This window comes from Venturia canescens, chromosome 3 (assembly GCF_019457755.1).
Source record: "Venturia canescens isolate UGA chromosome 3, ASM1945775v1, whole genome shotgun sequence".
NCBI lineage: Eukaryota > Metazoa > Arthropoda > Insecta > Hymenoptera > Ichneumonidae > Venturia > Venturia canescens.
The window spans coordinates 25,589,967-25,662,055 of NC_057423.1; the positions used below are offsets into that span (position 1 = coordinate 25,589,967).

At 34.8% G+C, this 72,089-nt stretch overlaps 4 protein-coding genes and 1 long non-coding RNA gene across 6 annotated transcripts; 2 read left to right on the forward strand and 3 right to left on the reverse strand.

Annotated features, from left to right (window-relative positions):
- Nucleotides 1-4,990: 4,990 nt before the first annotated feature.
- On the reverse strand, nt 4,991-10,962 carry LOC122407880 (uncharacterized). The gene is made up of 2 exons (XM_043414350.1): nt 10,713-10,962; nt 4,991-7,045 (listed from the first exon to the last, which is right to left on the reverse strand). The coding sequence occupies exon 2, from the start codon at nt 7,043-7,045 to the stop codon at nt 5,111-5,113; it is 1,935 nt and encodes a 644-aa protein (XP_043270285.1). The 5' UTR covers nt 10,713-10,962; the 3' UTR covers nt 4,991-5,110.
- Nucleotides 10,963-11,662: 700 nt separating this feature from the next.
- LOC122408510 (homeobox protein 6-like) lies at nt 11,663-12,070 on the forward strand. The gene has a single exon (XM_043415305.1). It carries the CDS (start codon nt 11,663-11,665, stop codon nt 12,068-12,070), a length of 408 nt encoding a protein of 135 aa, XP_043271240.1.
- A 25,716-nt stretch (nt 12,071-37,786) lies between these two features.
- LOC122407568 (uncharacterized) lies at nt 37,787-42,075 on the reverse strand. The gene is made up of 6 exons (XM_043413877.1): nt 41,893-42,075; nt 41,714-41,782; nt 40,932-41,295; nt 40,740-40,848; nt 40,325-40,547; nt 37,787-40,227 (listed from the first exon to the last, which is right to left on the reverse strand). Exons 2-6 carry the CDS (start codon nt 41,715-41,717, stop codon nt 37,967-37,969), a joined length of 2,961 nt encoding a protein of 986 aa, XP_043269812.1. The 5' UTR covers nt 41,718-41,782; nt 41,893-42,075; the 3' UTR covers nt 37,787-37,966.
- A 299-nt stretch (nt 42,076-42,374) lies between these two features.
- Nucleotides 42,375-44,991, forward strand: LOC122407899 (uncharacterized). The gene is made up of 3 exons (XR_006260307.1): nt 42,375-42,424; nt 43,584-43,683; nt 44,857-44,991. It is a non-coding gene; the product is annotated as an uncharacterized lncRNA (long non-coding RNA).
- A 5,181-nt stretch (nt 44,992-50,172) lies between these two features.
- On the reverse strand, nt 50,173-54,916 carry LOC122407898 (uncharacterized). 2 transcript variants are annotated; one of them, XM_043414374.1, is made up of 4 exons: nt 54,781-54,916; nt 54,591-54,699; nt 53,045-53,266; nt 50,173-52,941 (listed from the first exon to the last, which is right to left on the reverse strand). In XM_043414374.1, exon 4 carries the CDS (start codon nt 51,253-51,255, stop codon nt 50,194-50,196), a length of 1,062 nt encoding a protein of 353 aa, XP_043270309.1. In that variant the 5' UTR covers nt 51,256-52,941; nt 53,045-53,266; nt 54,591-54,699; nt 54,781-54,916; the 3' UTR covers nt 50,173-50,193. The 2 variants fall into 2 exon arrangements, with proteins under 2 accessions (XP_043270309.1, XP_043270308.1); XM_043414373.1 differs by having other exon boundaries at nt 51,328-52,941.
- Nucleotides 54,917-72,089: the final 17,173 nt, after the last annotated feature.

Consider the following 72,089-nt stretch of genomic DNA (forward strand, 5'->3'; position numbering starts at 1 on the left):
TAATAAATATTAGTATTTTGAATAAAAATTTTTTCATGGAAATTTATTTATTTTCCAATAACCTCGTGTGGTACCTTCATAATACTTTCCACAGTATTTCCAAGAAAATGAAGATTTTTTGAATATTTCATAAATGCGCATAAAATAATAGAAATAGTCGGCCCACCATATATGATACTAGGTCTAAAAATTCTCGAAATAAATCGAGTTTTCGGAGTAAAAAAAAATTTTGAAGTACCCGCAGGTGCTTAAGAACGGGGTTTCAACCCAAAATTGGATAAAAAACGAAGATGATTCCAGAAAATACTTGTTTCAATTTTTTTTTTGAAAACTACATCTTATAACGAAGAATTAAAACATTAAAACAGCCAAATCAATCAATTTTTCATAATGTTAAGGACAATTAAATAAAAAATAAAACTTGAAAAAATCGATAACTCAGAAAATACCGACCAAAAAATTGCAAAAAAAACATGAGTGTTTTGTAATGGGTACTACAACATGTGCTCATTGCAACGAAGTCACAAATGCAAATATATTGCACAGGGAAATCTTATAATAAGGAGTGCCTCATATCATTGTACACATCAGCAAAGTGTACACCTTATTGTAACAGAGAGTACAATACCCTACATAACGAGATTAATTTTCAGAAATCTCCCTACTCCTAATCGCGTTGGTTGGCATTACTTTTGCGATATGAGCAAGCGGGCTCGCGAAAATTCCGAACCGCAAATAGTGACACTTCAAGTCTCTCTGTCGTGCCATCTTACGCTAATCCACAATTAGTCCCTGTCTCTTTCTGTGTGTGTGTTTGTGTGTGTTACAAGTACCGGACAGTGTGAATTCTTGGACATACATTGAATTTTTCATTCATCAAAAATGAGGTAAGTACAACGTTCTTCTCACGTAATAGAAAACGACAGGCATAGCTGTCAATGTACGTGTTCAAAGACTCTATCGATTCTCTTGATCGCAAGAGTTTCACACTGTTATTTACACTCGAAATCAATTCGTTGGAAATATCTCGAATTTTATATACCACTACACTGAGAAAAAAAAGTAATTGATCCAAAAAAATATAGCATACAATTCAATAAAATCAGTAATTCAATAGCGCCACCAAAATGTAAGATCGTTACAATCATAATGAATATAAAGCCAAATGTAGTTCATTAATTTTCATATTTTTTTCATTAAATAGCAGATGTTCTTGTCCGAGTACTTGATATTATTAATCGAACAAAATAATTGCTCATAAGGACAGAATCTGTATTCGGTACGATAACGCTGAGCACTGAAACAAACGTATATTAGATTGAATCAAATAAATATCTATTTCAAATGAATAAATATGAAGTTCACACTATATTTGTATATACTTCGATCAATTATCAAATCGCATAAATAGAATAAGTGAGATAATTTAAAAAAAAAATTGATTGTATAACAATCAAAATGTGATTGGATTGAAAAATATGATGTAATTCATTGATATATCTATGTGGTTACATCAACCAAACGGGCTTTATTATATCAACTATTACGTGTTCAAGTTTAACTATAAATTTGATCAATTTCAACACGCATTTTCATTTATGGCATTCGGTGAGTTTGAATTACTAATTTTTTTTTTCAGTGTATAAGTTCTAAAAAAAAAAATTGATTGTAACAATCGATTTGTGATTGGGTTGAAAATATATTAAGTAATCTATATAAATCGAATTATGTAGTTACATTAACCAAATCGGTTTCATTAGATCAACTATTGCGTGTTCAAAGTGCACGACAAAATTATCCATTTTCGTGGTTTAATGATATTAATGTTTATCTAGAGACGCGGCAGCGTCTTTATGTAGTATAACAGTAACAACTATACAATTTAACATTTTCAATTGATAACACATTCAATTTTTGTGATAAATAATGCTATCAAAAAATTGATGACTTTGTTTATCAAATGAATTAATTCAATGAAAACATTTATTAGATCCGAAAAACAATATATTTCAAGCCCGATTAGAGGTATTTACTTGGCTGAATCATGCATGTGTTGTTATTCCAACAACATATTTTTTTATCACGTGTTCGAATTTAAAATCACATACTTTTTGAAACAACTCAATATTTTATTAATTCATCTACATATGTTATTCAATAGACAAAATGTCTGGTTGAATCAATGAAAATTTTTAATATCATCGTGCTATCGACAGTAATTACATTTGCTTTGAAGCAATATTTAATTCATTTCGATCGAAAAACCTTTGTTTGAATGAATCAATTTTTTTTTTTCAATAACATCAATGTTATTGAATCAACATTATTTTTTTCTCAGTGTATAAGCCGTTAAATCTCAATTGTGACACATCTCAGCTCCAAAATATCTCTCTCCCCCCATTTCCATACTCTGACACATTTCTATTCGTACGGAAACAATTGAAAAGCAAAGAGCTCGATACTATGATAAACTGTCCACGGTCGATAAAATGAAATATCTATAAATTTTGATGATCGGAACGGGGAAAATTGACGTGTAAGTATATCGTAGTGATACATTTGTGTAGTAGACATTTGTGTATAATTTTGCAAGGATCATCCGTGCTAATCTCACTTGCAACAATATTTTTCCTGTTTTTTTGAGATTTAATGCAAACGAGTGAGATTATTAGACGACGGATCTGGTTCCCATGCATCGAAATACGTGAATTACATGCATACTTGTCCCACATCTAAAAAAGTTTTCTCATATTTCTAACTGCGATTTTTTTGCTCATTTTTCCCATTCCTAACCCTTTTTTTCAAGTTCGATAAAATTTTAAGAAATACGGGCCCAAGACACTAGTTCACATTCACCACCCAAAATACCCAAGGAACATACTTCACGTGGATGAGTATAACTTTTTTCATACTCAAAATAGCGATTTTTCGGAATTCCCGACCATTGGCTTTATTCTGTAGAGTCTGTAGATTCGCCAAATTTTAAGTAAATGGCGAGAAACCGCTAAGAATCGTTGAAAATAACGGGAAATGCTATTTTAAATACGGAAATAGTTATATTGACCTAGGTCAAATACGTTTTTCGTGTATTTCGATGTACTGGATCTGAATCTGGAGTGTCATCAGCTTGTAGATTCTTGAATTTTATCAAATTGGAAATAACGAGTAAAATTTGCAAAAAATCACTTTTATTGGTATGAGGAAACTTTTTTAGAATTTGGTCGATTATGCATGTAATTCACATTATTCGATGTACAGGATCCAGATCCGTTGTCTAATAATCTCATTCGTGCATACATTTGTATTCAACCTCAAAAAAACAGGAAAAATGTTCTTGTAAGTAAGATTAGCACGCATGAGCCTTACAAAATTATATACAAATGCCTACAATAAATTCTACATGCAATGAATTGGCAAATGGAAAAAAATGGCACGAAAAACTGCATAGTGAATCTATCATAGACATGATTTCGCTCAATTTAGATTCAGGGCATTAAAATACGCGATATCCATAGAGATAGATGGACCGGTTCAAGAACAAATCACTTTTTTTTGCACGGGTGTGTTTGTCAAATCTTATAAATTCTTATTTTACAAAAATAATTACAAGAAATCCTTGGCAAGTTTATTTCTATTATGTTTTATGTAAATTTTAACATAATTATGCATGAAAAGAAGACTGTACGAGCTTTGAAATTACTGGAAAGCCGAGTAAAATTTTTTTTAAATATTTCTTAATATTTTCCAAAATTTAGAAGGAAAATACATATTGCAAATTGACGGTAGTGCACTCAACTTATGAAGCGATTAGAAATATTCGAACTATTCGAATAATATGATTCAAGTTGTCTGGAAGAATTTGTAAACTCGAACTATCGCACACCCTTACTGATTTTCATAACGATTCCTTTAAAGAGAACAGCCTTTTTTCAACCTTTTCAGTGACGTAATTTGAATTAAGAAATATCGTTAACATATGTGGGTGCTTTCTTCACATCTATTTTTGTTTTGTCGTTCCCCAAGCAAAATTTTGTTGAAAATGTTGAAAAAAATTCCCTTGAAATTTTAGTCGTTTATATTGACTTCAAATACTTTCCCAGCGCATGGAAATATTTTATATTGAAAACAAACGTTAACTTTGATTTCTTTTTCAAAAGTCTATATCTCAGCAACATTTTATGACATCATATTGCACCAAGACGTCATTTGCTCATGATTAAATTCACTACAAAAGTTTCCATCGTCACGCAGCTGTAATCTGTACCTGTAAGATTGTACGGGTCGCTAAATCTGATTTTTGCTGAAAATTTTCATTTTTCGACGTTATTTCACTAGTGAATGAATTTTTGCAAAAACAGTAAATGGCAAACTTGTGAAAAACTAATTTCCTGCAAAAAAAGTCCTACCAAACCGAATCGCCCAGTATGATATTTGTTGAAATATAAAACGTTGACTCTTTCGTTGTGTGAAATATTTGAAAATTGTCGAATCGAAATTTTTCATGAATACTGGTTTTTTCGATTTTTTATTACTACAGTTTCATGTAATTACCTTTTTGCCGTAGCCGAGTGAGTAGAAAAATGAACCAAAAAAATTGCCAAAGAAGAAAAATTGGATACAAGAAATTAAAACCACAAAAAATACAAAGCCAAAACATGACAAAAACGAATTACGACCGAAAAAATTGAAGACACAAAAATTGAAAAAAAAAAAAAAAACGACAAAAAAAAATATAAACGTAAAAATTGAGACAAAAAAAATTCAGCCGTTGTACGTGACTTTTCACTTGACTTTCGAATACATGAGTATAAGATACAGGTAAATTACATGATATTAGGGTTATTAGGGAAAACTATAGGAGTAAGGATAAAGGGTTTGAAAGGAAAAATATCTTTTCGCTTTCAAGTTCATTACCGATGAGAATATTTTGCGAGTTTACAGATAAAATCGTTTTTACGGTAGAATTTGAAAAAAAAATAAATACAATCAATTTGAAAGATCGGTTGATAATGTATCGTATTGAATCACAATTCCACCTCTACATAGCTCCAAATCATTTTTTTACCATTCCTCATCGCTTATGTTTAAACAGAAAATGAGATTCGAATCGCTACTTATGAGTAGAATTGTTCGATTGATGTAGTGGGCACTTGTTTATTCTCGGTGTTGGAGAACTTTGGTATTTCTCCAGGTCCATTCCACGTTCGACGTCATCTGATACGTCTTCCTTGGGTTGCCGACCGAGATGAATTAACAAATTCGTTATCGAACTCCATACAGCTCCGAGCAGATAAATTGACCACCCGTATACTGTATGCAAAGCGTATCCATGTACGATGGTATCCACGATAAGCTTAATCGCTCGAAAAATGAGTAGAATTCCAATGAATCCGGCACTAGCGGTGCCGAATTGGATAAACCGCCCCCACGTGTGCTTCCATGCTGATTCCGCAATATGTTTTATCGAATTTTCGTCCAAAAGATTGACAAACCGTTCGCCTTGGTTTACGGTTGATTCGCCGTTGATACCTCGGACAATGTTATCGATCACTACCGGTTTCTCGAGGGGAAACATTATGCGTTGGCGTAAATTATCGGTATCCTCTTTCGTGTATATTCCACTGGCCGCGAGTGATGCCGGATTTGTATATTTCCATGTTTGTTTCGTGGTTGGCCTCATAATTTCAGGTGGCAAAGCTGCTTCCGGAATCGGTGTAAATTTATACCATGCATCTCCGAAAAGATAATAGGGTGGCAGTAATCGGTTGCACGTTGTCTGAGTTCCTTTATGCGACAAGATATGTGTACGTGGGGTAAGAAAAAAAGTTTCGTTTCCACGTGCAACTGGTAATTGATTATAGCATTCTTCAAGGCGCAATAAAGTTACTTCTACGGGAATGCACTTAACAATATGCACAACTTCGCCAGCCACAAGCGCCATATAGCCTGGTCCTTTCATCAGTCTAAATGCAAACTCGTCTGGAGCTTGACTCGCGATAGCTAAACTATTTTGTAAAATCTGCCTTTCTCTGTCGCATTGTCGTTTCAAAACATCATGGTATAGTGACTTCATTTGTTGCCTGATATGTCTTTCTACGTATAAAAATTTCGAATTGACGTACGCAAATATGTCCAAGTTAGCTACCGAAACTTTTCCATGAACAGCAAACGAGGTTCCCGGTGTCGTTTCAAATATAAACAGCTTAGGATGTTCGGTACTAACAACTTCATAACCGCAGATGTTATGAGTTTCTCTACTCGTCAATGCAAAAGTTACATCCGTTGTAGTTACGGAGTAAAGACTACGCGATACGTCCGAATCAACATCTCTTATCTTTTTCGCAATGCCATCGAAGAGAATTCCATAGCGATCAAATTTACAATTGTCGAGCGGTCGCGAATCCCAAAAAGTGTTTCCACCGTCAGCATCCTGGCAATTTGTTTCGAGCAGCGCGCATACAGTTCCGGAGCGTAAATAGATTTGGTTCGATTCCAAACTAACTTGAGCCATATAGTTTCGCAAGGAGATTTTTACGGTACCCTGTACAACCACGTTATTCCAAGATCCATAAGGGTCAGCATACGATGCACCATAGCATGTCCCGTCGTTTTTCACGGAGCCAGCAAAAGTTATACTAGTCCTCGTTGTTCGATTGGGTTGTATTCCGGTTATAATCGTTTGCCCTATCATTGCTTTTCCGAATTTGTGCATGTCCTTGCATGCATCACGGCTTACCATTTCGATATATTCCAATTGCGCGTTATCCACGGTTGCAATATGAGAAGACATACCACAATAAAATATAACGCGAAAAATTTCGATTTTGCATTGCAACACTTCCGTTTCCGCGAATTCGTTGAGTTGCAATAATTCAATATATTGTTCATGGACTTCCACTTCTGGACTTGGTATGTTGCATTCTCCGACGGTCAACAACGATACAGTTGTAATATTCATTGCGCTCGATCCGCAATCGTATCCCACCATGGAAAAAACGGGATGGGCGAGAGCTGCGATCATCACCAGCGCGAGATAGGCCAACATCTATAAATGAAAAATAAACAATCAATGTAAAATAATCGTAGAAATCGGTATCGAGAACAAAAAAATATAGTTTTGCAAATGAAGTTGGTTGAAGGTTATCTTGCACCATTGAAAGTCTGAAAATAATGTTCAACTCCACAAATTATTACAAGGACCCGTTTGCAAGAAATACCTTTAAATTGTCAACAGTGAAAGTTAGGTTAAAAAATTTTGCAGTTTTTATGCAGAATTCAATAAAACCTTTTTCAATGTAGAGAATAAAGAATGTTGCAATCCATTGAAGTTAGAAAACCATGGTGCAAGGAAGGTACGAAAATATGTTCCGATAATATTTCAAAAATTGTTATATATGGGACATTCCATGCCAAGTCGGGCACTTTTCAAATTCCCATTTTTTATTTGATAGATTTTTTTTTCTCAAAAAGAACTCCGTCACAGGAACTCACCTGATTTATTTCAAATTTTTATCTGAACGTTTCTGTCAGCTACGAATTTTTAAAGAATATTGCAATTTTTTCATTTGACTATATAACTTTGTGAAAAATCAATTGAAACTAATGCATCAGGGGGTCAAAATCTTTGTTTTAGGATAACCTTTCATTTGATAATAGGTTAAAGATCATAAAGGAATCGATCCAAGAAAATTGATCTGTTTTGAGACACAATTTTCTTTTTTCACGGTGTTAGTCCCCCTCAATTTTCTTCGTAATTTTTTATAGAAAACGTTTATTTTTTTGATGAATTTTAAGCTTAGTTACATCGTGGGAAAATCCTTCGTTATATTTTTTTATAATTGTAACGATGGTTTCATTTCCAATTATATTGTAACGAGTGGAGATGAAGGAAGCAATGAAAAAAAGGAGGGTGCGAGGGGAGAAAGAAAAGAATGGGAGTGGAGAGACAACGAGGAAGGGAAGTAGACTTGTCTGCCAAAGTTACGAGTATATTTAATTATCGGAGTCCGGATTTCCACTTTTATTTGTAACAATATGCAAGGCGTTCATAAATTAATTGAAGCGAATGCATGAAAGACTTAAAACCTATGATTCAGAAAGTACTTTTACTCGAACATACGTGAGCAATTAAGTGCTCAAATTTTAACTGGTGTCTTTTTACACCAAAAAGAAACTTTTCATCCCATTGGCAATCAAAAACAAAAAAAATTTTTTGAATCACCCTAATATATATATTAGGGTGTGTCGTTTTAGGGCAATATTTTTTTTTTTCAATTGTCACATCAACAATTTTTAGTTCATGCTCAAAAACAAAGCCTCGCGCAAGGAGACTGTTGTTGAACAATATTTAGAGGTCCCTCATCGACCTTGAAGTTTTTCCATTTGATTAAAATTGAAAATTCGTTGATTTTCATTGTTTTAGATTCTTTCCAGCCTGGATCCATCCCACGACTTTTACCAAAACGAGTGATTTCTACATACTTATCGTTTTTCCTTCTTTATGCACCGATCTCTTTGACGATGTATGATTCAATTCAATTAATTTTCTGAACGTAGAGTAGACTATGAGATATATCATTAAATCTATATTACCCTGTATCATGAAATCTTGACATAATATTTTCGAAACGAACGAATTTTTCACAAAAAAGAATCGTCGTGAACAGAATTTCTTCCATAATTGTTATATGAAATTTTTTCATACAAAATTGAGTTTGATCATTAATTACTCGAAAATAGTTGTTTTTTCAGAGTTCGATCAAGAAACTTTTTTTTGTATAGAGAAATTTTGTATAGAGAAAGCCGTGGGATGGATCCAGGCTGAAAAGGATCTAAAACAATGAAAATTAACGAATTTTCAATGTTAATCAAATGGGAAAACTTCAAGGTCGATGAGGGACCTCTAAATATTTTTCAACAACAGTCTCCTTGCGCGAGGCTTTGTTTTTGAGCATAAACTAAAAATTTTTGATGTGACAATTGAAAAAAAAAATATTTCCCTAAAACGACACACCCTAATATTGTATATACGAAAGCTGAAAGAATCAGCTTCAAGAAACTATGCGTAAATCTCAAAAATATTGAGCCGCTTACAAGTATTTTCATATTTGCCGAAAACTAAAATTTCCCCATGTCAATTAAACAGAAAATTCGAGTGAGATTAGCGACCTCTAACAAATGGATTAGAGGGCTCATTTTTGACAGGATTTTTTTTTCATCGAATACTACAATGTGAAAGGGTAAGAGCGAGAAAAGAAAAAATCAGATTTCTTTTTTGAAGCACCCTAATATATATATATTTGTTTTTATTGACTTTCACTGGTCTCACACTTTATGAATTTTTAAAAAATTTGAGATTAACAAATAAATTTTAGATGTGGTCGTTCAAATAACTTATTTTTTTTTTAGGCCATATCATCTTATAGGTTTTTAGTATATATAGGTGTATAAAATTCTCCAGCGAAGGGAGAATTTTCTAACTTTTACAAGTCAATAACTTGTAAAACATAGAAAATACAATCTGCCCACTATGGATGATGGCGAAGTTTCCATCGGTGGAAAATGACGAAATCGAAAATTTATCAGAATTGTCACGCTATCTTTTTTATTTCATAGATCAGTTCGAATGGTCATAGAAATGAGATGGACAAAGTTTGGCAGACTTTGAACTTCCGGAAAAAATTATTTAAGGGGGTTGAATGATTGAGTAATTTTTATCACTCGCCCTATGGTTTACGCTATTTTTTTTTATTTCACACAAGGTTAGAACACCTCAAGCTGCAGTTACTATGAAATAAAAAAGATAGCGTGACAATTTTGAAAAATTTTCGATTTCGTTGTTTTCCAACGATGGAAGCTTCACCATCATCACTATGGGTGATGGCTCGAAAATTTTAAAATCTCAAAATTTTCCCTAGGGGAAAAACAGTTGGGACAAATACATACATTGTCGATCCCTTGTCACCTGATCATATCACGATAAATGTAAAACAAAAATTCATAAAAAAAAATTATTTAACCAACTTTAAGTAATTTCAAGACAACCACTCGAAAAAAATTTCACAAATCATGAAAAAATATTATATTTAAAAAATTTCAAATGCTAAAATGACCCGATGGATAAATAATTAGCGGAGAAAATAGGAAAAAGAACCTAAAAAAATGCTGGTTTAAACATTGATCTCAAGCGAAATTGAAGAAAAGATAAAAATTAAATTCTCATTTTTTTTATTATATCTATCGCTTGTCGAAAAAAGATATGCCGAATTTTGTCAAAAAAAAATCATTCCCAACACCCCGTTGATGAAGGTTGAATTTTCGATACAGCCGTCTCAAAAACTCGTAATATAAAACGCATGAACATCACGGCAATTGAGAAAAAAATCGATATTCTTGCTTGCTCCATTTTTTTCTACAATTTTTTTCGAATTCTCGTTAGTATCTGCATATAGAAAAAAGATTCGCGTTGTGTTGCGGGTTGATATGTTAGATTTTCGTGGGAAAATTATTTCGCCAAAATTGGATTCGTAAAAAAGTTTTGAGAGCCTCCAATAACGTTCAAATGTTTCTTTATTTATTTTTTTTAAGAATTTTGGGTAAAAATTGAGATATTAAAAAGTGAGTTACGGCTCATGGAAAGTTGAAAATTAAGACGATCAAACAGTAGGAATTTAGTAAATAACATTGATTATTGGGTTTTTTTTTGCTCTTACCTTTGAACGGAAATTCAAATCGATAACTTCACTGATGGCGATGAATGTTGGTGGCGATAGCTGGTGTCTCGTAGCTGTTGACCCAAAGTTTCCAATCACAATCACTATATCAAAACTTGAAATGAAGATTATAAAATGAAGGCCGGGAATGCAATCAACTTTTCGCTCGGACGACACCTTGAAGAATAGCGCTCTCGATATTTTTGAAGTGACCCGTATAGAGTAATTTTTAACCGATCAGGGTGGGAGTGAAAGTAGGAACCTCTTGGATTACTTGGCAAAATGGTGAGGGCCTACTCCGGTCCTCATTGGTTCAGAAAACAGTAGAAGGGTGTGTGTAGTCAAATTGTATTTTCCCGAAATGGGATTGGTTCTTAAAAATTGGTGCTCCGTAGCATTTTCGTAAAGTTTGGCAGATAAAATGCTGATGAACTCTTGAAAGATTCGAAAATTTGAACATAATCGTATGAATAACCGTATGAATAAACAATGAAAAATAGTACTTTTTTGGGAGCGTTTTATAAAGTTTCAAATGAATTATTCTTGAAAGTACGAGGGACCTTTTAATATTTTTTTTATAAAATTTTGATTCACAAATAGTTCTTCGAAACAAAACAACATATTTTTCCCGGAGCAAATTAAAATTTTTGTAAAAAATTTTTAAATGCATTCATTTAAAACCTGATGAAGCTCGTATAATTTTATGAAAAACAAACACACATGATTAAATCAATCAGGATCGGCCATTTAGGAGTAAAAAATAAGTTAATTAGCAAACAATCCAGATAGTAGATGACAAGATCATAATTGCCGAATTAAGCAAAAAAACAACCATTCTTAAGTGTTCTTTTTCATTGATCGATGATATTACTTATTTATTCTCTTTTAGCACGAATCCCTCCTCCTCTCGCCCATCGCGGACCACCCAACCCCCTGGGTGGTTCTCGCAAATGGTGGTGCAGGCCTCAACATCTTCCGATGAAATCGAGGAGAGAAGGAGGCCATCGCAGCTCAGTCTTCAGACTCAGCTGGAAAACTTAAAAAAAATAATGGAAGAACACACAGACGATTTGGGAGAGACACAAACGGGACAAAATAACAATGGGACAGAAAATAACAACGGGACAGACGATACAAATAACAATAACGACGGGACAGAATACAATAATGACGGAACAGACGCTGACAATTTGGGCGGAACAGGACATGACAACAACGGGACAGAAGACCGAAATGACTCTGAAAACGAGACAGAACGAGACCGTGACGTTGACAATGAAAGGGGACACAGGCAACCAGCGGCGGAATCCGTCGACAAAAAAATAAAAAAGTTGTCGAAGGAAGTCAGGTATGATTAACTGTGGGGATATTACGATATCTGTGGCCCCAAGTTTTGGCCATGCAGTCTTTATATTTCACCGAAAAAATAAGACTTTTTTGTGGAGTAAAAAAGATCGAAATTCGGCTTTTAAGGATTTTGCACCCATTTCAAAAAATATATTACTTTTTTCGTGATCTCGCACTAAAAATTATCGTAATCTCCAGTTTTTCATTGAAAACGATAGAAATGTTCATGCGAGCCTTTATGTATTGTCGATTGGACATTTTCCGACGTATCATTAATTTAGACAAATAATCAGTGTTGGAACGTATCGAAAAATGTTGTAAAGTACACGAATAGCTGAAAAGTTTTCTCTGATTGCGTACTATTGGCGAGAAAATATTGGAGTAAAATCGATCATAGCCGGAGTAACAGTCATGGAATATTGTTAATTGATGTTATCCAGAAAATGTACTAATAAGTTTGATGGGTTTGTTTCTCTGTCTCATATGAATATAGTCAAGCAATCATAAGTAGATTGCTGGAAATTTGAAAAGTGCTTGAAGTAAAGTTTTATAATACAGAGCTTGAGCAGCACACGATCGCCCGGACGCCGGCTCGGCTAGACACTTATAAATACAAGGTGAGGCTATTATTTGCAAACGAGGTGTTTTCAAATTTAATTGTTTCATTAATCTTATGGAAAATCTATTACAAGAAACCAAAGATTGTCGGTCTTGCAACGTATTGGGTAATAAAATACATTTATTTTTCGGCCAATTCATGGAGACTGTTTTAATTTTCAAGCCTACCGACAGACAGTTTATTCAAAACAAAAATAAAGATTTCGTTATCCTCATTATTCGCCATGGAAAAAAAATTCCCCGAGACTAAGGGAAAATGTGTTCTGGAAATACTTCTCTTTCAAATTTTACCCCAATCGTATAATAAAAGCTTTTAACAAATAAGGTTTTTGAAAGGGCATTAGAACTGCTTATGGCGGTTTTCCCCGACGCGGTTCAAACTCAGTTAAATTTTTCTCATATAGTTTCGAGCTAGGATAGACCGGGTTTAAAATCAGATTAATGTTGGAGAAAACGGACATTAGACTTGCATATCAACTGGGATTAACCGTTGCAGGTCTACCGCTCGGCGACCTTATTGTACTGCTTAAACAGTATGAATGGCGTATAAAGCAATTTACCCCAAACCTTCTTTTTGTAACCATTTCCTCTTCTGAATTTTTTCGGGACATGTTGAATCAGACCATTACTTCGCCATGAATAAAATTGAAATCAACATTAAATGGAATATCTAACTATGTGGAGTTTAATTAATAGATTTTTTTCATAGTACCAATGTCAATAACGAGTAGAAGCAAAATTACGAAGAAAAAATCAATCTTTTGATTCATTTCTTGTACTTTTCAAATCTGCTCGCAGCACGATTAAGGAGCTACATATATCAGTGTAACCCATGAAAAATTTGGCGATTTTCAGGATTTTTTTTAAAAGAAAGTACTATATAGAATGTTTTGAAGTTTTTTGAACATAATAAGGTATATTTTCAGCTGTATTTTCAGATTTTTTTTTTTACAAAAATATTGAAAAATAACGGAGTTGTGCTGTCTTCGGAGGTGCCAAAAAAAAAGTTCCCCAACTAACTGACATGTTTCCAGCCGAATGAGTAGTTAAAACAAAAAAATTCAAAAAGATTATTAAAGTTGGGGTATTACGATTTTTTAAAAATATAAAAAATTAACAAAATGGCGTAGTTTTGAAAAAAAGTGTCGTTTTTTGGAGTAAAAAAATGGTCGTTTTTTTAATGCCAAATTGACAATTTTCAACCAATCAAAAAGATCGTAGGTCATTGTATAGTAAATATATTCAAGAATACTCAGTTTCAATTTGAAGTCGATTAGTCGATATCTCGTTGAGTTAACATGTCAGCAATTTTGAAAAATGTCGTTTCGAGAAAAACGCGTTTGAAGTTCCAGTTAGCGGCTAATACCTGCGAGCGGTCGCTCTTTAGAACGCTGCCATTCAAAAACTATTCAAGATGCGACTTTGCCGCTTTCACAGGATATTTTTGAAAGTAAAAACTATCGAATAATCCAAAAAAAACGATTTGAAAGTGTCACACTGGTATAGCTTCTTAATAATTTTCTTACGTTCTGGGCACAACAATCAAGTCATATCGAAAAACTACCGCAAGACGTTGATATCTACATTATTAATTGTGCCGACAACTTTGCAAGAACATTTCAGGAAATCCGTTTGAGAGCACCAATCTAATGTTGAAGAATTATAACCAGAGCGTTCCCACCATGAATTCCCGTTCAATTGGAAACAGCATATATATTCTTTTGTTTCCTGGCCAATACGAAAAGAAAATTTGACTCTTCACCCCTACCCTAGTCATTCAAAAATTACTCCAGGTAGATGAAATCCTGAGCAGCTTTCTTCGGTATTTTCATCGAGCAAACAGTTGGACGAAACACCTCTAAGCTTTGCGATCTTTGTGAAAAATATCAATTAAGAATTGTGATTATCATCATTCGATCGACCGCTACCACAATATTTCGCCACCAACATTGATCACCGAGTCAAATTGCAGTAAAAAGGTAAGAAACATGAATTCAGCATTATGTATGTGATCTACGATAAAAGTTCCGTTATTACTGAACGGACGATCGATACGGAGCATTCCGTGCCAACGCAAGTGACGGTGAAAATTCAATTTCTATTTTGGTTTACATTTTATTATCTAGAGTAGCGGCAGCGACTCTGAGACAAGTACATTTATGTTATGACAAGTCGCTGCCAAAGAGTCTTTACCAGAGCGATAGCGTTTCGAATTGTTTTCAAAAATTTTCAAATCTTTTCATACTCTGTGAGAAAGAGGCTTTTCAATTGTTTGTTTTTTAATTTTTTTGTCAAACCGTTCGCGAAATATGGATAATAAAAAATTGTAGTGTTTTTTTTTTCAATGCCCATAACTCGTTCGAAAATACATGAAATTTATTATTATTCCAAACTTGTGTGTTTTCTATACAAAACAATATCATCGAATTGTTTTACTCGATTTCCTTTATTTGCTTTTCCGAAATCTTTCTCTTGTCCGTTTGGATCGTTCGATTTTTTTTTTAATTGTCATAAACTTCACTTCTCATTAAACGGATTTTGAGCCCGTCGTAAGAAAATAATCCTTTCTGTCTATTCTGTAATTTCCAAGAATATAGAATGTCAATTTTTTCCCATTTGGAACTTTGAATATGACTTTCACATCTTGCAAAAAGAAAAATCAATAAAAAATTGTAAATCAAAGCAATAATCAATTTTAGAAAAAATGAACCTACAAGTGCTTCAAGCTCTCAATCGAATATTGATGAAAAAAATTTTTTTTTTCAATAACTGTTACTCCACGGTGTTTAAAAATCCCATAAAATAAAAAATACTAAGAATCAGTGTTTTGTATTCACAATTTGGGGAAATTTTAAAAAATAAAATAGCAAGTGTCTTTCTTTGAGAAAAAAAATATTTTTTCATATTTTGTCCTGAAACAGATGTTCCACTTAATGAATTCAGAATAAATTTTTTTCAAAAAGGTCATAAAGATACGCACATTTTCGTTTTCCATAAATGTAATTACGTCAAGATTTATCAAAAATACAGTCATTTGAATGAAAAAATGTTAAAAATGATGATCAACGAGAAAAACGGCGATTTTTTTCTTTGCCACTCGGTGAATGTTTTTCGATGAAGTGACTCGATTTTTTAAATATTTGTAGAATTTTTTTTTCCGTGGCTGAAGTGACATGGAATGCCCCATATATATGTTTACCCTGAGTTCAGTGCGGACATGAAAAAACAGTCGAGCGTCGAATAATTATGAATTGGTTTGGTAAATTGAAATCAGTCGACTCCCAGAGGATCCCGTCTCACTGAAAAATATGGCACTCAAAACTTCTAAGTGCAATTACTAAAATACCAATCATCTGGAAATGCCTGAATTTTGCACACCGAAGTATCTATCAATGTATACCATTGGGAACGAACACTTTAAAAATCGCAACGATACGAATGTTTAAAGAAGCGTTGTTTTTTAGATTTGCTCCCATTTTCTCTGCTAATTATTCATTAATCAGGTCGTTTCTGCATTCATTCTCTTGACATTTTCATTCTCAACATTTCGTATTATGATTTATTTTTCATAGCTTTGTGGGTTTTTTGTTTTACGAGCAAAAAACCGAAAAAAATGCATTTTTCATTAATTTGTTGATGAGAAAAAAAGAATTGCTAATTTTGCGTCTAATATTGATCATTTCATATACGGGGACCTTTCATTACTTATTACTTTCGTCAAAATCTGATGATCTTAGAACCCCGTTTGTTGGCCCGTTGTCCGCCTGTGCGAATTGCTCCGAACAGAAAATGCAAGGTTTTCATTTTTGTACGATCTTTTTTTTGCCATGCGTCCGTTTGGCTTGCCTCGAGGATCTCGAGACCGCTGCTATATAAAACCTACAAAAGCGTTTCGGAGTCCACTCTTGTACATGTATATATATTAGGGTGTGCGAAAAAAAACGATATTTTTTTTCCTTTGCATCCAGCCGAAAAAGGTAATTCAAGGTAAAAAAAAAAAGAAATTTGATATCGACAGCATTATGAAAATTTTTTTTCTAACGATCCAACTTCAAAGGGTGATAGCATCGGAATGGCTACTCCGAGCTGTACGTACATATGGACTTTTTTTGTAGGGGAATCGATTTTCTATAAAAATATATCATTGTCGTTACTGTGCGATTTTTTCTGAAAAGTTATGACACAATGATCATAGGTCTCAATCATTTCCTGGGTTATTCTTATGGAAAATCTTTAAACGCAAAGCACCATTCGAAAAATTTTTTGGTGAGCTCTCCTTCTGGGATTCTTTTTTTTCACCTTGAATTACCTTTTTCGGCTGGATGCAAAGGAAAAAAAATATCGTTTTTTTTCGCACACCCTAATATTATATACACATATTATATATAAATGTTTCAATTTAACTAACGGCGTTTTAAAGAAGAAAAAGTTACCTTTATATATATCCCTTTCCAAGTGTAATTAGGATTTTTTTATAGATGCGCATTTTCTGGAATGGTTGGAAATTTTTCTCGCTAAATTTCCTCTGATAACCTGATTCAAAGGAGCAACAACTTTAATTTCGTTAGTAAAGGCGTTTCATGTTATTTTTACCGCAGAGTTACCGTATTTTTGCCTGAAGAATATCATTTCTGGAAAATGTAGTAAAACTGGAAAATTTTAAAATATCAGTTAATTTTTCAAAGAGGAATTATCATAAGGATAAACTAGAAAACCATTGGGACCTCTGATCATCGTATCATAACTATCCAGGAAAAAAAAACGTGCAAAAATTCAATAATACGTTTTCATAGATAATCGATTTCTCTGCAATAAAGAATTATCTCGGAGAAAACGTTCTAATGCTATCACTGTTTGAAGTTGAATCGAAAATAATACACAAATACTTGGTGAAAGTACGAAAACATTCACATTTATCTTCCAGTAATTCGATTCACCCTGAGTTTCTGGTAATGTTAGTAAGAAAACACACGTTTTTTGAATCGACTAATTTTTTTTTATTCAACTTCAAGTGGTCGCTAATGGAAAACGGGTATATCTTGAAGATTGAACAAAAAGTATACGGAATTATCAAGAAAACCCTTATTCGATGACTTTGTTGATTTTTTCTCACGATGCAGAAAATGCTTCACGGCAAATTATCAGGAGTTTTTTTTTGTCAAATGAAAAATATGACTTCGACAGAGTTTGGGAAAAAAAAATTTTTCAACACAAGTCCTTGTTTTATAGGGAAATCAATTTTCTATAAAATCATATGATTGAATTTTTGGGTGATTTTTTCCTAAAGAACTGATTATCCTTTTTCCTGAATTTTTCCTAAAGATACAATGATCGGAAGTCACCATACTTTTCTGGATTATTTTTATGGAAAATCTTCAAATACGGTACCCCGTTCGAAATGATTTTATAGTGTGCTCTGTTACTGGAATTTCTTTTTTCACCTTTGTTCAACTTATTCTGTTATATCAAAAATTATTCTGCAAATAAAAAAAATACCATTTTTTTCCGCACTCCCTAATTGTGTGTGTGCGTGCGTGCGCGCGTGCGTGTGTGTGTATGTGTGTGTGTATTTGAGTACTCGAAAAAAAAAAAATTTCCTATCAGCTGAGTAGTTTCGAGAAGGTAAAAAAAAATCTCCCGCAAGGGTATCTCCATTATTTGATTGTACGAGACGCTCAACGAATTTTCGTTTTTTTCATTTAATTAACACTTCAAAATGGTTTTTCGTTTTCTTCGAATAAAATGATTCGTAAAGGTTTTCTTGCAATTCCGACGCACGTATCTAGTTGTATGCAGCTGTTGTTGTATGTCACTGAATCTTAGTGTAATTCAAATTTTATAAAATTTTTAAGAAAAATCTTAAAACTTGTTTATAAATCGAGAACTCGAATGAAAAAAGACTATCTTTTAATATACTTGAATTCAAACCTCATGGTTGTCGAGTTGCAGACTCCAATCTGTAGAGTTTCGACTAGAAATGACGTAGAAAAAAAATTCGAACAAAAATTGTAGTCGCCCAAAACATTCTTAAGTATATTTTTTCTATTTTAAAAATTTCACTTCAACTTTGAATTTTTCGAACTTAGCCGTATTTTCTCAACATGGTCTTTTTCATGCGAAAATAAGAAAATCCTGAGAGAAAAAATTGCACAAGACTTTTTCCAAAATGAAATTGAAGCTCTTGCTTTCTCTTGCAAAGTGGTGATGAAAAACAATTAGCGAGAAAAATTTCCAAAAACCATGCCTCCGATTATCTGGAAACCATATCTGGAAACCGACCGGAAAACGGCTATTTTCAAAAAAATGTGCCAAATAAAAAAAATCACAAAAAATGTTTGGAAAATGAGATCTGAAGGTATATTTGTCCTCTTCAAAACGCCGTTTACTAAATTGATATTTGTTGATTTATCAAAAAGCTATGAAACTTGATGCGGCTCGAATTTTTGTCTGGTGATTTCATACTTTTCATATTAGATTCCATTTCATACAGGTTCATTAAATGTCATCCTAATGATCCTGTACTTTCATCTAAATTTTTATTCCTAAACGGATGTTATTGTTTTTCTTTTTCTTCGTCCTTTCACGCAATGGATTTTTTGTGTGCCTGTGATAGTCTCCGTTGAAATGTTGACGATTTCATTGAAACAATTTCTAAATATGCCAGAAATATATATCTCTACTCTGATGAAGCCCCACAACAGTTCAAATCGTACCCAGACTTAATAAATCTTTATCATCACAAAAAAGTTTATACCGAATAGCTTTTCCTCGCGAGCCATCATGGTAAAAGATTTTGCAATGGGCTTCGTTGCCATTCAATCGACAAATTTTAACCCATTAAGAATCATAGGAATGAGCTAAAAAGTCGTGCAATTTACCAAACGTTTAAGTGAAATATTCATCAATTGAGAAAAGATGGATTTCTCATTACGGGACTGATTTTTAGTGCAAACGAGCCTCACTCATGTAAAAGAATTTTACTGTAAAGAAAATAAAAAGCAATATCCGTTAACGTTTAAAAATTATAATAAAAATATAGGTCTATTATTTTTTAAACTGTATGCAAATGCGCGGCTCTACTTTGATTCACAATAATTCACCGATATATTATTTTGTAGGATTTGAAAGTCATATTTTGCATGGAATTCTTGGAAAGTCTATTGAATAACACAATATGAAGAAAAAAAATCAATTTGATATATTTTCAAACGTTATAAACATTTGAAAAAAAACCACGCCAATTTTCAAAAAACCGTACTTTGTCAGCGACTTAATAAAACAAAAATCGAAACAATCGTAAGCCTCCTTTCCAGAATATTAGAGCCCAGCATAAACTTTTCAAAAGTGAAGGAAGAACACAAATGATTGAAAAGTCGCAACCTACTGTATAAAGTTGTTACTCGAAATTGTTGACATCACTTCGAAATAAAAACTGTTTCGTAACATCCATTGTTTTTTTGTTCGGAAAAGAAACCTCATATCTTGCTAATCAAGCCATGAACGTGTGATTGTATTATTCAACTTTTTTCTTGAAACATGCACAAAAAAATGTTTAATTATTGAAAAAAAAAATTGACGTTTATGATTTTTCAAACGTCATTTGCCTTATTTTGAAAAATCATGCACTCCAAATTTTTGGGCAATAATAATTTGAAACTTATATATTGAAACGTAATCGAGCTGACGTTTCGTGTTTAAATTATATAAAATTGAAGTTTTTCATATGGGTCCAAAAAACATTGATGGAGCAAAAACTTATTACTCGTTGTTTAAATATCACGAGACTGTTTTTCGTTAATTCGAAAAAATGGAACAAAGATTTACAGCTTATTCTCATGCCATTAGCAAGTTTTACTCAAATCATTTCCGATTCTCAGAGAAAAATAATGTTTCTCGAATTCAGTAGTTATGGAATGATGAAAAGTGCATGGTGTTATTTGGATCAACTAGCAATAGCTGTTAAAAAAAACCTATAACATAATTTTGTTGATCGTAACAATTTATAATAATTTTAGGTATTGATCATCAGTGATGGCAAACATGGAAGGAAAGCGGAAAAAATTATTCGGTTGGAGACCGCGGTTGTTTAAACAAGTGGTGACCACCGATCCGGAGATAAAACTGAAACATACGCGAATTCGGAAACCTATCCGTCAGCTGGGCAGAAGTCAATTAAACGTTCTGGCGAAAGAACGCAGGGACCATGTGAAAAAAATGCAAAAAATTGATGATAAAATGGAGAAATTGGTTTGCACTTGTGAGCACGAAAATTCTGAGGATGAAAATGAATATGATCTCGTCCAAAGATCTGAATTGTCTCGCGACGTTGATTTAGTTTCGGCGAATGAAGAACCCACCAACGATTCTTTTGAATCTGGATCACCCGAACGGAATAACTCGCAGCTGGATGAAGCAGCAACATCTCCGCTACGAGATCCGAGTGCATTATTGGGCTCAGAAGCTTCTCTGTGCCATCAAGCGAATAACGACTCCAGCAATTTGGAAGAAAATAGCGAGGACGAGTATGATAATTCATTCAGCGATTGCTCCAGCGTCGATGATGATGATGATGACGATCTTTCAGAAACTGCTGTGCCATTTCGTGACCTTCTTGCGTCTTGTTTTGTAGAAAATAACATCAGCAATAAGGCTATTGACAGCATACTCAAAGTCATGAGGAAGCACCGTTGCTTCGAGAACTTGCCCAAGTGCGCTAGAACGCTTTTGCAAACTCCTCGGCGACCTGTTCCAATGACACCTATAGAGCCTGGCTGGTATCTGCATTTCGGAGTTCACACAGCGATTGTATCAATTTTGAACGGCGTCGAAATGAATTCAATCCCCGAAAACCTCGAGATAGATTTTAGTACGGATGGTGTAAGTCCGGATAAGTCTGGCAATAATCAGATGTGGCCGATTCAGTGTCGGATCGCCAATCTATACCCTAGTAAAACAGAGGTAATAGGCGTTTATAGGGGAAACGGAAAACCGAAGAGTGTGAGCGAATTTTTTCGTCAATTTATCGACGAAACGTTGGAAATCATAGGAGACGGCGGTATCAGTTTCCATAACCATAAAATTCCTATAACTTTGAGATGTTTTATAGCCGACGCTCCAGCGCGAGCTTACGTATTAAATCATAAGGGCCACACTTCGTATCAACCCTGTTCGAAATGTAAAGTTTTGGGAGAGTATTTTGAGAATCGAATGGCTTACCAGAGCATTGAAAGTGAGAAGAGAAGAGACGAAGAGTATGTCAGAATGGTCGACGAAGATCACCAAAATGGAGAAAGTCCACTTTCCCGTTTGCCATTCGGACTCGTTACTCAAGTTCCTTTCGAATACATGCATCTTGTGTGTCTTGGATTGAAACGATTGCTCTCCGCTTGGACAAACGGGAAATTCTCGCATCAAAGTCAATTACCAGCTCGGTTAATTACTCTTGTATCAAACAGACTGAAGCTTTTGAGAGATTGGTATCCTCGAGAAATGGCGCGGTGGCCGATCACACTCGAAGACTTCCAACAGATGAAAGCTTCGCAGCTTCGTCAGATTTTATTTTACAACGGACCTGTTGTCTTGTATGGAATTTTATCAAAAGACCTTTATGATCACTTTCTGCTTCTTCACGCAGCTGTTCGTGCTGTCAGTATCCCCTCTGCGTCAAGAATACTATTGGAGTTTGCAAGACTTTCGTTAATCTTGTTCGTCCAACATTGTCCAAACCTTTACGGACTTCATTTCATGAGTTACAACATTCACGGATTGCTTCACATAGTAGAGGATGTCGAACGGTTTGGTCCGCCTGATAACTATTCGGCATTCCCATACGAAAACAACATGAAAATCTTCAAGCAGTATTGTAGGAAACCGCACCTGCCGTTACAGCAGATAGCAAACCGAAGAGCAGAACGGGCAAATGTGCAACTTGCTGTGCTGAAACGAAAGACAAGCGTTCGAGTAGAAACCCTACAATTACACTCGACTGGGCCTCTTCCAGCAAACGTCCGCGAACGAACGGACGTTTATCAATATCGCCGTTTGAAATGTCCAAATTTTACTTTGACCGCTCTTCAGCGGGATTGTTGCGTCATTTTGAAAAACAACGACGTTGGCCTCGTCCGTAATATTGTGGTTATTAGAGGTATCATTTACTTGGTACTGCAAAAGTTTTTAATCGTGCAGCCATTTTACAATGTCGGAGTGTCGTCAATAATGTTAGGTTTTTACGAATGTTCGGTTTTGCAGGATGAACTAATACTATCTAAGTTTGACGAAGTAAATTCTAAAGGCTATAGAATGCCGTACTGGGATCCACGTGGCATTGATATGCCCGATGAACAACCGTTGAGAGATCGATACATTGTCGGAAGTCTGTCAAACACCGTCTATTATTAAGGAATAATTGAAAAAACAGCGAATCTTTAAATAAATGTTTTGCTATGTATCATGAAAATTCTAACAGTTTGGTTATTCTTTGGACTCAGTATCAAACTTTCCTCTAGTATTTTTAATTTATTTGCGCACCTATATCGACAGCTGCGAGGGATCATTACACAAACATACAAAATATATAAAATAATTTTCTTCTGAATTATTTGAAATGATTTTTATGAGGTAACATTCAGTCGCAATGATATGTATCGGCCATTTCAGGCCTAATCGACCACTTTTGAACCCAAACCCTTTCGCGCGATTTGATAGATAGAACAAAAATTTCTCTAATATTCAAGAGCACAGAATATGTAAAATATTTAAGCGCCGAAGAAACGCAAAATAAATTTTTTTATAAAATTAGTCGTATAAAAAAACAATTGGTTAATCGTATCACCCATAAAATCCGTATCATATATATCACGAAATTAGATTATTAATTAGGTATGAAATATCTTTGAATCATATACCACGATTGATTTGATATGGAATAAAATTTTCAAATGTAAAGGAGTTGAAAAGTAACGACGAATGAAATTTTTTATTTCGATCAAATAAAACAAATAGAAAAACATTCGGCCGACTAAGCCAAAAGCGGGGTTATTTCTGAAGTAAATTGAATTTTTTTGCGAAGATAAAAAAAAATTCAAAGTGGTGGACTCCAAAAAATTGTTGGCTTTTTTTTTGAGAAACAGAAATTTTTCATAGAATTTGACTACCGAAATTATTTTTGTTTTTTTTTTCTGAAAAGTTCATTTAAGAAAAGAAGTGTGTCATTTTTATCAAAAAAACTTGTGGCTATTAAAAAAAAACAATTTTTTTGAAAAATTCATAACGGTTTTGGATTGTATAAAAAAAATATTGTAATATCCTATTTCGTTGAACGTCAATAATAATAACGAATAAAAGAATAAAACGAGATTTAATTGATATATGTATACGATATCAGTGAAGACGTCTGAAAAAAAATGCTGCGTGATGTTTATAGCGAATTGGTAGTATTCGTTATCAGTCAGATGAGACATTGCAATTTGTTTTCTATAATATATATGAATTACTGCCGTACAACATTTTCGTGTGCAAAACAGCTTGAAATGTAGCATATTAACCGGATAACATGTTATTATTTCAATAAAATTGAAACAGTTTTCTTCGGTATAATGCGTTTGCAAAGAGCAATCCATAAAAGTGTTTTTTTTTCGCATAACAACCTGCACCACGGCAACTAAAACATGAAGTTGAAAAATTCTGTTACTGTGCTATTTATAAGATGATTCAAACAACAAAATATAAAATCACAGTATTTGAAAAGCAAAAGCAGTCGAACAATCAATTGGAGTAAATTTTAAGTGTTTAAATAGGTAATTGAAACTTTTTTCTATCTCGAAATTTTATAACAAAACTGATGGTTGTAAAGTTATGGCAATCAAATTTTAAGTTTTAACGAAGCAAAGTTGAAAAAAACGAAACTATTGTTTTTTCTTGATTGTGAAAATATGCTCGGGGTTGAAAAAATTATTCTCTTTAAATCTATTTTTCTAGCTCGGAATGATTTTTGATAAACTTCTATGGGGGACTGTTGTCTATGACTTCATCCGCAATCGGAACAAAAAAACATAATTGCCGATCCGGTCATTAGAAACTATAACTTATAGTCATCTATGATCTCCTACTATAATCGAGCTGAAAATTTTTTTTATGAATTTCCATAGAAAAAAAAAATTTATACCTCGCGTTATTATGGTAGTGCATAACCAAAAAAAAATGAAATCAACGAAAAACACCGGTTCTAATATTTTCAAAAATTTGTTTTACAGAATTTCACGAACGAACACACATACGCATTATGCAGAAGTGTGTGTAAAATAGCTCAAAAAATTTGTATGCATTCAGAACTATACTATGGCATGGGAATATGTATTTTATGGTGGCGGAAGGTGACTAAAATAATTTAAAATCCTATAATTTGCGAATTTATGGAATTATGAGAAATTCTGATAAATTCGTACTTGCAATCAGAACCCTAATTCAAATGAACGTCAAAATTCGCGTGACGATCACTCCAGTCTAAATTTATTCTATCAGAGAATGTTTGTGCATAATTTTTTGTAATAATAAGGCCAGCGAAACTGTTTGAGAAAATGTTTAATATCAATGAGCTTCAAAATCGTAGTACATTTCTTTTTTTCAACCTAACGGCAAAAAATTTCCTTCTAGTTATTTGAAATACTTACGTGAGGTATAATGTAGTAATAATTGAATTTGTTTAACAAAGAATTTATTTATTTTACTTATACTTACAAATTTTTTTGAATGAACTTATTCATAAAGTTACTTTAAATTATTAATATTGGAGATTTTCTTTCAAATAGTCTGGATAATGCAGCCGATGCTTTCGAATTATTTGTAACAAATTTTGCAGTTTCTCTTCATCTTTGGTGCGGTAATTGCTACAATCTTCAATTAACGCCACTCCTCTTCCGGCTACGTCATTTGTTACTTTTAATGTTTTAAAAAATACAGGATTTGTTTTAAATAAAAAATTTTCGAAATTTCTACTAATAAGTTTTTCTAAACTATTCCATTTTTTTTGTATTAATTGTAAAATGTGAAATTTTTTACCGTTAGATTGTAAAAAAAGAAATGAACTACGTTTTCGAAGCTCATTGATACTAATCATTTTCTCAAACAGTTTCGCTGGCCTTATTATTACAAAAAATTATGAACCAACATTTTCTGAGAGACTAAAGATGAACACAAATTTTTCCAATAAGACTATTAAATCCGCTATAATGTACTGAAAACGGTCGAATTTGCGATAAGATGAACTTTGACCTCTAATAACTTTTTAACTATTAGGTTTGATGAAAAATCATAAGAGACCTTTTTTGTAGAGCGTGCGATTTTATATGAGAATAAGTAAAGGCATTTTTTTATGACAGACGATGGGCTTGCAATAAGAAGTAGAATGTGCAAAAAAGAATTTTTCAACGTTATTCTTATGGAAATTAGAAAAGTGTTTGCAATCAGAAACAGAAAAAATTTTTTTTTGACGCATCTTAATAAATATATTGTAAAAACACTTAAAATGTATTTCTTTATTTCAATTGTGTACTACACTAATATAAAAAAAGTTATTCTCCATTTATGTTTGTTAAATACTGTATGTAGTTAAATAAAGGTGTATAATTTCTATATTTTTTTCGCCCGCCTTTGCAGCTGAATGTAAACAAAAAATAATTTTTCCTTTTCATTAGAATTATTTATCGAAATTTTGATGGGACCTTTACTTTTCAAATTCACGAACTGTGTGGTTTAATGTGGCCATAAAAACTACTGGCCGACCCCAAAATTATTTCGGGTCAATATACTGATGATTGGGTATATGAATTAAAAAAATTAATTGGTTTTTGGAGAGAATGATAAATAAAAAGGAGCGGTGGTTCATCTCCTGATGTAATGCTTGCAATAACAATGATACGGTGTTGTGAGAAAAAATGAATTTTGGGTATAATCGTTTAGAGGATGTATATAAAAAATCAACAATTCTATTTAAAATCGAAAAGTAGAAGAACCCTCAAAGAGTAATTATTAAAATTATTGGCATCGATATATAACGAAATATTTGAAATAATTTGAATAATAATTTTGTCAACTTCGAAAACGAAACAGATTCGTTGTTCTCGTTCTTACTGGTAAGATAATCACGAATAATGCAATTAAAATTAAAAGTCATATATTCGAAAGTGTTTGCACTCACCCAATTGCTCAGATAACGCAGGTCGTAGCGTGTGAGCTTCGTGACGTACGATGATCCATGTTCGATCCTTGGTGAGAAACGTGCATTTTTTTTTTTAATTCTCACGTGTCAGTTACGTTTGTTGACACAATTCTGCAAAGTATCATTGAGGGAGACATGCCGAAACGAATGAACCTTAACCATAAAAAATATTATTTTGAAAATATGTTATCGTTTTGGAAAAGATGATAATGAAAAAGATTGGAAAGGAAAGAAGAGCATTATAAACGAGCTCACGGGTTTCTGGATTTTTTAAATATAAAATCATCATTTAGCCTGGTTTGCACGTCACGGTGAAATCACGAAAAAGTCGATATGCTTCATCCATGACGGTCGAAAAAAATGAAATTGCGGCAAAATTGCACCAACGTGACGTTATAGGCGAACGCCACGTGAGTGCGCAAATCTAGCGCAATGATGCTTCACTTGCGATGGAGGCGGTGGAGCGAGCACGGACGTCGAGCTTCGTTTTTCGGCCGCAGCACCGCGCAGAGTAGAGGCGTTTCTCGTACGCGCATCGTACCCCTACAGGTTATATATTGTCGACGCTGATTCGCTTGAGTTGTCTGGCTTCTGGCCGACCACCACGTACCCTGTCAAAAATTCTTACGAGTTTTTGACGCACGAGAGAGTGCTGAACTTTGTTGCGAAATGTTCAAACACCTTTGTAACATTTTTCGGTTACTCTCGAAAGGCATTGCCGGTACTGTTTTTCAGTTCTTCGGATGCCTCGCATTTTTAGAATGAAGCAAAAATTCCCCACTCCTCAATTTTATGAATTTCAGCCGGCGTCGTTTTAAATAAACTACTAATGAATTTGCAAATAATGCATTTGCAAATTTTTTTATTAATACTTTGACACGCAGATTTCTATATCAATCTTTAACGCGTATTGGTATCTTCTTCTCACCTCACACTCTTGTAATTTATCACGTTTCAGTAGTTAAATTTTTATTAAAAACGAATCCGAGATCAATATTTAACGCTTATTGTTATCTTCTTTTCTCACCTCACACTCTCGTAATTTATCACATTTCAGTAGTTAAATTTTTGTTATAAACGAATCCAAGATCAATATTTAATGCGTATTGTTATCTCCCTCTCTCCTCACATTTCGTAATTTATCAGGTTTGAGTAGTTAAATTTTTGTTAAAAACGAATCCGAGATCAATATTTAACGCGTATTGTTATCTCCTTCTCACCTCACATTCTCGTAATTTATCAGGTTTAAGTAGTTAAATTTTTGTTAAAAATGAATCCGAGATATTTATGAAATCTCACGCTAGAATGTTGTTAAAATACAACGCCAGATTTGCGCCACGACCTGACGCTAGAATGCTGGTCAAAAGTAACGTCAGATTTACGCCACAAACTAATGCTAGAATGCTGGTCAAAACTAACGCCAGATTTGCGCCACAACCTAACGCTAGAATGCTGTTCGAACGACCGCTCTGAGTAACGCCATCTTTGTGCAATTAATGCGCCACGCGCTAACGCCACGTTGTAACGCAAAGAACGCAGACATATGGTCCGGCAACCATCGCGTTTCTAACGTTCAAAAATGAACGGCACGTGGCGCTGCGAACGCAAACTTTGTGCAATTCTAACGCAATTTGGTTATCGGGGTTGATGGTCCCTCGTTTGCTGATAATTCCACCCATAAAAAAAACTTTAAACAAGATTTTTTTTTAATTGTAAAAAAAATTATTTCATAAAAAAAAATACAGAACAATTCGAAAAAAATTTTACAAATCTTGAAAAAACGTTGTATTAAAAAAAAACTAATCTGCATCTATTTTTTAAAGTGTCAAAACAATCAAATAACAAGTAAAAAATAATAAACCGAAAAATCGCCCTTGAAATCATTTTGGAAACCGATGCCTCATTCTTCTTATTTGATTCGAACAGCTAAATCAATTGAAAAAAATTCCATCTAATTTACGTGCAACATTAAAATTTATTATATTTATTCGAGGCCAAGTATTTTCTAATGAATTGAAAAAAGTTACCATTTGAATTACGTGCAGCACTAAAATTTATGATATCAATCGGTGGACAAGTATTTTATTAGTAACTCCAAATTTTGACATTATTGAATTATTCTAAGAAGCTTTCAAATCCAAAAGAATCACATGCAAGCTAGTCATTTCTTACTCTATGGTGGCAGAGACTTATAAGAAAATCGATTCTTCTCAGACTTTCAGGATCCTCTGGTATTATTCACAAAATTCGACGTCGATTGGATCGATACAAATTATGTTTAAATATGTGTTAAAAGTACTTGTCCGGCCCATCACTATTCATTCAATAAAGAATCAATCATAAAAAAACGAAATGGCACGGCAGAATCTCGTTAAAAGTTTGTTGAAATGCGATTCATTATTAATTTAATGTTCTTAATAATAGTATAGGTTAGTTCTTATTCCGAATGGAACTCGTTCGCTGGAAGAATAAGTGGGAAGTAAAAATTACCGTCATCGAATGTAAACTGCAGAGTTATTTTGGAAGCTTGAACATATACATTATGTACAATTTTTTTCATTTATCGATGCACAATAATATCCCTTCTATATTGCGGAATAATTTGTTTCCGTTTATTATTAAATTAGTGCAATTAAGTAAAAATGACTTGAAGATTATTCTCTCAATTCCCTCTGCATGAATACTTGTGATCCATCAGTTCTAGACAAGCCCTGACTTTTATTTGGATAAACAATTTAAACGGAAAGTGATGGGCCGGACAAGTACTTTTAACACATATTTAAACATAATTTGTATCGATCCAATCGACGTCGAATTTTGTGAATAATACCAGAGGATCCTGAAAGTCTGAGAAGAATCGATTTTCTTATAAGTCTCTGCCACCATACAGTAAGAAATGACTAGCTTGCATGTGATTCTTTTGGATTTGAAAGCTTCTTAGAATAATTCCATAATGTCAAAATTTGGAGTTACTAATAAAATACTTGTCCACCGATTGATATCATAAATTTTAGTGCTGCACGTAATTCAAATGGAAACTTTTTTCAATTCATTAGAAAATACTTGGCCTCGAATAAATATAATAAATTTTAATGTTGCACATAAATTAGATGGAATTTTTTTCAATTGATTTAGCTGTTCGAATCAAATAAGAAGAATGAGGCATCGGTTTCCAAAATGATTTCAAGGGCGATTTTTCGGTTTATTATTTTTTACTTGTTATTTGATTCTTTTGACACTTTAAAAAATAGATGCAGATTAGTTTTTTTTTTAATACAACGTTTTTTCAAGATTTGTAAAATTTTTTTCGAATTGTTCTGTATTTTTTTTTATGAAATAATTTTTTTTACAATTAAAAAAAAATCTTGATTAAAGTTTTTTTTATGGGTTGAATTATCAGCAAACGAGGGACCATCAATGTACTTGTCCCAACCTTTTTTTTCCCTAGGGGAAGTTTATGGTTTATTCTTTTTCACACACACATCACAGACTACATTTACGCGGCCGCTTTGATACCGGTTTAATATATCACAAATTTTAACAAAATAAATAGTAATATGCACTTCTTTAGATGACGAAAATTATTTTTTTATTTATCCCCAACGCACTTCGTAATGTCGAAACTCTGTTCATGCGATCAAAAACTGACACATGGTTTGTACATATATATATGTATATCGATCGAATTTATGACTGCTGTTACCAGCTGTGCTGCGCCGTGTGCTACGTTATGAAGGTGACGTCAGATTTCCAATCATCAACAACTAATTTCAACAACCAATCACAACGTCTAAAAATGGATGTCGTCAGATCCAACCAATCAGAAACTTGATAGCATCAAAGTGCCTTTGATGGTGTTATAATATAATATACAGACACATCCATTTTTGAATGTGTTGGTAACTTTTGCATAATCTTGAGCCCGTGCAAAGTTTTTTCTCAGCAATTACGTCACCAATAATGCTGATTTTGGGCTCATTCGATAGAGAATTTCTCAATTAGCTGAAAGTTCAATTTTCAAAGTCGTACATAACTCATAGGCTTTGCAATTAAAGAAAATCACATGCCAATTTTACCCCCACCACCGCGAATCGTTTTATTCAGAGAAAGTATAGTCTCGGCGAGAGCCTCGGGCCAGCAGACGACAGGGCTGTCAATGTACTTGTCCCGAGACTCCACCGAGTCTCTTGATAAAGTGATTGCGATCGTAGCCCCGTGGATCAACGGTGCAAAATTTGTAAATTTCGTTTAAATAAATAAAATATTATTGGAAATAGCAGTGGATATAATCGATTTTATTTTTTTCATAAAAGAAGTTTCAATAAGTTTCGAGCCCAATTCACGACAATAATATCTATAATAAATAAAACCTCAAAAGTGGATTAATTGATCTCATACAGTGTACGGAGAGTGAGTAAAATGTTGAGAAGTGAAAACGTGAATAATGTGTCGTGAAACTTAAGAATTATCTGTTCTACTTCGATATCGTAATATATACATAGATAGCAAATTTGCGAGATTTCGCGTCATGTTGAAGTTTGAGGTTATGACCGTCGGAGTGCTGTTGCGTGCAGAGTGTAGAAAAATAAAAGTGGTTATTGAAAAGTGGAAGGAATCGATATTATTAATGACGTGACTAATTACTGTTGAATAATAATAATAATAACAATGAGAAAAAAAACGTTCGTTCATTATAACCTCTAAAACGTTCTTTCCAAACAGAAATTCTATGTTGTGTTATTACATTATAGAAAAAATATGCGTGGTCAGAAATTTCAATGAAACGTTCTGAGCCCGATGAGGATTCTCAACACTTATTTGTTGCTGGAGATTATATTTCGAATTACTGATAAATACTTGGCCTCGAATGGATATAATCAATTTTAGTACTTTTTTTTAACTTTCTTTATAACTTTTGCTTCATGAGCTTGTTTTTCCTCGAATATAATTATTATGAATGATTAGTGACTCCTATGCATAAAACGTCATTTTTTCAATCAAAGTTTCCGATTTGTTGGGTAAATATTCCAAATGCTCAATAAAAACTTGGCCTTCAATTGATATGATACATTTTTATTCCACGAAAAAAGACCTAAATTTCGTCAAAATTGTACTGGAAATATTTCGATAGAGGTTTGTTCTTGGACTGTGGTGATTATTCTCCTTGTCTTCTAATATGTTTTGTCCATTGGAAACTCAAGAGCATGTAGCAATGCGTGTTGCGGGCTGAGATATGATTTCCGGCTTATAACGTTGGTGAAAAGAAAGGAAAAGAGAAAAGATAGATCAAATTCAAGACTCAACGAATACAACAGAATTGGCCATTTTTAAATGTCGTTTTTGCATTCTGAATCTAGACATTTTCGTATCATCCAAAACATGCCCCCGATGAAATATATTTCCAAAGTTCGCAAGTGGCCGCGGAGATCCAATTATCTACAGTTTGATAGTTGCAGAAAAAAGGCACCCGGAAACATTTATTATGTCAGAATTCAAAGAAGTAAAAAAAACTGAGCGTACTTGATTCAACAGAGCAATGGAATTCAAAGACGTTTAAGGTACCTGCATTGCTTGTGGAGGAAAACAATTTCATTTCAGGATAATTTAGAAATAAATTAGGAAATTCAGAAATTTAGCATAGAATTTAGAAAAAGGAAAATTAAGATAATTAGTAAAGCTGAAAACTTTTGTGATGAATTTTTGAAATTACATGTTACGGTTGGAGTAAAAAATTTAAATAATTGGCACACATGCTGCGACACAAAAATATCAAAGTTTGAAGGTATTCGCTCCATACCGCAGTAATACAAACTTTAATACTATTTGAAAAGAAATACTTTAAAACTTGCTGAACAAAGTTCCATTACATATTACCATAAAGATAGGGGGTGATACTTAGCACATATACTTATCCACAGAAATTTCCAAGTTCGCAGCTATCTGCTGCAATTCAATGTATCTGCGCAATGAGTTTGGAAGACAGCAATTTCAAATCCATCCATAAATGAGCAACTGAAGACTTTTATAATCAATTTTTTACTTCATATATATGTTACGGTTAGAGTCAAAATGTAAAATGAATGGCACAGTATATAAATTTTATAGTTTGCAGATTTTTGCTGTATTTCAATGATCCAAATCTATATAGTATTATAGTGAAAAGTTGTTAAAAGTCATGATGTTACATTAAAATGACATAGCGCACATAACATTCAGAAATTCTGTAGGTTTCCATGTTGTTGGCAGGCATTATACTTAATCGCACCCAAAACTGAGCAACTGTGGACTTATCGTAATGAATGTTTTCACTAATAATTCCACATTTGCAGTTTGCAGAATAGGAATACTCATCATACACGTCATTTCATAAGTATTGTTGTCAATATTTGTGTTTGCTTACCGCATTCCGAAGATTCAACTTTTCATATTATCAGCAAAAAAAGCATCCAAAGACTTTTTGGAACAAGTTTCAAAATTTATTACTCGACAGACCAGGTGGAAAAAGAATAACTACACTTATATCAAGACCAGAAACTGTTTTGAGCATCTGTTGTACAAAATGTGCGATTGATGATCATAATCGGAAACCTCTTGAATCACGTTACCACAATCAGCATGAAAAAATAGTAGAAAATCATAGGACACATATTAGGCAACCAATTAATAATATGCATCGATCCGCTGCAAACCGATGGAGTCAAAACAAGGATCGGAAAGAGCAGAGCCATAGTTAAAAAGAAAAAAGACAGCGCAATTGAAAGAGAACAGAAATCAAAATTGTTTCATGTATCTGTGCGTTAGTTTCTGAAGACAGTAATTTCAGATCTATTCAGAAATAAGTAGGTGAAGACTTTAGTAATGAATATCTTCGTTAATATATTCCAGTCGGAACCAAAAAGTTAAAAGATTGGCATACCTGCTATTTCACAGAAATATCAAAGTTCATAGGTACTTGCTACGTACCAGTTATACAGACTTTGATGCTATAGGGAAAAACACTTCAAAATTACATGAACCACATTTTTGAAACATGTTATGACACATTCAAAAAAAAAGTGACAGATACGATGCATGTTGAAGCAAGCAAAATGCTGTAATTTTGTATGTCTCCATGGTTATCCGCAGACAAAATATTTGATCACATCCAAAAATGATCAGGTGTAGACTTACAGACATGAATTTTGCAACCCACAATGCCAATCGCAAACATGGTCTGGAAATATTCATATACATGTCACTTCATCACTTTGTCGAACTTTAGAGGTGTTCATTGCATTTCGAAGATACAAATTTTGATATCATGAAAATTAAGCACCCAATGACTTATTGAAATAAATTTCCAAATTTATCATGTAACAACTCAAGTGAATATATCTATGCATTTACATGGCCCCAAGATTTTTCAAAACTTGGGTGTATGAACAAGCAATCGTGAAGGCTTTTTGTTATAAATATTTCAAATTATCTTGTTGAAATCAATATAAAGAAATAGAAATACGAATATCTCTCGTATTGTCTGGAGAACGAATAGAAATTGGTATGACAATACACTGTAAGCTAAAGAGGTGGAAAAAGGGGACCGGTGAACACAGCCAAACTAAATGAAAGAAATTATGACAACAATACATTGAATTACTTGACCAAAGTATTTTAAAATTTATTTGAATTCGTTTACACACAACCATCCACCTCTTTCTTTAATGTAATTACACAACATAGAATTTCTGTTTGGAAAGAACGTTTTAGAGGTTATAATGAACGAAAGTTTTTTTCTCATTGTTATTATTATTATTATTCAACACTAATTAGTCACGTTATTAATAATATCGATTCCTTCCACTTTTATTTTTCTACACTCTGCACGCAACAGCAGTCCGGCGGTCATAACCTCAAACGTCAACATGACGCGAAATCTCGCAAATTTGCTATCTATGTATATATTACGATATCGAAGTAGAACAGATAATTCTTAATTTTCACGACACACATTATTCACGTTTTCACTTCTCAGTATTTTACTCACTCTCAGTACACTGTATGAGATCAATTAATCCACTTTTGAGGTTTTATTTATTATAGATATTATTGTCGTGAATTGGGCTCGAAACTTATTGAAACTTCTTTTATGAAAAAAATAAAATTGATTATATCCACTGCTATTTCCAATAATGTTTTATTTATGGCTGTGGCTACTCGTCCGACCAGACGGATGAATAAGTATTGCTTAATCGTCCGAAAACAGTACAAAAATGAGTTTATCTTTTCTACAAACAAAAATCACACAAAATATCATGAATATATTTTTAAATAGTGGAAATAAAATAAATTGGTAATAATAAATTAAAGGATAGATGGAAATATGCAGAGATCTATTATATGAGCAAAATTCAATTATTCAATTTAAAACCCATTGCCTTCGAATGAATAAGAATACATTAATCATCCGTCCATGTTGAAGATCGTATAAACAAGCGTGTATGGACGATTAAGCAAGCCTTATTAATCCGAACATCCAGTCTGAGTATCCAAGAAAGCCGTCGGACGAATAAGAATACATTAATCGTCCGTCCATGTTGAAGATCGTATAAACAAGCGTGTATGGACGATTAAGCAAGCCTTATTCGTCCAAACATCCAGTCTGAATGTCCAAGAAAGCCGTCGGGTGAATAAGAATACATCAATCGTCCGTCCATGTTGAAGATCGTATAAACAAGCGTGTATGGACGATTAAGCAAACCTTATTCGTCCGAACATCCAGTCTGAGTGTCCAAGAAAACCGTCGGACGAATAAGAATTCATTAATCGTCCGTCCATGTTGAAGATCGTATAAACAAGCGTGTATGGACGATTAAGCAAGCCTTATTCGTCCGAACATCCAGTCTGAGTGTCCATGAAAACCGTCGGACGAATAAGAATACATTAATCGTCCGTCCATGTTGAAGATCGTATAAACAAGCGTGTATGGACGATTAAGCAAGCCTTATTCATCCGAACATCCAGTCTGAGTGTCCATGAAAACCGTCGGACGAATAAGAATACATTAATCGTCCGTCCATGTTGAAGATCGTATAAACAAGCGTGTATGGATGATTAAGCAAACCTTATTCGTCCGAACATCCAGTCTGAGTGTCCAAGAAAACCGTCGGACGAATAAGAATACATTAATCGTCCGTCCATGCTGAAGATCGTATAAACAAGCATGTATGGACGATTAAGCAAGCCTTATTCGTCCGAACATCCAGTCTGAGTGTCCAAGAAAACCATCGGACGAATAAGAATACATTAATCGTCCGTCCATGTTGAAGATCGTATAAACAAGCGTATATGGACGATTAAGCAAGCCTTATTCGTCCGAAAATCCAGTCTGAGTGTCTAAGAAAACCATCGGACGAATAAGAATACATTAATCGTCCGTCCATGTTGAAGATCGTATAAACAAGCGTATATGGACGATTAAGCAAGCCTTATTCGTCCGAAAATCCAGTCTGAGTGTCTAAGAAAACCTTCGGATGAATAAGAATACATTAATCGTCCGTCCATGTTGAAAATCATATAAACAAGCGTGTATGGACGACTAAGCAAACCTTATTCGTCCGAACATCCAGTCTGAGTGTCCAAGAAGACCTTCGGATAAATAAGAATACATTAATCGTCCGTCCATGTTGAAGATCGTATAAACAAGCGTGTATGGACGATTAAGCAAGCCTTATTCGTCCGAAAATCCAGTCTGAGTGTCTAAGAAAACCTTCGGATGAATAAGAATACATTAATCATCCGTCCATGTTGAAGATCGTATAAACAAGCGTATATGGACGATTAAGCAAGCCTTATTCGTCCGAACATCCAGTCTGAGTGTCCATGAAAACCATCGGACGAATAAGAATACATTAATCGTCCGTCCATGTTGAAAATCATACAGACAAACGTGTATGGACGATTAAGTAACCCTTATTAGTCCGAATATTCAGTCCAGCGTGTGTTACGTTTTAACGCGAGCCGTTTTGCGAAAGGTTTTGGCAAAAGATCTATCGGAAAATTGATTCATGTAAAAAATTTTACTGAGAACATAACCCGAAAAAAAAGACTTGATTTTAAAACTTGGAAAAAAAAAAGATTATGTGATACTCCTGTTATTAATTATTTAAAAATTTTAATAGTCATTTTGACTAATATTATATCAAATGACTAATATCATTTTGGCATATCGCTAACTGTCATGGAGTAACGCGCACTACAATTTCCTCGTAAAGCACGAGAACATGGTTTAGTTACGTAATATATCATCTGCATCTGGAGAGCAAAAACTTTGGTAAATATTTACTTTATTCACTTTTACTAAAAATAGTCTTAACATTTTTTCCAGCATTATTATCAATAACAAATAATACCGCGATCAATTTTAGGGAGAGGGAAGGTACAAAAAGCAAAAAAAAATTTTGAACCTTTTTTTGTATTCTTGGAATGTACATGGGTGGGTCTTCCCGGCGCTTCGCGCCGGAAAGACGAATTTTAAGGTCAAAAACCCCAGAGTAGCCCAGCCAAGGAGCGCAACGTTTGCCATCCATGTAGTCTTCAAATTAACCATTAAACGTCTAGAACATCTTTGAATATAGCGAAAAAACTGAAATTTCTTTCGGACTTTTTCAAAATTTTTTTTTTTGGTTTGTGTACCTTCCCCCTCCCTAAAATTGATCGCGATATTATTTTTTATTGATAAAAATACTTGAAAAATAATTTTCCATGCTTTTTAATAAAAGTGAATAAAGTAAATATTTACCCATTAAGTGTAGTACATCCATTTTTTCCGAAACCATTAATTTTTGCAACAATTTAAACGATGAAATTACTAAAACAATCACAAATCATGATAATAATAAGTCAATCAAATGCATCATTGAAAGGTTGTAATCTAACTTTATTAAAGCTTTAACCTTAAAAATAGGTTCATCACAATATTCTTAAACAAATAATAATTTTTCGGTTCAACAAAAAATATGCTTGACGCTTATTATAATATTCTCATAAATGAGCAAAAGAGCAACTGAAAGTAAAGAGAAATAAATGATTCTCCCATTTAGCATCTATTACATTTCCACAACTTCGATTTTGGTGGTTTTTTCAATTCAACGCATCCCACATGATACCATAATACACAATAATCACAGCGTATAGAAAATTTGCAATTCGATGAAGATTCGTCAATAGTAGTATCCAAATCAACAGCACATACAGCGCATAAAAAGACATCATTTTTCCGTTTACATTCCAGAATCTGTTCAACGACTCTCCATGCATCCCCAGAAAAATACTTTTTCATTGACAAGATATTGATATCGTCATCGATAATTGAATCACAAACTGCGTCCGGGTTCGATTCCACAGACTCTTCCTGGATATGTTTACCATGATAAACTGCTGAGTATGCAATTTTATCATCAACCACCCATTTCAAAATAACAAGGGCTCTTTCATTAATACTCAATTTAAAAAACGGCCGTTGTTTAATTCCTGCAGGCACACGACGTTTCTTGCGCAACCCAATGACGGTTTTCTCAGACCCTTTCGGACGTCCCCTCCGTTTTAAAGCACAGGGAACCGTAAGGTTTTCTAAATCGCGATTCCGCTCTGAGCGATTTCGGTTAACTCCCACTAAACACGCGTTTCCGTTAGGATCCATAGCGCTCAATGACGAGTTTTCATTTTCCACTGAACCAGTTCTGTCATATTCTACTCCACTGACATTGTCATCATCATTTCTTCCTTTGACAGTATTCTGATTCACGTCAATTTCATGAAAAAGTAAATCTTTACTCGAACCCAAATTAAAACCATCGTCAAAATTGAAATCACATGGAAGACTTGACGATACTGGAGTACTCGTAGAAAAACCGGAAACTTCTTCCATCGATATCGGTGAACTCTGGAATTCGCGATTTTCTGACCAGGCTTTTCGTATTTTTTCTAGTAACTTAACTCGCCCAAGGAAGATATTACCGGTGACCTCGCTGCCTAGTTTATTAAGTTCGCTAGTAATATCACGCATTATCCGATAACGCTGATTTTCAGTAGAAACATAGCGTTTTGAAAGTTTCGAAGAAACTGTTACGCTGGGAATATTTTCATCGTCTATTGTTTCATCGCTGAAAACTCGCTGTGTATTGCAAAAGTATTCCCGAGTCCATCGACGACTGCAAATACTGGGATCGTAAAGATCGCAACCTGACAGATTTTTAACAACGAACACATGGCTAGAAGAAAAAAACAGAAAAATGAAGAACACTTTCAGTAATAATTGAACATAATGCAGAGATCGATAATGGATTGATAGTAACCGGCACGGCAACGCCATTGACATAAATGAAGGACATTCGCATGACTTTTCAGACGCAATAATCGTTGAACCTGCCAATCGAAATTCGAAATGGTCATCATCCCGTTCGGTATAAGTAAGCTTTCCGCGTCTATAACATTTCAATTCCGCACTGACGAAATCGAATGCATATCGTGTAAGATACTGACAGTAAGACCATTCTGCGGAATTCTTTTCATACGGTATAACCAACGACTTTTGGTAAGTATATGCGGCCTTGAAATCGCGTTCAGAATTTAAACAAGCGACTAAAGCGAAGAAGCTTCCGATAAATTCTTCCAAAGTGCTGTACAATTTAACCACACTTTTAATCTTTGCGTTCAACGATTCGATTCTATTATTCGTTGTGTTCAAAAATGTGCTCTGCATGAAATTAATGCTCAAGGTCCATTCGTTTCGAATATCGTGCCAATTTTTGTTAAAATAGTTTAAAATTGCTGATGGCAACTTCTTGCTTTCTTCATAGTAACGCATGTATTCCGTTTCAGTTGAAGAATAAAGCATTTTCCGAAAGAGATCTTTTGCCGTATCCCGTTGTTCGGGTGTAATGGGCAACTTCTCACAACTAACTTCCCTATTGAACGTCCTTTGAGCGTGGAAAATACAAATCAAAACGTTGGCAGAAGGAAATTCTTCTTTGATAATTCTTCTCTCGAGTAAATCTTTATCCGCCATGATACATTTAGTACTTGACCACGATGGATGAACTTCTTTAAAAGTTCGAAGAAACCAAATCATACTTTCTGCGTCTTCATTCATAAGAATGCATACAGCAACAATCTCGGTATTTCCTTCTGAATCCTCTACAACCATCAGATAAACCGGAGCTCGTATATCAAGCAGCTTAAATGTTCCGTCAATACCCACAAATTCAGGGTATGCCAACATCGATTGTTTCATTTCAGTTGTTGCAAAAAAAAGACCCTTCATTTCTCGATTTTCTTCGAGTACATGACATTCAGCTCCTACAATAAAATCAAACATTCACACGTAAACATTTTCAAACATCAATCCATAAAATATATCCATTGCAAAAATTAACTAAACTATGCTTATACATACCAAACTCTTTCTCCAGTTTTTCGATTGTATTTTTCAAATTGTTTTGGCCGCTTTTTCGTGACATGACATTAGACAAATCTTTAAGCAAAATTTGTTTTTTGGATTTTGAAAAAGCTTTTTGTGCAATTAACTTTTTATTTGCACCGAGAGCCAACAAATTTTTGACTTGACTCTTTTCGTTTGCTGTCATGGCTCGAACTCGAGGCAAAAAATCATACAGTTTCTAAAAAAAAAATGTGTGAAATATGTAGCAATATAGTTGAACAAATAAATTTTTTCGATTCTAGTTATCATTTTTGTGTACCAGTAGCCGACTAGCAAAAACACGCACAAAACACAAAGCGTTCTAAAATTTTCCCTATAAAAGTTTCAAAACAACCGAATTATTTGATAAACACTAAAAATCTCCAAATACCTTTGAACAGATGTGATTATGCTTATCAACCATTTTTCGCAGAACTAGTTTCTTCCCATCACTGCTGCAAATGAAGAACATCATAGCCGGGCATTGTTTTTGAAATGTCCTGGTAAATCAAATTTTTAAATGAATATATATAAGTTATAGCCACAAAAATAAGATCTGAGATTAACAACTATCAAAACTTACGAAGATTTCCGGATGCCTCTCGTCAACGATTTAAAATTTTTTCCTCCGTGTATACAACTATATCTTAACCGATAGTATTTCAAATCAGCATTGAGCAGTCTTGAAATACCTCTCTTTCTGCACTGATCGATAGTTGAACAGTCACGTTTGTAGAAAATACAAAAATTTTTCTTTTCGTAAGCCAAAACCGATTGTTCAAGTTCAGCGTAGGAAGCAAACTCAACCCCAACACTCAGCGGCATGACGGAGTGTAATGTTTTTTTTTTACTCGTTGATGGTCGCTCTAAATCTACGTCGCTTAACTCAGAACATGATTCCACCTCTTCGAACTGATTAGAGCTGTCGTCAGAACCCAATGATGACACTAAAAATTGAAATAATCCATATGGAAATTCTTTAAACGTGTTGACTATCAATGTTATTCAATTACAGCTGTGTCGGACACAGAGCGATACTGTGTTGAACTCTATATCCAACTCCGCTATAATTGAAAAGCACTGTATATTAATATTATCAGAATGCAATAAATGTAAGAGAGAGACGGATAACACCAAACAATAGTTAACACCGAATAGCTTGATTTTCAAACGAGAATATATTGAAAAGAGTAGAAACATCATCACTGCAAGACGCATTTTCTCATTTTTTTTCTAATAGATATTCGTAAGTATCCAAGAATTTAGCTGCCTAGCGTTATCCACCACTCAATACTACCACCTCACATCTTACCAAAAAAAAACTTGAATAAATTCTGGATGATAAAAAAATTATATAAAACTTACACATCGCTGCGAATCCTCCCAATTCCCAATCAATCGCTGACTTCTGATTGTTATTTGGACAACTAAATACTGTAACACGTGAAAAATTTAAAGTTATAACTGAATCAAACAACCAAAACAGAAAATCATACAAATTTTACCATTTCAATTACAGATAATTAAAAAAAAAAAAAACTCACCTATTAAAATAACAAATCGCAACCCAATCCGACGCACTTTGATAAATAATTAAAACACAAAAATATCACGTCGAACCGGGAACAGCTTGCTTTTAGGCGCAAATATGCGTGATCGGCGTAGTTTAGAAAACGGTTAAATTGTGCGCATGCGTAACGAAAATTCGTCGAACGCAGCGCCCCATATTTCAAGAAACATTGAAAACGCTCAGCTGTATAATTATATATAATTAGTCGGACGAATAACAATTCGTCCGACTAGCCGGACGAGTAGCCACTCCGTTTATTTATTTAAACGAAATTTGCAAATCTTGCACCGTTGATCCACGGGGCTACGATCGCAATCACTTTATAATAACATAACAGGCGATAACAGACGGTATACAAGAAAACATTGAGGACTATCAGAAACTTTCTCATCGGCGATTGGTCGAGACGGATAGATTCTCACCGGTGATTGGTTATGATGGGCATCAAGAAGCCCTTGTATGTATCGGTCTGAACCCATATACGGATACGTCAGCTGCGTAAATGTGTTGGTACTTTTTGCATAATCTTAAGCCCGTGCAAAGTTTTTTCTCAGCAATGACGCCACCGATCATGCTGATTTTGGGCGCAATCGAAAGAGAATTTCTTAATTAGCTGAAAGTTCAATTTTGAAATTGCGACATAACTCCTGAGCTTCGCAATTCAAGAAAATAACATGTCGATTTTACCCCCACCACCGCGAATCGTTTTATTCAGAGATAATATAGTCTCGGCGAGAGCCTCGGGCCAGCAGACGACAGGGCTGTCAATGTACTTGTCCCGAGACTCTTCCGAGTCTCTTGATCGGCGAGAGCCTCGGGCCAGCAGACGACAGGGCTGTCAATGTACTTGTCCCGAGACTCTTGAGAGTCTCTTGATATTGCATGTAACTTGGACTCGTTTTTTTTTTAATACTTGGCGTCGAGCCGCTACCGCGTCTCTTGATAGTACATTTTTCAATTTGTTTAATATTTATGATTTTGTTTGAAAATTTTTTAGTTTTTCTTTATAGAATTTTTTTCGATTGTTTTTAATTTTTGTTGAATTTTTTGAACTTTTCAATTTTTCGTTTTTTGTTTCCATATAATTGTTTTCCTGGATTTGAATATTTTTTTATTAATTACGTTTGAAATGGTTTATTTATGACCTTTAGTAATGAATTGCTCATTTGAAGCAAGTTTCGAGAGAATAGATCGAACAACTTCTTATAAATTATCGTACATTTGTGGTTTGAAGTACATGAGTGTCACACGGGGTTTCACTGAGACTACTGTCCAGGTGACATAAAACATAAATGTACTTGTCTCCAATTTTTCAACAGCATTCGTGCTGTGACTTTTGATTTGATTTGACTACTTTTTGTGCACTATGAACTTGACAAATTTTTACAGGATATGGGAAAAATCTTCATGTTAGGTAATGATTATCTCCCATCAGAGTATCTCCCATCAAAACGACATTTATTGGAAAAATTTATAATTAAAATTATTTTCTGCCTCGTCGAAAGAGATATCGAAAAAAATGGAACAAAAATTTTTTAATCAAATTACGGCTAATATATTTAAAAATTCAAAAAATTGTAACGAATTATCAATTTCAATGTTGAGACTAAGTCGTTATATAACGACAGGATTTCAACGACTAAGGCACTCGAATCTTTTTTTCAGATAACGCAATATTGGTCGATTGGAATAATGAAATACAACATAAGAGGGTCACCCCGTGTGGGAGCCGGATTTTGTGGGGTTTTTTCGCGATTTTTTTGCGGTAAGGAAAAAAAATATAGACTTTAGAAATTTGAAGGGTTTATTCAATAGTATTTCAACTCTATGGTAGAAATTTTAACTCTGATATCTCTAGTTTTGTTTGAATGATTTAATGACTCCCATAAGGGTTACATCCTCCTGTTTCACATTTCCTCTTTCTTATTCTATTCCTTCTTATTCTACCTTGCATCTAACGCGTCGTCTTACTTCTATCTTACTTTACTATCGCCTTTATTCGCCTTCTACCTTTCCATTTTCCATTCCATCTATTTCTACCTTTTTACATTTTTTCCCTTTACATCCTTATTGCTCTATTCGTTTTATTTCCGCCTTTGTGTTCCTTCTCCTCCCCCTCTCTCCTCTCTCACTCCCCCCTCTCCCTCTCCCTCTCCCCGTCTCCGACTTCCGTTTCCGCCCTTTCATTCCATTCCTTCTTTCATTCATCTGTGCCTCTTCTTTCATCTCCTTGGTCTTCGCTTCTCCCTCTCCTCCTTTCTTCCATCTTCTTCATCCATCCCTCCCCCTTTCCTTCTTGATCCAGAATCTCCTTAATTCTTTCTCCTACTCCTCTCTCTGACTCCTCCCCTCCACCACATCTATCTAATACATGCTCCCATGTTTCTTCCTCTTCCTCACATATTCTGCATTTTTTCTCTTCTACCCCCTTCCAATACTGGCCCTCTCTCATTTCGTTCCCCAATCTATATCTCCCTATCCTTCTGTATCTTTCCTCCCCCCAACCTGACCTCAAGTATTTTGGGACTTCCTCTGTTCTTATCTCTCTATACCATCTGTTGTATTTCGAATCCCTTATCCTCCTTTCCCTTTCTTCTCTCTGTTCTTCCCTGTCTCTCTCCATCCATTTTTCCATTTTTTGTCTTTCCTCCACCCTCCCCTTTTCCCTGCTTTCCTTTCTTCTTTTTTCCCATCCCGATAGCTCCCTGTTTCCTTGCTCTCTCCTTCTAGTCTCTTCCCAACAGATTCTCGCTAATTCGCTTCCCCTCCCCTCCTCTAATTTCTCCTCGTACTTCCATGCCCTCCTAGCCGCTCTTGTCCTTATTTTCTCCCTCTTCGTCTCCTCCCTTACCATGTACCCTGATGTTGTCCATTCTAAGCCCATCGTCCACCTTATATACTGAAACGTAATTGATTTTTTTGTTTCTTTATTATGAAGGATTCGGGACACGGAAGAGGGCTTGAATTAATTTTAGACCTTGTTTGATTGATTGTCACATAAAATTATACAAAGAATTTATTCAGTAACTTATTTACTAATACAAATGTAAAATAAAGAAAATGTGTAACGAAATATGTGTTTTGTATTGATTTGTCCAGGTTTTACCCCAAAAGAAATCTCGTTATTACCGACGAATATGACACCGTGAGAGTATTTTCGAATATGACTGTACTCTCGGATTTTTGACAGAATGATATGAAATAAACGTTATTTAAATCTTCCTGATATGGCTACGCTCGGGCTATCGTTTATTTGTGAGGTATAAATTATAAATTCAATGATTTCGCAAGTTTAAATATGATGCGTGAATTACGATACTTTTCATTGAGAGTGTACGTTCAATGTGGTGTAAAAGTATATATTTTTACCGCTGTGTATCGTGGCGCTACGTTCACATGATTTTCGCCTCGGCTGATCGAAGACAGTCAATATGGCTGTGCCCGCGTGTGACAGCTCGAGTGAGTGTTATGATTAAATTCACAAAAATAGTAAAGTGCATTAAATAAAATTAATACAATGATCGTTTGTTTTGTGAGTGATTGTGTTCTCAGTGTACTTTGCGTGTTTTTCTTGACTACGTGTAGTATCGACATAGTCAAGAAATGATACCTTGACTCTTTTCCCTCCCGATATAACTTTTGTTATTTCCTTCTATAAATTTTATTCCTTTTATCAATTCCGTCCTCCTTGTCACCTCTTTATTCCTTTCCTTTAATTTTCGTGTGAGGGATTACACGAAAATTCCTTTCTTTTCCTTTAGACTGTTGCTGCTCGTACTGCTAACCGGACAACTAAGCATGTGTTATTCGTCCGGAAATTAGCCAAAAGTGAGGTTATCTTTCCTCCAAATGAAAATCGCTCTAAACGTCATTAATTTTTTTTAAACATTAAAAATAAGTTGAAATATTTCAATTGAAACATTCCTAGCGATAAAAATAACGCAGTTTTGAAATAAGTCAGCATTACTGTTCCAGAATATACGTTCTGGAAAAATTTGATAAAGCCTTCGGACGAATAAGGATAAATTAGTCGTCCGGTCAGAATGAAAAATCTTGTGTCCAAGAATATACGGACGAATAAGCAGTCCTTAATCGTCCGGTTACACAGTTTGGAGCCGTTTGAAAAAGTCTTCGGACGAATAAGAATACATTAGTCGTCCGGTCAGAATCGAAAATCATGTATCTAAGCATATACGGACGAATAAACAATCCTTAATCGTCCGGTTACACGGTTTGTAGCCATTTAAAAAAGCCTTCGGACGAATAAGAATACATTAGTCGTCCGGTCAGAATCGAAAATCATATATCCAAGTGTCGTAGATAAAATAAAGACTTTTTAATGCTTTATACAATAAGTTGGATGTTATTTCTTAATCAATCTTTTTCACGTCTTGTCTTCAGCATTTTCCTTTTTGTTATTCGTTCGTTTCCATGACATCTCAAATCTCTACCCCAAAAGTCTTGAAACAAAACGAAACCACATTTTTATACTCTTCTTCTTCCGCACGAACAAAACCTCACAACAATCATAACAATAATTTTCTACTTCAGTCGACCTTCCTGACAATCAAGCAGCCCTCGGCTTGTCATCAAGGTTTTTTCTGAAACAATAATTTAACAAACAAACATTTTTTATTTTATTTCATATATAATGCAATAACCATGTAACATTACTTTAGACTTATATCTGATAAAGTGATCAAATTCATCAGACTGTATAAGGCATGTCATAGTATACTATATATATAATTGTTATTAAACAAATAAGGAATACAGTTAATCTAGTATTATTTAAACTACACTTTCTCGATTGTATTCAATCTGGTCACCGGCCTCCGCTAATAACTCCATCCACACGAACCTGACCAGGGTTCGTGCCAGAGTTTGATTAACTCGGCCAAGTAGTCCCGACCTTGCCACAAGGACCCCATACACACGATCTTGACTAAGGACCGTGTTAAGGTACCTCTGACTACGGCCCAAGGTACAACCTTGTGACTTCAATTCACAAAATTAATTTTGAATTTGTGTTATTGATAATTCTCAACTTTTATCAATTCCAAAGCTCTTCAAATATACAAACACCACTCTAAAATTCTGAAATGCACAGAACTTATTATTAACATTATCTCACCTGAAATTAATCAAGGGCGTCAAACGTAATCCATTTACGCATACTATCAACTGCAACTACACTTTTCTGACCTCGTGCTTTTTTAAGTTCTCTTAAATCTTCAACTTCATAACGATCATGTGGCAGTATTGCGGTAACTCTGAAAGGACGTTTAGCCTTTGCCACTAATTTCTTACTTTGTCCTGTAGCCGCTGGTTTAGATGCTATCATGACAATATCACCTACTGCATAATGCGGTGGTTTAAATCTTCGTGCATTAAACCGAATTTTTTGTTTTTCCTGTTCCTTATCCGTAGCCCGCTTAGCTGCATTACGTAACTCTGTTAAATCCACCTGATCCAGAGACTCTTGTATCGATGCAAGTAATACAGCATCCGCAGCGCTACGGGGCTTGTAACCATACAAAAGTTGATTCGGACTCTTCCGAGTAGTCCGATTTGTAGTACAGTTAATGCCACTTTGTACTTTTTTGACATAATCGTTCCATTTATCTTCTGAAGCACCAGCACTTGTAGTAGCTAGTGAACTAAGAACTGTAGCATTTACACGTTCGACCTGTCCATTTGCTCTTGGTGTTGCTACAGCATTTAACACATGTTTAATACCATATTCTTGACAATATGCAGCGAAACTATGAGACGTAAAACACGTTCCTCTATCGCTGATAATTCTTGTAGCTACTCCAAAAATTGCAAATAATTGTTCGAGTGCTTTTATCACGAACTTAGTCTTCGTGTTTCTTGCAGGTTCAAGAATACAAAATTTTGTGAAGGCATCCACAATGTTCAATATATAAGTATTTTTACGTTTACTCTTCACAAACGGACCCACATGATCAATGTGTATAGTATGGAATGGGATAGCAACTTTCTCTATGGGGTGTAACAAGCCTGGTTTACGTCCGGATATATTCTTATAATACAAACAATTTAGACATGCTTTAACATATTTAGAAACAAATCTTCGCATGCCCTTGAACCAATAATGTTCCTTAACTTTTTCAATAGTTTTTTCAAAAGCAAAGTGTCCTTGATCATCATGACACATCTTAACAATGTTGAAGCGTGAAGCTCGTGGTACTACCCATTTATTTCCCGTATTTGTTCGTCGGAAAATCACTCCACCTTTCAAGTCATATTTTTCAAAATATTGTTTCGTATCAGATTGAACATCTCCAGACTCAAGTATTCTGTGAATGATTTCTAAATTTGGATCTTGCATTTGAGCTACTTTAATCCATTCATTATCAGTTATATCTATTAACATGCAGTCAACCGGATTTCGACTTAAATAATCAACATGCGCTCCTTGAGCTCCTGGTCGATATACTATCTCAAATTCATAATCCTGCATGTAAACCCACCATCTAGCAACTCGAGGTAATATATCTTTTTTTTCAGCCGTTGCTCTAACTGCAGTACAATCAGTAACTACAGTAAACTTTATTCCTAATAAATAAACTCGAAATGTTTTGAGAGCTTCAACTACTGCAAGTGTCTCTAAATCATAAGAATGATATTTTTGTTCTTCAACTGAAGTTTTACGACTGTAATAAGAGACAACTCGTTTTCCATCATTATTTTTTTGTATTAAGATCGCTCCTAAACCAATAGAACTAGCATCCGTGTGCACCTCTGTTTCTAGTTTAGGATCATAGAGAGCTAAAATTGGTCTATTTGTGAGTATTTTCTTTATTTGATTTACCGCACTAGACTGATCTTGCCCCCATTTAAATGCAACATTTTTTCTTAATAAAGATGTCAATGGAGCAACTATTCTAGCAAAATTCTGAATAAATTTTCTAAAATAGTTGGCAAGACCAAGAAACGATCGTAATTCTTTTATATTCGTCGGCTCTGTTGCTTTTAGTACTGCTTCAATTTTGTGTTTACCCGGTCGTACTCCTTCTACCGATATCTCTCTACCCAAATACTCAATAGTAGTTTCCAAAAATTTACATTTGGCAAGATTTAAAGTATAATTATATTTTTGAAGAGCTCTCATAACAAGTTCAAAATTTTCAAGAGCTTCATTAATACTCGTCGCTGGTATAAGTATATCATCCACATACACAAGCGCGATAGAGAATCTTAATTCTCCTAAAGCTCTATTAATAGCTCTCTGAAATACTGCAGGTGCATTTTTGAGACCAAAGGGTACCCTCAAAAACTCATAATGACCATCTGGAGTCACAAATGCAGTCGTTTCAATCGAGTCTTCATCCATTGGAATTTGATAAAATCCTGACTTCAAATCCAATGAAATAAAAAACTTCTTGCCTGATAATCGATCTATTTGATCATCAATATGTGGTAAAGGATGTGGATCAGGTTTTGTTTTTTTATTAATTGCTCTGTAATCAATGCACATTCGACTTTCTCCATTTTTCTTTGGTACCAATAATATCGGACTTGCATATGGTGAATAACTTTCACGAATAATTCCATTCTCCTCTAACTCCTCAACAATTTCTTTTACTTTTTTACGTTCCATGTAAGACAACCTTCGAGGTCGATAATGTACTGGCTCTTCATCTGTCAATCGAATTTGCATTGTTGTACCTTCAGCTTTGCCCAATTCTCTCATATTTAATGCAATACTCGAACGATATTTGTTCAACAACTGTAATACTTTAGCCACAACTTTACGATCTACTATTGAACATTGAATATCATCTTCATTTATTGGTCTTATGCTCATTTCAACATTATTAATTTCCAGAGGTTTCACCAACTTGTCATGAGTATTGTCTTTTATCAACTTTATTCCCATAGCATCTACAGTTGCCTTAACTCCCGAATTTGCAAGTATATCACGACCAATAAGTATTTTCCTTGATAATTGATCATCCGGGACTATGTAAATTTCTATCTCGAAATTTATATCATCAATTAAAAGTTGAATTTCAGCGCGAGCGATTGGAGTAACTAACGCTTGATTGAAAGCTGACAAAATTTCTTTTGTTTGCAATAGTTTCAATCCAAGCACTTTCGCTTCACTATCGCGCATTATCGAACAATCACTTCCCAAATCAATAATACATTCATTTTCAATATTGTTTATACGACACATTTTGAGTGGTTTACGTACTTTGCACTTGTTTATTTCGCAGACTTTTAAGGGAACTGCGAGACGGTCTAGTCATAAAGGTTTCGTCACTCTTTTTTTCTCATTTTTGCGATAGCAACGATTCTCCGTATGACCAACCATATTACAGAATCCGCACTTAGGTCTACTATCATTCTTTTCATTCAACTTTGAATTCTCGTTTGTTTTTATTATTGAGGTATTTCCTTTATCAGGACAATCATTTTTTTTATGTCCAATTTTACCACATCGATAACAAGCAATTTTCTTTTCTTCGTGTATTTTTTGTTTTACAAATGTATCATCACGTGGATGATTTTTATTTGATTCTTTAGTTTTAGCAATATGTAGTTCCTGATAAACACTCAAACAATTATTCAATTCGTATAGAGTTTTATAACGAGATGCTAAAATCATAGTGCGAATTCTGTCATCACAAATTCCATGTGCCACAAAATCAACAAGTTTATCCTCCGTTAATTCAAGCTTTAGCTTATTCATTTTTCCTATTTTTTTGAAACAATACATTTGCAAATCCAAACCAGGTTTACTTTTATATAAAACTGCTTCTTCGAGTAATTTTCCAAAACTAAGTTCATCCGGAAATTGCTTTACAATAGCATGCGAAAATACTGACCATGTCAATTGTGATTCATGTAATTCATTATACCAGACTTTTGCATTTCCCCGAAGCTTGCACACCGCTAAATAAAGTTTAGTCTTTTCATCCCATCCATATAATATAGCACAAGTATTTACTTTATTCAACCAATCCATTGCCGATATATTCTTTTCCGATGGATCAAATTCAGGTAGAAACTTTTCATTTATAAAATTATTACTTGTCTTTTGAGTATTCAATTTCACCATACCTGATAATATTTCTGTCAATTTAGCAAAATTCGTATCAACCACAGTAGAAATCTCAGTTAAATTACTGTGTTCTGAATTCTTGTGTGTTTTTTTTATTCGACCTTGGTTTTCCGGACTTCTATGAGATCGCTTCAAATTACATCTCGCTGATATCTTCCTATCACTCGAGCGTTCTTCTTCCCGTCGTTTTTTCTTTTCTCGATCATGTCTATAATTCTTCTCACGAGATCTGCTGCGACCCATTTTCCACCAAGAGCAATGAGTTATTCACAATGAGTTCTTGTCGTCACTGATTTTTTTTTTTTTTTTTTTTTTTTTTAATGTTGAAAAACGCTGGTATATCCCACTTCTGATTTGTCGTAGATAAAATAAAGACTTTTTAATGCTTTATACAATAAGTTGGATGTTATTTCTTAATCAATCTTTTTCACGTCTTGTCTTCAGCATTTTCCTTTTTGTTATTCGTTCGTTTCCATGACATCTCAAATCTCTACCCCAAAAGTCTTGAAACAAAACGAAACCACATTTTTATACTCTTCTTCTTCCGCACGAACAAAACCTCACAACAATCATAACAATAATTTTCTACTTCACAAGCATATACGGACGAATACGCAGTCCTTAATCACCCGATTACACGGTTTGGAGCCGTTTGAAAAAGCCTTCGAACGAATAAGAATACATTAGTCGTCCGGTCAGAATCGAAAATCATGTATCCAAGCATATACGGACGAATAAGCAGTCCTTAATCGTCCGGTTACACGGTTTGAAGCCGTTCGAAAAAGCCTTCAGATGAATAAGGATAAATTAGTCATCCGATCACAAAGGAAAATCATGTATTCAAGCATATACGGATGAATAAGCAGTCCTTAATCGTCCGCTTATACGGTTTAAAGCCGTTTGAAAAAACCTGATCAGAATCGAAGAACACAAATTAATGCATATTATTTCTTTTTCAAACCATTTGTGAGTACAAAATTTTCTAAAACAAACAAATTATGGAATAGGGTAATTCTTAATCACATACAAATTTTTGAAAAATATTCTTCTCACGTCTGAAACTCTTCAATTCCTTGCTAACGAATTTGAATGTGCGTCGCGTAAGATAACGACAATAAAGCCACTCTGTAGTGTCTTTTTCATACGGTATCACCAACATTTTCTGATAATTATACGCAGCCTTGGAATCGCGTTCCGAATCTAAGCACGTGATAAGAATGAATAAGCTTTCGATGAACTCCTCTAACGTGCTGTATAGTTTGACAACGCTTTTAACTTTAGCGTTTAATGATTCGATTCGATTGTTTGTTGTATTCAAGAATGTACTTTGCATAAAATCGTTGCTCAAGGTCCACTCGTTGCGAATCGGGTGCCAATTTTTGTTGAAGTAGTTTACGATTGCCGATGGCAACTTTTCAACTTCTTTGTAGTAACGCATATACTCTGATTCAGTCGCAGAGTATACCATTTTCTGAAAAAGTCCTTTTGCCGCATCTCGTTGCTCTGGTGTGATAGGCAACTTTTCGCAGCTCACTTCTCTGTTGAAAGTTCTCAGAGAATGAAATGTACATATCAAAACATTGGCATTTTTGAATTCTTCTTTGATGATTCTTCTTTCAAGCAAATCCTTATCCGCCATGATGCACCTAGTCTTTGACCAAGAGGGATGGATTTTTTTGAACGCTTGAAGAAACCAAGTCATACTTTCCGCATCTTCGTTAACAAGGATGCAAACAGCAACGATTTCGGTGTTCCCTTCAGAATCTTCTACTACCATCAGATAAACAGGAGCCCGTATATTAAGAAGCTTAAATGTTGCATCGATACCCACGAATTCGAAATATGCAGCCATTGATTGTTTCATATGAGGTGTTGCGAAAAGAAGACCCTTCATTTCTTTATCTTCTTCAAATATGTGGCATTCAGCTCCTAGAAAAAATATCAAAATATTGACACATAAATACTTCTCAACATAAATGCGTTAAATAATAGTTCACTATCAATCATAAAAATTAATTATGATTATACATACCGTATTCTTTTTCAAGTTTTTCAACTGTGTTTTTCAAATTATTTTGGCCTCCTTTTCGCGAGATAAGATTGGATAAATCTTTGAGCAAAATTTTCTTATCGAAATCATAGCCACATTTTTGCTTGACCATTTTTTTATCTGCACGAATATCCAACAACTCTTTAACTTGAGTCTTTTCATCTGTTGTCATAGCTCGAACTTGCGGCAAAAATCGTACAATTTCTAGAAAAAAAATAAAAATATCTTTTTTAAAAATGTAAAATTCGTATAAATTTAAGCTAATAGTTTCCTGAATTTTCATATGCATAAAAAAAAAATTTACAAAACGGACTTTCAATAATCTTAAATTTGAATCGTTAGTTCTACATTATTCATTAAATACTCATTGAATATTCGATATCGCGGCACCAACTGTAATCGGCTTGTACATTTTTTTTATGACTTCTATATTACCTGAATGTGTGCGGAATCGTTGGGTGAGTTTGGAGCACCTTCGACGTGTGTGCGGAATCTTTATATGGATTTAGAGTGTTATCGCTGGTGCCGCGATATCAAATATTTACCAAATACCCTATCTGGATTTAAATATTTCTGCTCAAATAATAATTCCAAATTATTGTGCTAAAAAACCACATAAATTTAAAAAAACGAGTATTAAAACGCAATTTTGACTAATCAAAAAAAAATACTAAGGATTAAAATAATTAAAAAAAAATAATAAACATAAGCATTAAAAACAATACAATTTTTTACTGAAATCGAGATTCACAACTTTATGCAATACTTCGAAACAATTATCCATAATTAGGAATAATCCCACTTTTGAATATCGTTTGCGAAATTTCAAACACTAGTCAAATTTGAGATCACATTTTGATTAATAGTCATTTTTATATAAATAAAAAAACCATTCTCTAAACAAATATTTCTGTTTTATATATACAACAAAACTACTCTCCTCAGCCGACTTTATTTTCGTATTTTTTAAACAATAATCTAAATGTAGAAATGTTACTTAAATATTATTTCTTTTTCATTTACACAAATTTCTTGAAACAATTTAATAAAAAAAAACTAAAAAAGCGTATTCTTTGTAGAAAAATTCATTCAAATTCCTTACAAAGTTTTCAAGATTCAACTATTACCATATTTGAAAAAACAATATTTTAACCATTGCACTTGAAATTAAATTTTCTTCATAACTACACCATATTATTGAATCTCGGAAAATTCATATAAATCACAATAAAGGTAATCTATCAGGTGTACGATCAATAGAAATTTTAATTCGAAAGATTCAATATTTCGAAACAAATTCCAATTACAGTGTGTTATATTTATACCAGAAAACTTTCCTTTTTATCAAAATATCAAAAATATCCAAGGCGAACGTATGTTTGTCTCTCTAATACTCACACAACTAATAAATCGCCTTAAAGTACTACATTGTCAATATGAAACATTTTTGAAAAATAACTTTGAAAACTCTCTAAATATACGTAGACTTTCAAGATAAATGTTACGAACATACTAAAAAATCTCATACCTTCGCACAGATATGATTATGATTATTAATCATTTTATTTAGCACCAGCTTGTTTCCATCACGGTTGCAAATGAAAGAAATCATAGCCGGACATTCTTGTTGAAACGTCCTGAAATATTCAATAAGAATTGTACATATAAATTACAACCACAAAAAATAAAATCTAATACAAATAACTATCAAAACTTACGATGAGGATCGAATGCCTTTCGTCAACGATTTAAATGTTTTTCCTCCGTGAATACATCTGTACACCAATCGGTAGTACTTCAAATTAGCATTTAGCGGTGGTGAAATACCCCTATTATTGCACTGTTCAATAGTTGTGCTATCGCGTTTATAATAAACACAATAAACTTTTTTCCCAAAAGCTGCGACTGATTCTTCAAGTTGAGTAATAGAATCAAACTCCACTCCGACCGTCAACGGAATGACAGATTGTGAATTTTTTTCCCTCGATGAATGAGAGTCCCCAGCACAAACTGATGATTTTGATGATTTTTTCTTACTTGTCGATGGTCGCTCAATATCGCTGAGATTAGAACAAGACTCTTCGGACAGATCACAGCGATGATCAGAACTTGATGATGAAGCTAAATAATGAATATAATTCATATAAATATATATTCATTTTATATAACTTTATTATTTCAATTCAAATATTAAAAACAAAAAAATTTACCGGACATAAAAAGTTAACTATATCAAACTGCGGAAAGTCACCCTCACGTTCGACTCGGATAACAAACCATAGTTGAATATAGTCTTTTTTCAATTTCCACAGAAACAACAAAAAGTTGAACTACCGCAGAGGTCCGGTGAAAAATAATATCTCGACTAAACTACGTTAAACATTCAAAAGTTCTACAGCACAACGATTGTGCAACACTAATTCAAAAAAAAGAAAAAAAACCAAAAGTAGCTCGAAAAAAACTCGTTACAAATAATTATTAAAAACTTACACATAACTGTGAATCATAAATCCTGAATAAATCCTGTTCAACAAATAAGACACAATCTGTAACACGTGCAAAAATTTGAGGTTAGTGAAGTCATGCAAGCAGAAAAAAAGAAAAAATATAAATTTTATTGAAATTTTTATACATAAAATTGAGAAAAAATTTACCTGGCAAAATAATGAACGAATTCTGAATTGAGTATTACTTTTTAATTTATTAATCACTCGAACAATTTTTTTCACAAACACCGGCGACAATCAACAATGCCTTTTTGCGCGCAAATCGTACAAATGTAACGACGCAGTCATACGCAATGCGCATGCGTGAAAACAATTCGACAAACACAACGCCGCCGACGCCCTGTGCCAAACATATAAAACATAAACATGCTTATCGATATATTTATATATAAATGACAGTACGAATAACTAATCGTACGGTTAACAGTACGGCTAGCCACTCCGTTTCCTTTAATTACTTCTCCTCTTTTTCGAGGTTAGAGAAACCCCACTCTGTCTCCTACTTTTGAGCCAGAGGCAGAGGGGTGGCTTTCTTACTTATAATTTTATAATTCTTTTTACTAATTGATTTGATATCCCCTAGCAGGTACCTTTGGGCGACCCGACAGAGGTGGAGCAGAACTCCTGGTGACGGAGGACCAGTGACGGAGAGAATCTCTATAAAATATCTGGGTAAGTCAAAGTATCACCTTTATTATTTATTAGTTGAAAGATATCTGGACAAGTTAGTCTTTCCTGAGTAGTAGGTGGTGCACTATGGCGACCCCCACTCCTATCCCCACTCCTATCCCCACTCCTATCCCCACTCCTTTCCCCCACTAGGCCGAGCGGCCGGCGTTGTGGGCGAGAGGTTTGCGGGTGTGCGGAGGGGGATGAGCGTGTCACCATAGCGCACCACCTTTTTTTTATTTTTCTCCGTATATATTTCAACCCTTATTAATTTTACAAATTTGGTTGTAATATGGCATATAATTCACAATACATATAGTAGTAGGGGGGTATTTTTTGTGGATATTTTCGGATTTTCGTTCGTTTTCACGACGGCGCCGATGACCATGGAGCGGTGGTTTACGGGGTGCGCTGCTTAGATGGTCAGACGATGCTGTAACAGGGCCGATAGAGACACCATAATGTGAGAGAGGTTCGTGTGCGCTTGGGAGTGTTCAGATGGCTGATAAATAAGTTTTGCCCCATACCTGTTTATGATCATTCTTCAGCAGGTTTGAACTCCAGTCTGTTGAGCTTCGTGCCGTGGTACAGCATGATTAAGTTTTTGTTTGAGGCCGCTTCGCACATCTGCTGGAATAAACTGCTCTTATCTTCGAAAACTTTGACGAATCTTGCCGGCAGGAAGCATGTAAATGTGCTGTCCACGTCCATGGCAATTCGCTTGCCCCATTTCGATTCGACGACACGGATACAGGTGATGCGGTATTCCGTGGCGAGTTCAAGCTCGGACAGTTTTTTGACGGGGAGGAAGGACTCCAAAAGGCCTGTTTGATTGACGAGCGTGAAATCCATTGTTCAGATCGAGTTTTTTTATGGCCACTGTTAAAGCGCGGAGTTCTGATATGTTGCGTATTCTGGCTTTAAACGTTGCGATATCGTGCAAAAAGAGATCTAAGCGTACTTTCAATTCACGTCGTTTACTCATGCGGTGACTTGGGAGCACTGTCTGACCATCAGAGAGCTCAAATGATTTAAGCCTCCTGTTTGAGAGATTCATATCCCTACCTCGAATGCAGAAAAGAGCTGACAACAAACTTTTGATGCAGCATCTCCCGCCACAGGATGGCAGTGGTGGGAGAATTCCGACAATACCTTGGCGGAGGTATTGGTTTACCATGGTCCCGACCGTCGCTAGCATAAGTCAGCATTTATAAGATAATGAAATGTGAGGATGAGATCAGCGGCAATGCGCTTCTTTACGAGGATGATTTTTTGATACCGGTTGCTTCTCCCTCCTCCCGCTGTGCCACCGTTAATAAGCCAGCAGTCCAGGACGTGGTGGTTCTGTACTCCCACAAGGCGATGGAGCGATCGTTATGAGAAAGCCATTTTTTTAACCTCACAGCGCCGTTGAGAGCACACTTGAACGAGGTGTTTTTATGTAGTAAGCCGTGAAATATGCAAAAAGTACTGCTCTCGGGGAGGTTACGAGACGGTGGTTCTTTGTCCTCCTCTAGATTTATAACGAAGCAGTCTGTTAGCTGTGTCAAATATGCGGCTGCATCAGATCCTCTTGTAAACAGGCGATCGGATTGTACTGCGATTTGCTTTAAAGCAGCTTCGACCGCACGTAAAGGTGTTTCACCCTCGGACCAGTCTATACCGTGATGATTGCACTTTAGCCACGTGTTTTGTCGTTTCACACTAGGAGGCAGTACGCTATAAGCGTGAGGCGGTGATACGACCCAGTGTGCTAAGTAAGATGTTTTCACAGAGACCACGGCAATTTCTTTAGGCACGAAGTTATTATATTTATCCTTCAGGCCTTGTATATCAACGACGATGTTCATGATGCCTCCCGACCGACGTAAAGTCTCAAGCCTTGAGCGCCGACTGACGATGAACGTTGAACGCTCTGCAGCTGCATAGAGACAACAGCGCTGATCGTCAGCGAAATCTGATATCCGGGCCCCCCCCGTCACCACTCGTACAATTTTCGCCGAAAGAAACGGGATAGGAGACAGACACAGGATTTTAAAACGGCACGTGTGATTCTTGTTGAAAGCAACGAGACAGTCGTTAGAAGTATCTAACGATCTATCTAATTTAAAATTTTATTAGCATGTGATTACCGAGAACGAGAGCAACAGTGCTGTATACAATGTAAATGCTTAATCCTATAACCCCTGCCGATACAGTCATCTGTATCGGAAACCACGCCCTTAGATTTACCACCCTTGCTGCTATACGCATTATAATACTCATGAACTATTTTATCGTTTCGCTGCAAATCATGCGAAAAAACATCTCTAAATCGTTGAATACCGAGACCAGTAGCCATATAATGAAGAAACATAACACAATACTGTCCACAACACTGCGAATTAGGGCCTTGGAGTTGAACCGTGTTGCAACGGAAGAGTCGACAGTTTCTTCGGAGACGCGCGAGATGCTGTGGGATGATTGGAGGTAGGCCGTAACTGTCGAAGAACCATCCGTGTCCATTTCGATCGACGTACATGGCGACCCAATGGGCCCCTGGGCGTTTGTATCCATCGGTGTTAACCACGAATGCCGTCGGTTTCGTCCACACCTTCGGGATACGACGCCTATAGCATGCTCCTTTATGTTTTTGAGAGATTGTAAGATCTGAAGACTGTTCATGATTCGGGGGTTCTTCTTCCTCCACGGTCCTGGCCTCAAACATACCAATGCTCCACGACGTGGTAGTCCTATACTTCGATAAGGAGAGGTAATCCGCTCGCTTTGACAGAGCCAGGCTTTGATTCTCATAGCGTTGTTCAGGGCGCATCTGTAGGCCTGTCTGTGGTTTGCGACGCGGTGGTGCATACAGCATGCGTCGCTTCGAGGTAGCTGACGTAATGAAGGAGCCTCTTCATCATCTTCTAAATTTATAATAAAATAGCCCGTGAGCTGCGCCAGATACGATGATTTGTCAGAGCCGCGCGTGAAAATTCGTGTCGCCTGACCCGCAATCCTTTTCAGATTTGTCTCCAACGCTTGTAGCGATGTATCGCCTTTAGACCATTCTATACCATGGACATTATCGCGTAGCCACATATTTTGACGTCTCACAAAGACTGGCAAGTTATCGTCCGTATAGGGCGGCTTTACAATCCAGTGACCATAGTCTTCAGTTTTTACCGATACGACGGCTACTTCTTTAGGTATAAACTGGTTATCTCTACCTCTCACGCCCTGCACATCAATAACAATATACATGATGCCGTCTTTTTTATTTGACCGTCACTCTTTGAATGCTCAGTGAAAACTGAGGGTGCTTCTCTCTCTCGCTCATCAACCGCTGAAATCTACGATGACCTGTCTGGATGAGTCAATCTCAAGCACATCAAGAGACTCGGTAGAGTCTCGGGACAAGTACATTGACAGCCCTGTCGTCTGCTGGCCCGAGGCTCTCGCCGAGACTATACTTTCTCTGAATAAAACGATTCGCGGTGGTGGGGGTAAAATTGGCATGCGATTTTCTTTAATAGCGAAGCTCATGAGTTATGTACGGCTTTGAAAATTGAACTTTAAGCTAATTAAGAAGTTCTCTGTCGAACGAGCCCAAAATCAGCATTCTCGGTGGCGTATTTGCTGAGTAAAAACTTTGCACGGGCTCAAGATTATGCAAAAAGTACCAACACATTTACGCAGCTGATGTATCCGTATATGGGTTCAGACCGATACATACAAGGGCTTCTTGATGCCCATCATAACCAATCACCGGTGAGAATCTATCCGTCTCGACCAATCGCCGATGAGAAAGTTTCTGATAGTCCTCAATGTTTTCTTGTATACCGTCTGTTATCGTCTGTTATGTTATTATAAAGTGATTGCGATCGTAGCCCCGTGGATCAACGGTGCAAGATTTGCAAATTTCGTTTAAATAAATAAAAAATTATTGGAAATAGCAGTGGATATAATCAATTTTATTTTTTTCATAAAAGAAGTTTCAATAAGTTTCGAGCCCAATTCACGACAATAATATCTATAATAAATAAAACCTCAAAAGTGGATTAATTGATCTCATACAGTGTACTGAGAGTGAGTAAAATACTGAGAAGTGAAAACGTGAATAATGTGTGTCGTGAAAATTAAGAATTATCTGTTCTACTTCGATATCGTAATATATACATAGATAGCAAATTTGCGAGATTTCGCGTCATGTTGACGTTTGAGGTTATGACCGCCGGAGTGCTGTAGCGTGCAGAGTGTAGAAAAATAAAAGTGTTTATTGAAAAGTGGAAGGAATCGATATTATTAATGACGTGACTAATTAGTGTTGAATAATAATAATAATAACAATGAGAAAAAAAACGTTCGTTCATTATAACCTCTAAAGCGTTCTTTCCAAACAGAAATTCTATGTTGTGTAATTACATTAAAGAAAGAGGTGGATGGTTGTGTGTAAACGAATTCAAATAAATTTTAAAAAACTTTGGTCAAGTAATTCAATGTATTGTTGTCATAATTTCTTTCATTTAGTTTGGCTGTGTTCACCGGTCCCTTTTTTCCACCTCCTTAGCTTACAGTGTATTGTCATACCAATTTCTATTTGTTCTCCAGACAATACGAGAGATATTCATATTTCTATTTTTTTTATATTAATTTCAACAAGATAATTTGAAATATTTATAACAAAAAGCCTTCATAATTGCTTGTTCATACACCCAAGTTTTGAAAAATCTTTGAGCCATGTAATAATGTATAGATATATTCACTTGAGTTGTTACATGATAAATTTGGAAATTTATTTCAATAAGTCATTGGGTGCTTAATTTTCATGTTATCAAAATTTGTATCTTCGAAATGCAATGAACACCTCTAAAGTTCGACAAAGTGATGAAGCGACATGTATATTGAATATTTCCAGACCATGTTTGCGATTGGCATTGTGGGTTGAAAAATTCATGTCTGTAAGTCTACACCTGATCATTTTTGGATGTGATCAAATATTTTGTCTGCGGATAACCATGGAGACATACAAAATTACAGCATTTTGCTTGCTTCAACATGCATCGTATCTGTCACTTTTTTTTTGAATGTGTCATAATAAGTTTCAAAAATGTGGTTCATGTAATTTTGAAGTGTTTTTCCCTATAGCACCAAAGTCTGTATAACTGGTACGTAGCAAGTACCTATGAACTTTGATATTTCTGTGAAATAGCAGGTATGCCAATCATTTAGCTTTTTGGTTCCGACTGGAATATATTAACGAAGATATTCATTACTAAAGTCTTCACCTACTTATTTCTGAATAGATCTGAAATTACTGTCTTCAGAAACTAATGCACAGATACATGAAACAATTTTGATTTCTGTTCTCTTTCAATTGCGCTGTCTTTTTTCTTTTTAACTATGGCTCTGCTCTTTCCGATCCTTGTTTTGACTCCATCGGTTTGCAGCGGATCGATGCATATTATTAATTGGTTGCCTAATATGTGTCCTATGATTTTCTACTATTTCTTCATGCTGATTGTGGTAACGTGATTCAAAAGGTTTCCAATTATGATCATCAATCGCACATTTTGTACAACAGATTCTCAAAACAGTTTCTGGTCTTGATATAAGTGTAGTTATTCTTTTTCCACCTGGTCTGTCGAGTAATAAATTTTGAAACTTGTTCCAAAAAGTCTTGGGATGCTTTTTTTGCTGATAATATGAAAATTTGAATCGTCGGAATGCGGTAGGCAAACACAAATATTGACAACAATACTTATGAAATGACGTGTATGTTGAGTATTCCTATTCTGCAAACTGCAAATGTGGAATATTGGTGAAAACATTCATTACGATAAGTGTACAGTTGCTCAGTTTTCGATGCGACTAAGTATAATACCTGCCAACATCATGGAAACCTACAGAATTTCTGAATGTTATGTGCGCTATGTGATTTTAATGTAACATCATGACTTCTAACAACTTTCCACTCTAATACTATAGATTTGGATCATTGAAATACAGCAAAAATCTGCAAACTATAAAATTTATATACTGTGCCATTCATTTTATTTTTTGACTCCCACCGTAACATAAATATGAAGTGAAAAATTCATTACAAAAGTCTTCAGTTGCTCATTTATGGATGGATTTGAAACTGCTGTCTTCCAAACTCATTACGCAGATACATTGAATTGCAGCCGATACCTGCGAATTTGGAAATTTCTGTGGAAAAGTATATGTGCTAAGTATCACCCCCTATCTTTGATTATGGTAATATGTAATGGAACTTTGTTCAGCAAGTTTTAAAGTGTTTCCTTTCAAATAGTGTTGAAGTTTGTATTACTGCAGTATGGAGCGAATACCTTCAAACTTTGATATTTGTGTGTCGCAGCATGTGTGCCAATCATTTAAATTTTTTACTCCAACCGTAACATGTAATTTCAAAAATTCATCACAAAAGTTTTCAGCTTTACTAATTATCTTAATTTTCCTTTTTCTAAATTCTATGCTAAATTTCTGAATTTCCTAATTTATTTCTAAATTATCCTGAAATGAAATTGTTTTCCTCCACAAGCAATGCAGGTACCTTAAACGTCTTTGAATTCCGTTGCTCTGTTGAATCAAGTACGCTCAGTTTTTTTTACTTCTTTGAATTCTGACATAATAAATGTTTCCGGGTGCCTTTTTTCTGCAACTATCAAACTGTAGATAATTGGATCTCCGCGACCACTTGCAAACTTTGGAAATATATTTCATCGGGGGCATGTTTTGGATGACACGAAAATGTCTAGATTCAGAATGCCAAAACGACATTTAAAAATGGCCAATTCTGTTGTATTCGTTGTGTCTTGAATTTGATCTATCTTTTCTCTTTTCCTTTCTTTTCACTAACGTTATAAGCCGGAAATCATATCTCAGCCCGTAACACGCATTGCTACATGCTCTTGAGTTTCCAATGGACAAAACATATTAGAAGACAAGGAGAAAAATCACCAAAGTCCAAGAACAAACCTCTATCGAAATATTTCCAGTTCAAATTTGACGAAATTTAGGTCTTTTTTCGTGGAAACCAACGTTATAAGCCGAAAATCATATCACGACCTACAACCTGCTTTTCACCGTACTCTTTGGTTCCTAATTGACAAAACATATTAGAGTACAAGGAAAAAAATCGCCAAAGTCCAAGGAGAGACCTGTGACGAAATATTTTCAGTTCAATTTTTACGAAAAATAGGTCTTTTTTCGTGGAAACCTACGCTATAAGCCGAAAATCATATCCCGGCCTCCAACCCGCTTGCGGCCGTGCTCTTGGGTTCCTAATTGACAAAACATATTAGAGTACAAGGGAAAAAATCGCCGAAGTCCGAGGACAGACCTGTGACGAAATATGTCCAGTACAATTTTGACGAAAACTAGGTCTTTTTTCGTGAAAACCAACGTTATAAGACGAAAATCATAAATAATTCATAGAAATTTAAACTAATATCCTATAGTCAACTGAACATAAATAAGGAACTTTTGAGAAAAAAGACGTGATATCAAACCATAAACTTCCCCTAGGAAAAAAAAGGTTGGGACAAGTACATTGATGGTCCCTCGTTTGTTGATAATTCCATCCATGAAAAAAACTTTAAAACAAAATTTTTATAAAAAATGGGCAAAAAAATTATTTTATAAAAAAAATACAGAACAATTCGAAAAAAATTTCACAAATCATGAAAAAGCATCATCTTTAAAAAAAACTAAACTTTATCTCTTTTTTAAAGTGTTAAAAGAATCAAATAACAAGTAAAAAATAAAAACCGAAAAATCGCGCTTGAAATCATTTTGGAAACCGATGCCTCATTCTTCTTATTTGATTCGAAGGGCTAAATCAACTAAAAAAAATTCCATCTAATTTACGTGCAGCATTAAAATTTATTATATCAATTCGAGGCCAAGTATTTTCTAATAAATTGAAAAAAGTTACCATTTGAGTTACGTGCAGCACTAAAATTTATGATATCAATCGAAGGACAAGTAATTTATGAGTAACTCCAAATTTCAACATCATGGAACTGTTTTAAGAAGCTTTTAAATCCAAAAAAATCACATGCAAGCTAGTAATTTCTTACTCTATGATGGCAGAGACAATCGATTTTTTTCAGACTTTCAGGAGCTACTGATATTATTCACAATATTCGACGTCGATTGGATCGATAGAAATTATGTTTAAATATGAGTTAAAAGTACTTGTCCGGCCCATCACTTTTCATTTAAATCATATAAAGATCAATCATAAAAAAACGAAACTGTACGGGAGAATCCGGTTAAAAATTTATTGAAATGCGATTTAGGTTAGTTATGCCGAATGAAATTCGTTCGCTGGAAGAAGTGAGAAGTAAACACTGCCGTCATAGCAATACAAACTGGGGAGTTATTTTGGAAGCTTCAACATATTTAATGTGCAAAATGTTTTTTATTTATCGATGCACAATAACATCTTTTGTATATTACAGGACAATTTGTTTCCATTCTTATTAAATTAGTGCAATTAAGAGAAAATTACTTGAAAATAACTCTCTAAATTCCCTCTGCATGAATATTTGTGCTCCAACAGTTCTAAAAAAGCCCTGATTTTTATTTAAATATAATAAGTTTAATGGAAAGTGATGGGCCGGACAAGTACTTTTAACTCATATTTAAACATAATTTCTATCGATCCAATCGACGTCGAATATTGTGAATAATATCAGTAGCTCCTGAAAGTCTGAAAAAAATCGATTGTCTCTGCCATCATAGAGTAAGAAATGACTAGCTTGCATGTGATTTTTTTGGATTTAAAAGCTTCTTAAAACAGTTCCATGATGTTGAAATTTGGAGTTACTCATAAATTACTTGTCCTTCGATTGATATCATAAATTTTAGTGCTGCACGTAACTCAAATGGTAACTTTTTTCAATTTATTAGAAAATACTTGGCCTCGAATTGATATAATAAATTTTAATGCTGAACGTAAATTAGATGGAATTTTTTTTAGTTGATTTAGCCCTTCGAATCAAATAAGAAGAATGAGGCATCGGTTTCCAAAATGATTTCAAGCGCGATTTTTCGGTTTTTATTTTTTACTTGTTTTATCATATTCAGCGTACACAATACAGTTAATCGTTGTAGGTAAAGACCCCGCGAAGCGTACTTCTATCCTCACGCTGCCATGCCTCACCAGATTCCAGTGGGTGCTGCTATTAGCAGAGAGATCGGGTGTCAGATCAAACGCGAAAAGGCAATGGCCGTATGGGTAGTTCAAACGCGAGATACAATTACCGTCGTTGAGAAAGTGAATACCCGAGCCAGAAAATAACGTGTGATATGCATCCACATACATATTACTATCTGTGAAGTCTGTCTGCAGGGGTTTTGACGGTATCTGTTGGCCGTCTACATATAAAGAAAGATAATTGATCGAGTAGTGGTGAAAATTGAACGGATTTTTGCCATAATCACCGTTGAAAGCCTTATTATCGACAAAACCAATTATTATACGTTTTGGTAGTTGGCCCAGTATGACGTTATCAAGAGTATCGCCGTGTATTCCGGCGTGCATTGATATAGCTTTAACCTCGACACGCGTCAGCGGATATTTTGCTGTGGATTTAGACAGAGCTCTCGCATGAGACAGGAGTATACCGGGCGCTATCTTAACGCGTCGCACGATTAGCGATGCTTCTGTAATCAAGATCAAGAGACGCGGTAGCGGCTCGACGCCAAGTATTAAAAAAAAAACGAAAGTGTAAAAGAAAAGTCAGCGCGAGCCCTGCCGCACTCTTATATACGCGAATATGTCGATTTATGACGTCATAACGTTTTTCAAACCGTTCTCACGGATAAACCATTGTAGTTAAAAATCTGAAAATTAGTGATAATTTTTTTTCGATTTTTCTCTTTCAATTGATCCCTATTGCAAGTAAATCCGTTTACTCAATCCCGAGATATGATGATTTAAGCAATTAAAATCGAATGTTTCGGTACGCTCTAGTCGCTTGGAGTCAGAAAGACTTAAGTAGCGTTTGTTTACCTTTGGACATACGTCCTTTGCATGAAACGTTACTTTTGTCCCGTTTCGTTTCGCCCAGTCCACTGAACGCGATATCCCCTCTACTCGCGCCCGATCGAGCGCGAGAGACAGCGCGCGAAGACTCGTTCCCTCTCTCTCCCACTCGTCGTAGCGTGGCGAGAGTTCTATACGCATATCCAAAAATGTTCTCACGTTCTTTTTAATGCTACTGCACCGCTGGTTTAGATATTGGGATGCAACAAGGCGTATTTTGAAGAGAAGACATTTAGCTTTACTTTGGTGTATTCGAAAAGTCTCTACGACTTTCATTACGGGTACTACATCGTTTCAACAAACATTGATATTTTCGTTCGTTTGATTTCTTTTTCAACTGGGCCGCAAGTTCAGATAAAACAATTTGTCTCCTCAATTTTCGATATATTTTTTTTTTTTTATTTTTCAGTGGAACCTCGAGTACATTGATTGTGGTAACTGTAGTAAAACAATGGGGTTTTTTGGAAAATTCGGAGAGAAAAAATTTTACTTCTTCAATTCCAACACATTCAAATTTTATCAGATTTTTTTGCTAATTTTTGTCAACCAAAAATTTCTACATGGTACGTTAATAAATTGATCTGGAATTTTCGAGAACTATGGAGCCGTATTAGAATATACAGAGTGGAAAAAATTTCATTTTTACTTTTGATTTTTTATTATTAACCGGTTGACTAGTAAGCTTTTTTTTCTGGTTTTCGTGCCAAAACTGGCACGAGTCAATAAATTACCGAAATACATGAAAATTTGTTTCTTGGGATTTTCGAGGTTGCTGATTTCATTCCTAATCTTAATTTTCATGTAGCTACCTTCGAAAAGGATGAAAATAAGGGTTGAAAGAGAATATTTCTGATTTGCTAGCTGTTATATTACATGGAAAATCCAAATTTTTTAGGATGAAAATGAATAAAATTCACTATCCCCGAGGGGGTGAAAAATAAGGGTTAGAGGTAAAATTTTCAGATTTTTCAATGGGAAATTTTTGCGTTATATTACATAAAAAATGTTTGTTTTTGAGGGTACCAGATTCTTTCATCGAAGTAAAATAAAATTCGCTACCTGCGAAAGGGTGAAAAATAAGGTTTGGGGATGAAATTTTTAGATTTCTTAATAGGGAGTTTTTGTGCTATATTACATGAAAATTCTGAGTTTTTTAGAACACTAGACTCTTCTATTGAAATGCACCCCCAACCCTCATTTTTCACCCCTTGGCAGATCGGGAGTTTTGGTTTATTTCGATAAAGGACGTTCATGCTCTACAAAAAACATACAGTTTCTATGTGGAAAAGCATAAAATTTCTCGTGGAAAAATCTGGAAATTTCACCCTCAAACCTTATTTTTCACCCCTTAGGGAATAGTAATTTTTTTTTCATTTCAATAAAAGAGTTTCGTGTCCTAAAAAACTTGCAATTTTCATATAATGTAAAAAACTTTCACATTGAAAAATCTGAAAATTTCACCCCCAACTCTTTTTTTTCATCCTTTCGCGGGTGGTGAATTTTATTTTATTTCGATAAAAGAATCTGGTATCCTTAAAAACGAATACTTTTTATGTAATATAGCATAAAAACTTCCCATTGAAAAATCTGAAAATTTCACCCCAACCCTTATTTTTAATTTCTTCGGGGATAGTGAATTTAGTTCTATTTCTAAAGAGTCTAGTGTGGAACTTGGAATTTTCGGGTAATATCGCATAATAACTTTCCATTGAAAAATCTAACAATGTTAGCCTTAACGCTCGATTTTCACCTCTTTCAAGGTGAAAATTAAGCCCGGAAGTCGATTCGGCAACACAAAAAATACTTGTAAACCCTTTTTCATCTCAATCGGTTGAAAATTTAAAACAAGATTTCAATATGTATGCATATCATACATTATTACCAGAACTGACCCGACTTTTTTTGTATATACCAGTCAACAGGTTATTCGCTCCGTGCGCGTAAAGTAGTGCGCTCGCACTACTTTGAAAGTGAGCGTGTGTCGTGTATACGTGTTCCCCCAAAAACGCCGGAGTTCCATTTACGGTGATGCTGGCAGTATGCATGAATACACTAATACTATTAGTGCAGTAGTATTAGATTTTTGGCTCCGCCCACGTACACAGAGCGAATACGTGGTATGAGATGCCAATGCTCGTTTTTTAAAAACTTGTGAATTTCGTGAATTGTGAAAAAAAGTGCTGTACACCAAAGGTAGTTTCTTTGATATGAGACAAACATTTTATGAGTACTTTTTACACAATTCACAGTATTTTTTCTATGAGTTTCTCAAGAATGCATTTCAGTGTTTCGTGCCATGTCTTATTATAAAGAAATCGATCAATAAAAAATTCAAAAGCAAAAATGACACTTTTTCTACGTTGAATATTCTAATACGACTTCATGATTCTCGAAAAACCTAGATCAATCCATAACTGTTTGAAGTAAAAAATTAAAAAAATCTGATATCATTCCCATGAGCTGAAATTGAATAAAAGGTAAAACTTTTCCTTCAAATTTCATTAAAAAACCTCATTGTTTCAGAGTTACGACAATCGAGGTACTTGAAGTTTCACTGAAAATTGCATGGCGGAAAATGTTAAAAAAAATTTAGTGAATAAACAATCGCTGACGCGACTCTTTTTACGCTTGAAATATCATGTGAAATTTAATATTTCTCGCGATACGCGGGAATTTTCAAAATTTTTCTTTTGCTAAAAACGCGATGATTGAGCGAAAAAATCGTTTCCAATAAAAAAATTGAATCTAAAACCTCAACTTTTGAGGATTCGCTCGTAGAATTGAGGAGAAAAAATTTCATGTGAAAACGCGGTCCAATTGAAAGGGGAATCCAACAAACCAAAAATCAACGTCTTTCGAAATGACGTAGCACCCGTAAAAAGGGTCGTAATGACTTTTCGAATAAACCAAAGTAAACCAAAATAAAACAAAGTAAGCTCTTCCCTTTAAAATGCTCCTACTTGCATCCGAGATCTAAACCAGTGGCCTATTAGAAGAAAAAAGAGCGCGGAACATTTTTGGTCTTTTATTCGGAAATTTCTCATCGGTAGTGAAAACACTTGAAAAAAAGTAAAAAAAAAGCGCGACAAATATTGAAAGACCGCAACCTTAGTTTTGGATGATCTTCACATATTATCATTGTTAATTTGAAATTCTCTTCCTCATTATTTGTTTCATGATAGGGAAAAAAATATAAGACCATTCTAATATAGACAAGATTTACATCATTGGAAATTGACTAAACAGTTTTTGTCCGTCAACATAGAAAAAATAAATATTTAGTAGCGTTGATTGCTTTCGCCATCTGAAGGTAGTTACTCAACTTTAAACAAATCATTTGTAAAAAATTTTTTGGAGATAAGAAAAAATGTATAATTTTCCAAAATATTTATTAATTGTCACTCTTCTAAAAAAAAAGCGAAATCACTCTAAAAATACTTCAAAAAAGTAAAAAAAGAACGCCAAGTATTAAAAAACCGCCCCTCTAGTTTCGAATGATCTTTACTATATTTTCATTAAATGAAAAATTTCCTTACCCATTATTTATTGCTAAAATGACATAGTAGGATGATCAAGATAAGAAAAAAAATATGAGATCATTTTAGCATAGCCAAGGATTTTGAATAAATTTCGATTTCTGCAAAGAATCATGTTACACCTCCAACTGTACTGGCTAAAGAGTTCTGTGACTTCAAGCGTTCCCAGAATGATTTTGCGATTAAGATATTGTTATTCTAATTTAATGCACAAATTCACTATCAAAATTACACACAAACTTGGCGTGGATGGTTTTCAAATGGAAGCTCGGCGAAGGAATGCTAATGCTCCATCCGTCTGCATCTAGAGCGAATTTCAATGCCCAATAATTCATTTGTTTCTTATTTCGTTATCCTTCATCCAGCCACGTATGAATTTTTTACTTGTCTACCTATCCATATACTGGTTCATCACAAGTATTCTGTATCCCATTCTCTGATTCATTCACCAGATTGTCTATTTCTTTTATTCCTAAAACCATACTTTCTCCACATTCTATTCGTTTGTTGATTCAATAATTTAAACCATTCGCCTGGATATTTATTGTGTAATAATTCATTAAATCATTCATATTTGCTAATTATTTTATTTTCTTCATTAATGTCTTTCATCTATACACTATCTCAGGAATCTATTTTATTCATTAAACCATTAATTTTGAATAGTATATTTGATCAATCGTGTCTTCCCGAGCTTCCATTTGAAAACCATCCACGCCAAGTTTGTGTGTAATTTTGATAGTGAATTTGTGCATTAAATTAGAATAACAATATCTTAATCGCAAAATCATTCTGGGAACGCTTGAAGTCACAGAACTCTTTAGCCAGTACAGTTGGAGGTGTAACATGATTCTTTGCAGAAATCGAAATTTATTCAAAATCCTTGGCTATGCTAAAATGATCTCATATTTTTTTTCTTATCTTGATCATCCTACTATGTCATTTTAGCAATAAATAATGGGTAAGGAAATTTTTCATTTAATGATGCGGATTTTACAGTTTTTCAAATCAGTCATGAGACAGAAAGCGCTATTGTTCTGCACGAGTCGCAAACGCATCTCAACACCGTTCAGCAAAAACCTTTCCTGATTGAAGATATCGCAATGCAGATGTCCAAGAAGATCGATCGTTCTATCCTTGCCTAACGCATCCCGTCTCTCTACAAGGCCTTTGTTACCATCGCCCTTATCATCCATTGCTCCCTCTGTATCGCTATACCATAAAGCGCTCGTAAGATGCGAGGTCTTCGCGGCGTACGCGTAGTTCAACAGAGTTTCAATATAAGCTCTATAAGCATAAGCATTGTTAGGAGGAGACACAAGTTTTTGATTCAAAAATACATCGATCTGGCTGAACATTGAGTGTAGGAGATTATTGACAGGTCCTACATCGGGTGATACGCCCTCTAACCCCCCTGTCTTTTTATAATCTGGGGCATCTATCTTAACGCGTATACTTAGCATTGTATGCGCGAGATCAATGTACTCATCCCCCTGGCCTGGGACGACAAATTCTATCGGTGAATCATCCGTCAGCGATGAGATTGGTTTGTAGTATACAGAGTGTGTCCCCTCGATCGTTGTCTGGGTTGGCGGTAATGAAAATAATTCAAGCTCCGACTTAAGACACTCGCACGAGTGCGCGTGTAGGAACGCCATTTTTCAGAGTGCAGTTTAAGCAAAAATATCCGTCACTGTTCTTGGTTTCTTGTTACGTCTCGTGACGCGTGGTTTAGCCGATGATCTTCTACCTCTCACACCCTTCTTCCTCTTCTTAACACACTTCGTTCTTGCACCACCGCCGCCGCTTGAACGTTTTCGCGATTTCACCGCCTTTCTTTTCACAGAGTTGCGCCGTGATACGCTCCCCGCAGCAGAATGCACCAGTTTATTAATTTTGCTGCCTTTATAGCCGGAGCCCTTCATGAGCGATGTAATTTTTTCCTCAGCTTTACGCCTCAGGTTTTGCCCTGATTCGCGCAGGCGCGTTTGAAACGCTTCTCTCGGTTGTACACCGGAGTTAACGACATCAGAGGCCATGTTAATCCCCGAGCGAAGCGCCTCTCTACCAACAGTCCGAGCCCCCTGTTTCAAGAGAGGTATGATACGTCGAAAGAGACCCCCTAAAAAACTTCCAATGCCATGACCTCGCTGGTTTGGTGAGCCGATATACACATGGCTGATACCGCCATAGCCTGTTCGAGCCCCGCTCCCCGTTTGCATCTCGAAGTACTCGTCATAGTAATCCATTGTAGATACACC

What these genes read in the sequence shown, in the direction of transcription:
- LOC122407880 (XM_043414350.1), bottom strand. Translation starts at nt 7,045, where the DNA reads ATGTTGGCCTATCTCGCGCTGGTGATGATCGCAGCTCTCGCCCATCCC.
- LOC122407568 (XM_043413877.1), bottom strand. An exon ending in ATAATCACATCTGTTCAAAG is followed by an intron (nt 40,548 to 40,739) that starts GTATTTGGAGAT and finishes TTTTTTTTTTAG; the next exon opens with AAACTGTATGATTTTTTGCC. An exon ending in AAAACTGGAGAAAGAGTTTG is followed by an intron (nt 40,228 to 40,324) that starts GTATGTATAAGC and finishes ATTTTATTGTAG; the next exon opens with GAGCTGAATGTCATGTACTC.
- LOC122407898 (XM_043414373.1), bottom strand. Translation starts at nt 53,234, where the DNA reads ATGACAACAGATGAAAAGACTCAAGTTAAAGAGTTGTTGGATATTCGT. An exon ending in AAAACTTGAAAAAGAATACG is followed by an intron (nt 52,942 to 53,044) that starts GTATGTATAATC and finishes TATTTTTTCTAG; the next exon opens with GAGCTGAATGCCACATATTT.
- LOC122408510 (XM_043415305.1), top strand. Translation starts at nt 11,663, where the DNA reads ATGGTGGTGCAGGCCTCAACATCTTCCGATGAAATCGAGGAGAGAAGG.